General features: G+C 41.0%; 2 protein-coding genes across 3 annotated transcripts in view; one reads left to right on the forward strand and one right to left on the reverse strand.

Annotated features, from left to right (window-relative positions):
• Positions 1 to 24,158: 24,158 nt before the first annotated feature.
• myocd (myocardin) lies at positions 24,159 to 60,123 on the forward strand. The gene is made up of 11 exons (XM_061706123.1): positions 24,159 to 24,166; positions 28,176 to 28,241; positions 42,874 to 43,061; positions 49,027 to 49,131; positions 49,210 to 49,523; positions 50,426 to 50,582; positions 50,692 to 51,210; positions 53,969 to 54,469; positions 55,577 to 55,723; positions 57,635 to 57,692; positions 59,330 to 60,123. Exons 2-11 carry the CDS (start codon positions 28,235 to 28,237, stop codon positions 59,911 to 59,913), a joined length of 2,580 nt encoding a protein of 859 aa, XP_061562107.1. The 5' UTR covers positions 24,159 to 24,166; positions 28,176 to 28,234; the 3' UTR covers positions 59,914 to 60,123.
• A 5,177-nt stretch (positions 60,124 to 65,300) lies between these two features.
• The window catches only part of map2k4b (mitogen-activated protein kinase kinase 4b), a 26,039-nt gene continuing 19,250 nt past the window's right edge, over positions 65,301 to 72,089 (reverse strand). For both annotated transcript variants that reach the window (XM_061705726.1, XM_061705725.1), the window contains 4 exons: positions 71,661 to 71,738; positions 71,388 to 71,536; positions 70,340 to 70,385; positions 65,301 to 66,276 (listed from right to left, as the gene is read on the reverse strand). In XM_061705726.1, coding sequence (XP_061561710.1) covers positions 66,163 to 66,276; positions 70,340 to 70,385; positions 71,388 to 71,536; positions 71,661 to 71,738 — 387 coding nt within the window. In that variant the 3' untranslated portion in view covers positions 65,301 to 66,162. The remainder of the gene's footprint in view (positions 66,277 to 70,339; positions 70,386 to 71,387; positions 71,537 to 71,660; positions 71,739 to 72,089) is intronic.

Here is a 72,089-nt window from a genome sequence, read left to right on the forward strand (position 1 = left end):
ACTCCTTCTTCAGCTTGACGCCATCCCTCACCGTTGGTGTCCACCAATGGGTTCGTGATGAGCGACCAAAATCAGTTGTGATCAGTTGACAGCTCCGCCCCTCTCTTTACCCGAATGTCCAAGACATGCGGCCGCCAGTGCGATGACATGACCACAAAGTCGATCATCAAACTGCGACCTAGGGTGTCCTGGTGCCAAGTGGACGTGTGGACACCCTTATGCTTGAACATGCTGTTCGTTATGGACAATCCGTGATGAGAGAAGTCCAATAACAGAACACCGCTTGGGTTCTGATCTGGGGGGGCATTCCTCCCAATCACGCCCTTCCAGGTCTCACTGTCATTGCCCACGTGAGCATTGAAGTCCCCCAGCAGAACAATGGAGTCCCCAGCGGGAGCGCTCTCCAGCACCCCCTCCAAAGACTCCAAAAAGGGTGAGTACTCTGAACTGCTGTTTGGTGCATAGGTACAAACAACAGTCAGGACCCGTCCCCCCACCCGAAGGCGGAGGGAGGCTACCCTCTCGTCCACCGGGGTGATTTTAATTTCACAAATCTTAACAACTGAACCTTTTTGAGGTTATGTTTGTTCAAAACTTTTGTTTGGTTTCATAATGACGTTTCGCATATGTGCACATTTAATAGTTTAATTTGTGGGAACTTCCCACCGAGAAGTACAAAATACAGTAAGGTAATTTCTTGTCTATAACATGCACCCATGTATAATACGCACCCCCAAAGTTGACCTCAAACTTCTGGAAAACCCTTCTACCTAGGGGTTTACAATGCATGATTTTGCTTCTACCCATATCATCAAAACATGATCTGTATTATCTGTATTTTGTTAGTTTTTTTCAAAGAATTATTCTGAAGTTAAGCGCTTTATTTGAACACATAATACTTCATTTTTATTTACTTGCTCTTATTTTTAAATTCATAGCCCTACTTTTATTTAGTAAATGAGAAAACACACAGTTGTGCTCATATGTTTGATTACCCAGGCAGAATTTGTAAGATGGGTACTATTCTTTAAAGAAAAGTCAGGCAAAAAAAATTTAATTAAATTTTATTTTATTTTAATGGGATTCAAATTAGCGGCACAGTGACCGACTGGTTAGAGCGTCTGCCTCACAGTTCTGAGGACTGGGGTTCAATCCCCGATCTCGCCTGTGCGGAGTTTGCATGTTCTCCCCGTGCCTGCGTGGGTTTTCTCCGGGCACTCTGGTTTCCTCCCACATCCCAAAAAAAAAACATGCATGGTAGGTTAATTGAAGTCTCTAAATTGCCCCTAGGTGTGAATGTGAGTGCGAATGGTTGTTTGTTTATGTGTGCCCTGCGATTGGCTGAAAAAAACAACTCTTTTTTTTAACACACATACATACATAGGGCAAGTCTTGTAAAAAAAAAAAAAAAAATCATACACTGGATTTCCAGCACTACGCCGGAGTACATTAATCCATGAATAAATAGTTGACTTTCCCTAAAGCGAAAAAACTGCATCTCCGCCATTAGCTGCTTTCGTGAGCGGTGTCCCAGGTGTTACTACAACAATGACAATTTATCGAGTCAGAAAAAAAGTCTCCATTGTATTCTTGGAACGATAACCCACCCTACTCTGTCTCAGATTGGCTACTGGGTAGCACCAAGACAGGACCGTACTTTTATTAGATAATGATTCGCTGAAGCACTTAACACACACACATATACATGGGTTAGCAATGCTGTGTGTCTGTGGACGCAGATTCATTATGCTTTGTCCGTCCCGGGACACACATGAAACGAGATCCCTGAGCTTTGTAAAATTATCAAATGACTAATGCTCGTAATTTAATCGAGCACAACTTTTGGTCGGTATCTCTGGGGCTTCAAGTTCAAAGTAAAAATCCACTCAAGTATTGTTTTAGTACTATAGAATATTTATTTTATTTCACAGTCAGTTGGTGATGCCCAAATAGTTTGAAAAAAATTATAAAACAGCACTGTCTCTACACTTTAAGATGTTTCCGGAAGACAGCTTCAATGCATTTCCCTGAAGTGGACCTTGAAATAACTTTTGATTGAAGACCTTTATTTTGGTTTCTTACTGAGCTGAAAGTGAATGACTGAATGCTACCTTTATGTGTCACTCACAGCAACTCGTGCGTGCGTGTGCGACACCATCGCACAGTAATTTTGCCATATCCACTGCGAAAACAACAATAGAAACATCTGCAACGTACCTTAAGGTGTTTTCTCAAGTTAGAAGTGGGCTGAAATGTCCAGGTTTGGCCTGTCACAATTTAAAAGCTGCATGACAAAGTAAAGTAAGCACACTCACACGGCTGTTTTTTCTTCCCCTCGAAATGAGTCATTTTGATTGGCTCGCAAAGGCTACGTGCACGGTCATGTGACTGCCTTGTGTCGTCTGATTGGTGAATTGGAGTCAATTGACATTAGTGATGACAAATGGACGCCCTATGCGGTAGTCGAAGATGGAGTCTAAGAATATATTCGCACATGCAAGAATGGATAAATAAAAGTAGCCAATGGCATGTCGATCATTGTAACGGAGTAAAAGTATTGATCCTTCTTCACATAAATACTCAAGTAAAAGTAAAAAGTGTGGTGCATTTAAAGTACTCTGACAAGTACAGTTTATCGACTATGTTACTTGAGTAAATGTAACGGAGTCAATGTAGCGCATCACTAACCACCTCTGTACATACACAAAAGCTTTTATCAAATTCAAAGCATAAAGGAGAAAGAAAACAAAGAATGACTACTTGTGACTTTGTCTGTGACTGTGAGGTTTGTTTTCGTTTGGTTTGACTTTCATTTACTCCCCAGCGCTTTACTCAACCAGTCTGCCTCAGAGCTGTGAAAGTTGCCATAACCAATGAGGTAAAGGCAATTGTTTTCCACCAAGTCCGTTAGCTGAGTCAACAGAATCAGCGGGCATTTATCCTGTCACTCTCATTCATGACTGGTATGCATGGCTGGAAATGTTTACTGAGGTTAACACATTTGCAGACTGCATTAAATGAAAAAAGACACCCATTTTTGGCCCCTTAAAACCTTAGAACAACATATGATCACAACCAATGAGGCGCACCCAGCGTGTCGAAAGCTACCACGACGATGTAACTGTCAGTGCACCTTTGTTGTTGCAGCTTTTTGAATCGGACAAGGAAGTAAGAGAGGTTTGTTTGACCAAATTACCTATTACAGAAAATTAATTTTAAAAAGCCACAGTACTGAATCAATTGGTTTTTAGCATGACTATGGTGTGATTTCTTACTGACAAGTTGCATAAATCAGGCCTCTCAATGTTGCATTGAACGGCGATAGCACATGAAGCCATGTGTTTGTTTTGAATGTGGAATGGTAAAAAATGTCACCCCTGATGAATGCAAGCCAGTGCTGATAAGATGTGCTCCCCACAGGGTGACCATGCAAACTCATGCGACACATGTGCAGGCACATGCAGTGAAAAACACATACACGTACACGCACTCACAGACTTGGTCCTATAAATAAGTCTTTCGTATTAAAGGGTCAAGTGGAGTCCAGCTCCGCAGATACCAGCCCTGTACTCAGGAATCAGTCTGTAGCCATTGGCAACCTCTGGGTCTGTTCTCGATCTGTCAACCACCTCCGACACGGTACCCAGATCAGATTACGTAGCGGTGCAATCTCTGCGAGAATTTACATGTAAAATCTCATAACTGATCAGGTATCAGCGTCTGGAGAAACTGAGTGTTTTTATACCACTGCGTATATGTTCTGTAAGGGAAGGAGGGTTTTATTGGGTTGTGGGGAGGACAGGGTAGGGGCATACCAACAACCCTCATTGAGAGAAACTATGTCCTGGCTGACAGTCCACGTCAGCAACAGAACATAGTTAAATATTTGCACTGTTGAGTCTTTATAGTGGCAGCACTGTGGACCAGTGGTTAGCACTGTCAACTCCACAAAGACATTTCCGGTTTTGGAGATTTCTGCTTGGAGTTTGAATGTTCTCAACAATCACTCTGGCTCGCACAGTCCAAAAACTCATAGACCTACAGTTGGACTTCTAAAAGTTGAATACTGCAAAAATCTTACAATTTGTACTTGCCGGAGAAATGCAGGGCCAGCAAAACAAATGATTAAACAAAAGATAAAACAAGGCCAAAGTAGGCGGCACGGTGGACGACTGGTTAGAGCATCAGCCTCACAGTTCTTAGGACCCGGGTTCAATCCCCGCCCCGCTTGTGTGGAGTTTGCATGTTCTCCCCGTGCCTGCGTGGGTTTTCTCCGGGCACTCCGGTTTCCTCCCACATTCCAAAAACATGCATGAATTGGAGACTCTAAATTGCCCGTAGGTGTGAATGTGAGTGCGAATGGTTGTTTGTTTGTATGTGCCCTGCAATTGGTTGGAAACCAGTTCAGGGTGTACCCCGCCTCCTGCCCGATGATAGCTGGGATAGACTCCAGCACGCCCGCGACCCTAGTGAGGAGAAGCGGCTCAGAAAATGGATGGATGGATGGAAGGCCAAAGTAATTCAAAATTGGTTAACCAGCAAAGAAAGACACCCAAAAAATCAATACCATTTTTTATTTTATTTAAATGGTTTGCTTATTCCTGCACTTAAAATACATTTCTTCAACCATTTATTTCCGATTTATGTAATGATAATGACACAAGGCAAGTGTGGCCCAAATACAGCACACTGACCCACCACAATAATTGGAAAAGACTTATGGCATTAAGAGCGACTGTGACAGCTCACTACACAGCCTTGAAGATGGGGAACTTGTCTTGGGTCGAAGTCATGTGATGCTCCGTAATCCACAGATAGCAGGTCAGGAACATTCACACTTAATTGCTCTTTTAATTCACAATTCAAAGAGAGCACAGTGGGGAAACTCACACTTTGTTGTCTTTGTAGCAGAATCTTCAACAGTCATGGGGACTGGGAAACAAACGAAGAGAACCTAAGGTTGGAAGCAGAAGGCTGATCAAACAGCCACAGAAACAGGCAAACTTGATCTGGCAGAACTCCTGGTCTTGGACGGAAAATGGAGTGGAATGGAATCACAAGGTAGCCTAGTGTCTTGCATGGATGGTTGTCAAGGCAGACCATGATTGGCTGACAAAGTGGCTGTTTGTCATGTCAGACTTTGACAGATAAACCATCAACCAAAGCCAACTCTAATATTGATATGCTTTTCGTTACATTGTGGCGGCACGGTGGCCGACTGGTTAGAGCGTCAGCCTCACAGTTCTGAGGGCCGGGTTCAATCCCCAGCCCCGCCTGTGTGGAGTTTGCATGTTCTCCCCGTGCCTGCGTGGGTTTTCTCCGGGCACTCCGGTTTCCTCCCACATCCCAAAAACATGCATTAATTGGGGACTCTAAATTGCCCGTAGGTGTGACCGTGAGTGTGAATGGTTGTTTGTTTGTATGTGCCCTGCGATTGGCTGGCAACCAGTTCAGGGTGTACCCTGCCTCCTGCCCAATGACAGCTGGGATAGGCTCCAGCACGCCCGTGACCCTAGTGAGGAGAAGCGGCTCAGAAAATGGATGGATGGATTACATTGTCATAATATTTATTTGTGTTTGCCGAATATGGTGGGTGGGATTAGGGTTTTAAAAATAATTAATTAATTAATAACTAATTTCAGCATGACACAAGAGAGCGTGTAAAAAGTGTTCTATAATACTTGATGCTTTGGGTTATTTTGAAAGCATGTCACAGACGTCGTTTAAATACCTTGGAACTTTTTTAAATTGTGAAAAAAAATAATTAATTCAAGGAAATTGTATTTGGTGCATGTGTCATGGGTGTGTGTTATGATTGTCTTCCCCCTGTCTCGTACACACCTGCTCCTGAGAGCATCTTCCCCACCTGTGCCTCGTTTACCCTAATTACACCATGCATTTAACCTCGTGTCTCATTCTTTCTGGTCGCCAGTTCGTTGTACCTTGTTGTCACGTTCCAGCATTCCTTGTTTCCACGTCACCGACTCATAGTAAGACTAGACCCTGTTCTGATTATTGACCTTGCCTTTTTCCCTCACGTTTTTTGAATGCTGTTGCCTTTTCGGATTGCCTGCATGTGTACCGACCTCTGCCCGTTTATTAAACCTCTCTTTTTGAAACCGTCCATTTGAATTGGAGTCGTGCATGTTGGGTCCTGTCCTTTGTTCCGTTCATGACAGAACGAACTGGCCATAACATGGACCCAGCAGACTCAGACCGGGTGCGCAAAGCCCTTCAAGCGCAGGGTCAATGCATCTCGAAGCAGGATGAGCAGCTTGCTGCCCTCCACCTTCATCTAAAGGGACTGTCAGAGCATCAGAACACAATGATGAGACAGGTGGCCTCACAGTTTGAAGTTCTAATTAATATGGTTCAGAAGAAGGAACCAGCTGGCACAGCACCCAATGCCACCACTGTACCACCATTTCCATGTGAAGCAGTCACCATGCCGCCACCTGCCCCCTCCGTTGCTCTCTGCCCACAGCTCTCTCGACCGGAGAGGTTCTCTGGAGATTCTGGGAATATTAAGCCGTTCATCACTCAGTGTGAATTCCACTTGGAGCTGCAGGCAGCTGCCTTCCCCACCGGAGCCGGCAAAGATCGCTTTTGTCATTTCCCACCTGACTGGTCGTGCAGAGGCGTGGGCTACTGCTGAATGGAACCGCAATTCTGCCGCGTGTCATTCTTGGGCTTGTTTTGTAAAGACTATAGAGCAGGTTTTTCAGTATTCCACACAAGATCGTGAAGCAGCTCGCTCCCTTGTCACCTTACAACATGGCAAGCGCAGGGTGTCAGATTACGCGATTGCGTTTTGCATTCTAGCAGCTGAGAGTCAGTGGAATAACAGGGCACTACTACATTTTTTCAAGGACTATCCCCCGCCGTCAAGGATCATTTGGTCCCACTAGACCTGCCGACCTACTTGAACACTCACATCGCTCTCGCCATAAAGATCGACAAAAGGCTTTTGGATCGAGAGCTGGACGGAGATCGGCGGAAGGATCCGCACTTGGAGGACGAGCCTCTGTGACAAGCCGAACCAAGGCAGATCCCCTTTTGCCAGTCTCAATCCACTGGCTAACATTGCCACGGATGAACCCATGCAACTGGGCAGGTTCAACGCCGGCTGAGGGAAGGGTGGTGTTTCTGTACATTGGGGTTTACCCTGGTGGACGAGAGGGTAGCCTCCCTCCGCCTACGGGTGGGTCCTGACTGTTATTTGTGCCTATGCACCAAACAACAGTTCGGAGTACCCACACTTTTTGGAGTCCTTGGAGGTGGTGCAAGGGTCGTTCCTCTTCCTGTGAGGAACGCCCCTTGTGAGGTACCTCTGGGTTTGAGGTCACCGAGGTGGTTAAAAAACTCCTTGGTGGCAAGGCCCCGGGGGTGGATGAGATTCGCTCGGAGTTCCTAAAGGCTCTGGATGTTGTGGGGCTGTCCTAGTTGACACGCCTCTGCAACATCGCGTGGACATCGGGGACAGTGCCTCTGGATTGGCAGACTGGGGTAGTAGTCCGAATGGTGTGTTCCAACTACAGGGGGATCACACTCCTCAGCCTCCCTGGTAAGGTCTATTCAGGGGTGCTGGAGAGGAGGGTCTGTCGGGAAGTCGAATCTCAGATTAAGGAGGAGCAGTGTGGTTTTTCGTCCTGGCCCTGGAACAGTGGACCAGCTCTAAACCCTCAGCAGGGTCCTCGAGGGTGCATGGGAGTTCGCCCAACCAGTCTACATGTGTTTTGTGGACTTGGAGAAGGCGTTTGACCGTGTCCCTCGGGGAGTCCTGTGGGGGGTGCTTCGGGAGTATGGGGTACCGAACCCACTGATACGGGCTGTTCGATCCCTGTATGACCGGAGTCAGCGTTTGGTCCGCATATCCGGCAGTAACTCGGACTCGTTCCCGGTGAGGGTTGGACTCCGCCAAGGCTGCCCTTTGTCACCGATTCTGTTCATAACTTTTTGCAGATGATGTGGTTCTGTTGGCTTCATCAAGCCGTGACCTCCAACTCTCACTGGAGCAGTTCGTAGCCGAGTGTGAAGCGGCTGGGAGAGAATCAGCACCTCCAAATCTCAGTCCATGGTCCTCAGTCGGAAAAGGGTCGGGGATGAGATCCTGCCCAAGTTGAGGAGTTCAAGTATCTTGGGGTCTTGTTCACGAGTGAGGGAAGAATGGAACGGGAGATCGACAGGCGGATCGGTGCAGCGTCTCAGTGATTTGGACTTTGTATCGGTCCGTTGTGGTAAAGAAGGACCTAAGCCAAAAGGCGAACTTCTCAATTTACCGGTCGATCTACGTTCCTACCCTCACCTATGGTCACGAACTGTGGGTCGTGACCGAAAGAACAAGATCCCGGATACAAGCGGCCGAAAAGAGTTTCCTCCGCAGGGTGCTCGAGCTCTCCCTTAGCGATAGGGTGAGAAGCACGCTCATCCTGGAGGATCTCAGACTAGAGTCGCTCTTCCTCCACATCGAGTGAAGCCAGATGAAGTGGCTGGGGCATCTGATTCGGATGCCTCCCGGACGCCTCCCCGGTGAGCTGTTCCGGGCACATTCCACCGGGAGGAGACCCAGGGGACGACCCAGGACACGCTGGAGAGACTATGTCCTTCGGCTGGCCTGGGAACGCCTCGGGATTCCCCCGGAAGAGCTGGATGAAGTGGCTAGGGAGAGGGAAGTCTGGAAGTCCCTACTAAAGCTACTCCGCCCGTGACCCGACCTCGGATAAGCGGTAGAAAATGGATGGATGGATGGACCACACAGCCAAACGTATTCAGACCCTTTGCTGTGACACTGATATATTTACCTCAGGTGTTGTCCATATCTTCTGATCATCCTGAAAATGGTTCTACACCTTCATTTGAGTCCAGCTGTGTTTGATTATACTGATTGGACTTGATTAGGAAAGCCACACCCCTGTCTATATAAGACCTTACAGCTCACAGTGCATGTCAGAGCAAATGAGAATCATGAGGTCAAAGGAACTACCTGAAGAGCTCAGAGACAGAATTGTGGCAAGGCACAGGTCTGACCAAGGTTACAAAAGGTTCCTAAGAGCACAATGGCATCCATAATCCTGAAATGGAAGACCTTTGGGATGATCAGAACCCTTCCCAGAGCTGGCCGTCCGGCCAAACTGAGCAATCGGGGTAGATGACCCTTGGTGAGAGAGGTAAAGAAGAACCCAAAGATCTCTGTGGCTGAGCTCCAGCGATGCATTCGGGAAATGGGAGAAAGTTATAGAAACTCAACCATCACTGCAGCCCTCCACCAGTCGGGGCTTTATGGCAGAGTGGCTCGACGGAAGCCTCTCCTCAGTGCAAAACACATGAAAGCCCGCATGGAGTTTGCTAAAAAATACCTGAAGGACTCCCAAGATGGTGAGAATTAAGAATCTCTGGTGTGATGAGACCAAGATAGAAATTGTTGGCCTTAATTCTAAGTGGCATGTGTGGAGAAAACCAGGCACTGCTCATCACCTGTCCAATAAAGTCCCAACAGTGAAGCATGGTGGTGGCAGCATCATGCTGTGGCAGTGTTTTTCAGCTGCAGGGTCAGGGAGACTGGTTGCAATCGAAGAAAAGATTAATGCGGCAAAGTACAGGGATATCCTGGATGAAAACCTTCTCCAGAGTGCTCAGAACCTCAGACTGGTCTGAAGGTTCACCTTCAAAAAAGACAATGACCCTGAGCACACAGTTAAAATACCGAAGGAGTGGACAACTCCGTGACTGTTTTTGAATGGCCCAGCCAGAGCCCTGACTTAAACCCAATTGAGCATCTCTGGAAAGACCTGAAAATGGCTGCCCACCAACGTTCACCATCCAATCTGACAGAACTGGAGAGGATCTGCAAGGAGGAATGGCAGATGATCCCCAAATCCAGGTGTGAAAAACTTGCATCAGTCCCAAAAAGACTCATTGCTGTATTAGCTCAAAAGGGTGATTCTACTAAATACGGAGCAAAGGGTCTGAATACTTATGGCTGTGTGATATTTCAGTTTTTCTTCTTTAATAAATCTGCAAAAATTTCAACAATTCCGTTTTTTTTTCTTTCAATATGGGGTGCTGTGTCTACAGCAACGTGGAAAATTTTAACTTAAATAATTTTCGCAAATGGCTGCAATATAAAAAAGAGTGAAAATTTTAAGGGGGTCTGAATACTTTCTGTACTCACTGTATATAAAAATATCCAGCGTTGCAGCCAATACACACGACAGGCCTTGTTTTAGCAATAGTGTTTCCCCCAGTATTATTTCAACTAATATTGACATGCTCTATTTCATTTTCAGTAATTTATACTTCATTAGTTTCTCTTCATAATTCGTCAAGCATGATAATAGAAATCAGATGAGAGATGATTGCTCAACTAAATGTGCCTTTCATCTGGTTCAGTTAGTCATGGGTACACACATTACCAACAACAAAGTAGACTTTAAGTTATTAAATTTCTGATAGAGAAAATTCAGGAATGCCGTGCAAAGCCGACACATAGCCCCTCGGTAATAGGCAGGTGTTAGGAGTTAAGCTGTGGTGATGCAGGCTCGTCTCTGAGCTTGAAGCCTCACAGACATGCCGCTCCTCCTTCAGCCCACACTGCTGTGGCCCCTGGCCAGCCCCTGCAGACTCCATCTGAGTCAATTGCAAAAACCTAAACAACCCAAAAACATAAAACAGTATCTCCCAGCTCTGTGTTTATGTACATGATGGGAGACAACCTATCTCCCTCACAGAGCTCTTGCAATGTTTGTGGATTCCATTTGGAATTGGCGGCAGACATGCGCCGTTCTTGCCCATGGGTCCATGCGAGTGAAGGTGACCGAGCCACAATGGAGATAAAGAAAGCAGAAAGATTTAAGAAGGGGGACAGGAGGGGAGAGTCCTGGCTAAGTCTTGGATGGTTTTCTATCACTTTTGGTTTGACTTTTCATGAAATGTCTTTCTTCTTAAGCCCAGTTTAAAGGCAGAGGAGAAACTGATGCTAAAATCCACCCTATGCTTGCTTTCCCACCTCTTCGCCTCTTCTCGTAGAGAAATATTGCTGGTTTATTTTGTATGCCATGGCTCTGGCCCCTGTTTTCTCTTTTTATAATACTTAATTTGTTTGCCTTCATAATTCCCCCTATTCCCATCTTTTTCTTTAGGAACTGCCAGCTCGTATCGTGGGAAAAGCCCTCCGTTTTTCTGATAAGACTGATTGAGTGCTGAGAAATGACTGAATCATGCTCACCCTTGCAGCTGACAAATGCAACTTCATCACTCAATGTCACATGACTTTGTAAATTTAAAAAACTTAACAAAATGACTAATGACTGAAAGGAAAATACATCAAGAAATGAAAGGCAGGACCTTTTCGATTTTCAGGGGAAACTGTCAGTTTGATTAAACTTTTTTTCACTCCCAGGCTACCCTTACATTTGTGCAATTTACTTTAAAGACATTATTTGTTGCAAAAACACATACTGTATGCAACACAGTATTCTGTTGTCTGGATAAAAATTCAAAATGTTAATGGGATGTACGACATTAAAAACAAGGCTTCTAGCAGGCTGTTCATCCTTCGGTTTGGATTTTCACTTCAATTTATTTTCATTGAGATGATGTCATCTCATTCCTCAACTAGTTATTGAACATCAACTAGCATGGTTGTGTTGGTCACTCTAGCATGTACAGCAATCCCAGTTTCTAGATTTAAGGCTATACTTCCATTCCGAGATCTCACTGTATTGAGATTGCCTTCAGTGACGACAAGTTCTGTTTTGCCTGTTAGAGGTATTTCACCCCCCACCCCTTTTTGAAAGATGTCACATGATCTGTGCAGCAATCTGCATAGAGTTCTCCACGGCATCTCCATACTTTGCTCTTGTCATCCAGCGTCTGCAGACAGAACCTTGATTTATCCCGGAACATGACATTGCCCCGCACACTTAGGTTGAACCGACACCAGCATAAACTGGTTGTCATTGCAGGCTTCCCAGTGGCCTGAGAAGCGCGATGATGCAGTCCTTCCTCAGCAACTAATCAGAGATCTGTCTGTGGTACCATTTTGCAAATTTTAACTGAAATATCTCTAGGGTTCCTCAGTGAAGCAAGGGTGAGGAACTGGTCTTCTTGGGGTTTTGTCTTGCTGGGACAATCACACTGCCATGTTGAAGCTTGGAGCGCACAGAAAGCACAACAGTCGCATGAATCATATACAGTAGACTGCTGTCAAAAAGTAGTGTTGGAAAGTTCATTTTCAAGTTCAAAGTTCAGTTCACCGTTCCAAAAATGAACTAGTTCAGTTCATCCATCCATTTTCTGAGCCACTTCTCCTCACTAGGGTCGCGGGCGTGCTGGAGCCCATCCCAGCCATCATCGGGCAGGAAGCGGGGTACACGCTGAACTGGTTGCCAGCCAATCGCAGGGCACATACAAACAAACAAACAACCATTCGCACTCACATTCACACCTACGGACAATTTAGAGTCAATTAACCTACCACGCATGTTTTTGAGATGTGGGAGGAAACCGCAGTGCCCGGAGAAAACCCACACAGGCACGGGGAGAACATGCAAACTCCACACAGGCGGGGCCGGGGTTTGAACCCCGGTCCTCAGAACTGTGAGGCAGATGCTGTAACCAGTCGACAACCGTGCCGCCCTAGTTCAGTTCATAATTCATAATTAAAGATTTTGAACTAAGCTCACCGATCCAAAAACAAAGTAGTTCATAGTTCTTTTTTTTAATGTGTTGCTGACAGACTTGTACCCTCAAAATACTGGCATTTTGTTTCCTCATTGTTGCCATCCATTGAGTCCACACTTGTAGCCAGCTCCAGCTTTCGCCCTACAATCTCAAAAACATGAGAAAGACTTGAATGGTGTTTTTTTTAAATGAGGAATTTAAACAAAAACAGGACTTTTGTCCTTAATTTGAAAACAAAAACACGCAACACAGTATGACAGGAACGACACTGTAAGGACATTGATAACTTTGCATTCCTTGGAGCTCTGGCTGACGATATAGACAAAATATTTTATCTTGTCTATTCTTATGCAGAAGAACTCCAAATGTTTGGGAACCATTGCAAGCTTGACTTGTCACAAGCTTTGTTGTTTCTTGTCAGATTTGATCATTTATATGCAATCTGCAAAGCAGTGCCAATTTTCTGCCTTCTATACCCATTTAGCAACTCCTTTTGAAAAAGGAGACTTATCAACTTTTATTGTTTTAGGAGACTTTCTGATACTCTGAGACTCCCACCAGAGCAGGGGACATTCACCCCTCTGTGTCCAGACTGCAAATGAAACACGCTTGGCCCCGTCCATCCTACTCGCACCACTCAAATCAACAAAACCAAAGGAAGAATAGATGTACAGTAGCCTATATTTAGGTGAAAATGCCATTTGACAACTTCTAGCAACTTTTAGGAAAGCTCATAGTGACTTTCCTTATTGAGAAGCAAGACAATAAGCCAAGCCAAGCCATTGCCAGTTAATAATGGTTTGTCTCTTATACAGTCCATGTTTTTTTATTTATTATTTTTTTTTATGTTCCCTTTGAGAGGTCATTCCTTTAATAATCCACTTAGAAGTCCCTGGTGAAAGGTGTGAAGTGGAAGCAGACAGGCAGGAAGAAGATAAACGGATAAAGACGTTCTAAGCCTTCCAGTTTCCGCACACACCGCATTACCCTTACAGCCAAGTATCGTGGTGTCCCAAACTGGCTCCATTCAAAGTTAGAAAGTAGAGTTCCTTCTGAGATATTGTTGGCAGCGAGACATTCAGATGCCAGTGCTGGCCGATAATCACTTACATGTAAATGGTAGCCACTATCAGCATAAAAAAACATGCCACTATTTCATGATTTATTAGAACGGATTGGAACATTCCAAAGTCAGTTTGTTAAGTGTTTGTAATTCTTGTGTTAAATCTGGATGTCATTTAAATGATATTTTATGCAGTTTGGACATTTTAGTCGTGTCTGTGATATCTAAAACACAAGAAATCACAGAAAACACAAAATGTCATAAGTTGATCTAGATGTCTGTCCAGATGGCCAATAAACATGGAGTGTGTTATTCACATGGGCAATGCAAAGGCATGTGTCATGAGATATGCGTCAAACTTGTAGCAGCACCATGACACCCTGCTGCACACTTGTTTTATGATATACAAAATGTGCTCTCGAATCAGTTTATTTGATATATGAGGATTATCTGCTCTTTTTTGTGTGTTGCAAGTACACATGTACTGGTCCAGACAGTTCAGATGAGACTTGTCACATCTGTTGACATAGGGCCCAATTAAAGGGGAGGATTAAGCCAGGGCTGGGTGACCTCTTTAGGAATCTCTCCAAAACACTGTGTGTACACTGTCAAACCCTCTGACAGACCTTCCCTTAAAGCACTTTCACCTGCTAATTAAGACGCCCATGCGCATGCGCATCTGTTAATGTGTACTTTATTTCACAGAAAATTCTAGACAAATATGCCGTCTGTGTAAGCGACAGATTTGCAGCCTCAGTAGCATCTGTGTAAATATTTGAATTGTAGCATTGTATGGCTCTGTGGCGCACGGTCCGGCACACGTCAGCACGCAGGCTCACAGCAAACAGATAGGGTGTTATTTATTCGATGAAATGATTGCACGTTTTGGGGCATGCATGTGGTGTGTGTGTGTGTGTCGAGGCTCCTCTGCAACAAAGGCCAAGTAGTGTTTATGCTGGGAAGAGATTAAAATGGGTAGCAAGGAGCAGTGAGCTGGAGCTGGACAAAGCTCCCAATGCTCTGTTACTTATTAGTGCTGTGCACAGCGGTCTTTTACAGTATTTGAACAAAAGGTCTGTAGTAAGATCACTCACTGTAGGAAGTGAAGCTTAAGATGTGGCTCAAGGGTCCATTTTTAAAAACTGTTGTTTAGGCCGCTTGTTTATGGATCATTTTCATATATTTTTATCAATAATGGTAAAGACACTGAATTTCCTTTTTAAAGTCAATTATTTTTTACTGATAAAGTGTGAATTATTGGCAGTTGTCATCATCCATCCATCCATCCATTTTCTTCGGCTTATCCAAGGTCGGGTCACGGTGGCAGTAGCCTCAGCAGGGAAGCCCAGACTTCCCTCTCCCCAGCCAATTCCTCAAGCTCTTCCGGGGGGATCCTGAGGCGTTCCCAGGCAAGCCAAGAGACGTTGTCTCTCCAGCGTGTCCTGGGGTCTCCTCCCAGTTGGACATGTCCTGGAAGCATCCTAAACAGATGCCCGAGCCACCTCATATGGCAACTCTCAATGCGGAGGAGCAGCGGCTCTAGTCTGAGCTCTTCCTGGATGACCGAGCTTCTCACCCTCTCTCTAAATGAGAGCCCGGACACCCTGCGGAGGAAACTCATTTCGGTCGCTTGTTCTTTCGGTCACGACCCACAGCTCGTGACCATCGGTAAGGGTAGGAACGTAGATCGACCGGTAAATTGAGAGCTTCGCCTTTCGGCTTAGCTCCGTCTTTACCACAACGGACCAATACAAAGTCCGCGTCACTGCAGACGCTGCACCGATCCACGTGTCGATCTCCCGTGCGCCTAGAAATTCTGTCCATAAAAGTTTTGAACAGAATTGGAGAGAAAGGGCAACCTTGGCGGAGTCCAACCCTCACCGGAAACGAGTCTGACTTACTGACGGCAATGCGGACCAAACTCTGACACGAGTCCTACAGCCCGTATCAGGAGTTTCGGTACCCCATACTCCCAAAGCACCCCCCACAGGACTCCCCGAGGGACACGGTGAAGAGCTGGTCCACTGTTCCACAGCCAGGACAAAAACCACACTGCTCCTCCTGAATCTGAGATTCGACTTCCCGACGGACCCTCCTCTCCAGCACCCCTGAATAGACCTTACCAGGGAGGCTGAGGAGTGTGATCCCCCTGTGGTTGGAACAGAAACCTCCAGTCCCCCTTCTTAGAAAGCGGGACCACCACCCCAGTCTGGCAATCCAGAGGCACTGTCCCCGATGTTCACCCGATGTTGCAGAGGCATGTCAACCAAGACAGGACAGTTGTTATCATTCAAACGGAAATAATGGTTTTCAAAAGGAGAAAAATATTCTAATATTCATCCATGAATAATGCGCACCCCCGAAGTTGACCTCAAAATCCTGGAAAACCCTTCTAACTATGTATAATGCATTTTTACAATGCATGATTTTGCTTCTACCCATATGATCAAAACTTTATCTGCATTTTGTTAGTTTTTTCAAAGAATTATTCTGAAGTTAAGCACTTTATTTGAACACATAATACTTTATTTTTATTTACTTGGTCTTATTTTGAAATTCACAGCCATACTTTTATTTTGTAAATGATAAAACACACGATTGACACACAACCAGTTCGGAGTGTACCCCGCCTCCTGCCCGATGATAGCTGGGATAGGCTCCAGCATGCCCGCGACCCTAGTAAGGAGAAGCAGTTCAGAAAATGGATGGATGGATAAAACACACAGTTGTCCTCATATGTTTGATTACCCAGGCAGAAAGAAAACTTGAAGGACCAGGCGAAACACATTAAATTTTATTTTAATGGGATTCAAATTTAACTGTCAAGCATTTCAGAAAAGCATTATCATTAAACAAAACATAACCCTCCATCCGAAATTAATGATGGTTGTTGTTCAGTCATCAGTCGGATTAAAAAAACAACAACAACAATATTTCACAAATTCTGCCTGGGTATATAAACCTATGAGCACAATTGTACATATATGCAGTCATGTGTACCACTGTCATATTTGAATGAAAGTGTAGGCTACACCTTTTTCATAACCTCTAGGTGGCATACTAGAATGAAAGTGTACAACTTTTTCACAACATCTAGGGGGCAGTGGCATATTGGAATGAAAGTGTAAAGCTTTTTCATAACCTCTCGATGGCAGCATACATGGGGGCCCAATGGTTAAGCTCATCGCCTGCCACCGTGGGGGACCTAGGTTCTTCTTCTACATTTATAAAATGTGAAAGTCTTTTTCATTTCCCCCTATACCTATGTATAATGCGCACTATTGACTTTTGACAATTTTTGGGGTAAAAATGTGCATTATACACGAGAAGTTACAGTAGTTCTTTTACAAATGGTAATGTCTTTGTCACTCATGCTGTCTTTACCGTTAATGCCACTGGAAAGCGCCCTCATTATGTTGTTGCAATACACACGAGGGATCTGTGAGCTGAAGTACCAAGGATTAGGCAGTCATTTTGCGTTCACAAAATAGCAGACAGCAAAATAAATTGTATTTCGGAGATATGAATGAACATGTATTAATTTGTGAAAGTGTTAACAAGTTTCTTTACCGTTATTGATCAAATTATATGAAAATGACCTATATGTATGTATATACAGTGGACCCCTGCTATTTGCGTGTATAGTGACAGAGCCCGACGGATAATAGTAAAAATCAGTGAATAACTGACGCCCATTATGATTGCATTGAAAAAAATATATACTTTTTTACCCAAACAATTCTTGAATGAGAAGGGCTATCCCGCCAGTTAGCGTTTTCGGGCTTGGTTTAACATTTGACTTCTACTTGGCCAACAGAAAGACAGTTTTTGCAGGCGCGGTGATGGGATACAGTAAGTGTCCCACCCACGCACCCTATCACATTTTGAAGCCAAAACATCTAATTAGACCAAGGGTCGCCAAGCTTTTGCGCTCAAGGGTTACAAAAATAAAATGTTTTAAATGTACAGATGGGGAAGGTCATTTGTAGATGAGTTTAAAAAAATAGTGTGTAAAAACATTTTTGTAATATTGAATTTATTGACAAAGTAATTAACTGATTATTTAATTAGATAAACGAATAAAGAAAATAAATGTAAATTAATACAAATGAAAACGTTTATTTTACAAATATAAAATACATTTTTATTTTAAAATTGTATAATGTTTAATTATTTTTTTATAATTAAATCCAAAGCAATTAACAAATGATTCATTGAAATTAAAATTAATGCTTGGATGATCAGTCACTTGCAATCCACTGCCAGAAGCATCACATCCATAAGGGATGTGAGTGTTTTTGGTTTCTAGCCTCGAATGCAGCTGTCATTCGAAAGTGGCTCTGGAGTTTTACCTGGGCTAGCTGATCATGTCATGGCTGGAGAAACTCTGTGTGGGTGGTGGTTAATTTGCTTGGTTGTTAATTTCATACATGATTTCATACATGATAGGTGGGCAGGCTCTACAGAGACCCAACTAATTGTATACAAATAGATTAACAAAAGCACATTTTCCATAATGTGTACCCTTTAACCTTCCTGTTGTGTTTGGGTCAAATATGATCGATTTACAACTTAAAACACTCATAAATATTGTGTTTTACATCTGATTGCCTCAAGGTCTCGTGATATCTTCCAGACTGTGCACTTGAAGATATACTGTAAAAGCAATGATCACAACTTTCATTGAATTTTAAGTGCATTAGTCAACCTTGGTATTCCCGGTTGAAAGTGACCAGGAAATGAATGAGTATCCAGATTTTATTCATTCGTTAAATGAGAAAACATTCTCTACATACGTGGCTTGATGTTTGCCTTTGACTTTGCCTTGCTTTTCACCCTGAGCAAAATGAGTAGGTGATAGTGACTGACCACGCGATTATCTGTCAGACAGGCTATGGACCACATTTTACTCAGTGATGAAGAGGGTACTGAAGTTTAACTAGAACTAGAGCAGGATGTATTGGAAATGGAAGGCAACACCAATTTTGATCCAAACTTTGAGGTGACTGACCAGTCATTAGGGGGAGTGGAGGCACCTGAAGAACAGGCAGGACAGACTGAACTGAGGAGGCATTCCAATCCATGAGGGAAGACTTGGTCCAGTCTTCATCACCCCAGGATAGAGGAAGTAGGTCGAGACAGAACAACATCATAAAGCTGACACCAAGGCCAACACGGTGTGCAAAAGCTCGTGTCGATGACATAAAGTCCTGTTTCCAACTCTTTGTAGCAGTATCCATTAAGGAAATTACACCATAGATGACAAACCTGGATGGGAGGTATGTGTTTGGGGGCAGTTTGAGAGAATTGATGCAACTCCAAGCTTACATGTCTGTTGATTCTAGCAGATGGACTGTATATCAAAAGTAATTCTGTAAATTCCATTTGTGGCAGCATGGTGTACTAGTGGTTAGCACATCCATTTTACGGTTCTGAGGTTCGGGTTTCATATCTCAGCTCTGGCCTTTCATTGTGGATTTTGCATGCTCTACCCATGCTTGAATGGATCTTCAGCTTCCTCCCATGTTCCAAAAGCATTCATTGAAGACTATAAATTGTCCTTACATGTGAATTTGAGTATGGCTGGTTGGGATAAGCTCAAGATCACATGTGACCCTAATTAAGACAAGCATTATTGAAAATGGATGTATGGAAACTCAGGTTATAGAATGTAGATAGTTTGGGAGCCACCATGCTTTTGAAACATGACGAATGACAAGCCAGTCCACAGATATTATACAGTCTGCCACTTAAGGTGGCGATCTGGTTAGCTGTTATTTGATGAGGAAATGATTTCATATTGTCATTTTATATGATATATATGATGTAAATGGTAGCCCCCTTGAACAACAATAGCTGTTTTTAAGCACTCAAACAGTCTTTACTGTAAATGGTTTTGGTGGATTTTTTTGTGCCACCAGTTTTATGTATTACATTGCATTCCAGCCTCCAACGACGCAAAGGGATAAACAACCACAGAGAAGGCCTTGGCATGACCAGCAGACATCCTCTTGTTGACAGATGGTTTGAAGGAGAGTGGCCAAGCAGCTTAGTTCTGCTCTGACAAATATCTGGCTGGTATGTAGAAGACGGAGGAAGAGGTGACTTGTTAAATACGGAGTGGAGCATCTGCATCAACCTGCTGATAAGATAATCTTGCTTCTCAGCTTCTAGGTGAATGACAAAACTGCCACATCTATTATACAGTACCAGTCACACCTGAAACTATACTGTAACAACTTGATATTTTTTTAGCACTTGTTTTGTTACACAAGATTTAGACATATACATACATTTAAGTTATTCATTTCCAGCAGTGCATATTGTAAAGAAGGAAGAAACTGTTTACCTTGAAAGAAAACTAATTGCATTTAATGTCAATCAGCAAAACAAAGCTTGATGACTAGGTTGACATCATAGAACGTTATTGTATTTAGGTCATAAGACTTATTGGACCAAGGTGGACCATTTACTTCATATTTCCAGCACCACAATTTTATTCAAACATACATCTCAATGCATTTTAAACCTACTAACACCCTCAGACCGAAGCTGGTTTACCCAAAGGACAAAATCCTGAGAAGCAAACTCAGCAATGCTGTTTATGCAGTGCAGTGCAGTGAGGAGTGAAATGACTTCTACATTGGAGAGACTAAGCAGCCGCTGCACAGGCGCATGTCGCAACAACGACGGGAGGCTTCTTCGGGTCCAGAATCAGCAGTTCATTTGCATCTCTAGAAGAATGGACATTCCTTTGAGGACGACAAAGTCCAAATTCTGGATAGGGAGGAACGCTGGTTTGGATGAGGTGTAAAAGGAAGCCATCTATGTTAAACTAGAAAAGTCGTCTCTAAAACAGAGGAGGTTTGAGGCATCACCTATCGTCTGCCTAAAATAATGTCCTGATATCGCTACCCCCAAAGATCGCTTCGTTCAACGGGAGAGTGGCCGTAACTAGCTGTTTTGCCATGAGTGAATGACATTGGTATGCAGGATGGTCGTTTCATTAACCACACTCGGTAACAGCAGCAACCTATTGTTGACCACCTCCAGGGAGCACATCCACCAAAGGATAAATAGAGGGACTGCACACCGGATTTTTAGGATTGAAAAAGACTTTTGGATGAAAGGTTAAACATCTTCAACAAACAAGAATAACAGTTGCCTCAATTCAACCTTGCAGATTACAATGGCCTGGATGACTAAGAATCTAGACAGACAGTATTTTCAGCTATAAAAAAATTTGTGCAAATTGAAATGAATGAATTAATGAATCTTTCCAGAATCTCTTGAGGAAAAAAGGCACACACCTGAATTTTCACATTAATGGCCTTTTGACATGCCTTCTATTCCACCTCTCTGTTCTGCTCTACAGACTTTAACAAAGCTAAACTCAACCACGAACTCCTTAAATACAAGCACACATCGACTCTCCTACCAGGGAAAATACAATTTTAGACCACTGCTACACTACGCTAAAAAACGCATACCGTGCTATACCTCGTGCAGCCCTGGGCTCATCTGATCACTGCTTAATTCACTTAATATCGACGTACAGGCAAGAACTTAAATGCGCGAAGCCTACAGTGAAAACAGTAAAAAAGTGGGCCAATGAAGCAAAGATGGAACTTCAAAGCTGCGAAGACTGCACAGACTGGCGTGTCTTTGAAAATTCAGCTGGCAGCCTGGATGAAAATACGGACACTGTTACATCCTACATCAGTTTCTGTGAAGATGTGTGTGTACCAACAAAATCATTTCGCACATTCAACAACAACAAGCCGTGGTTCACTGCTAAACTTAAGCAGCTTCGCCAAGCTAAGGAGGACGCATATCAGAGCGGGGACAGGGTCCTGTATAATCGAGCTAGAAACCAGCTGACTAAAGAAATTAACATTGCAAAGAGGAACTATGCAGCAAAGTTGGAAAAACAGTTTATCGCTAACAACTCTAAATAAGTCTGGCATGCATTCCAATCGCTGACTAATTACAAGCGACGATCCCCCCAAGCTGAGAACAATAGCACACTAGCCAACGACTTGAATACCTTCTACTGCAGATTTGAAAAGGATGCTTTCAAGGACGGTGACGAGTCTGCATATCGACAGGAAGCGGAGCGGCTGGAGCTGTGGTGCGGCCGACACAACCTGGAGCTGAACACGCTCAAGACTGTAGAGATGATCGTGGACTTCAGGAGGCATCCTTCACCACAGCTGCCCGTCACGTTGTCCAGCTGCCTTGTGTCAACTGTCGAGATCTTCAAGTTCCTGGGAATTACAGTCTCTCAGGACCTGAAGTGGGCGACCAACATCAACTCCGTCCTCAAAAAGGCCCAGCAGAGGATGTACTTCCTGCGGCTTCTGAGAAAGCACGGCCTGCCAAGGGAGCTGCTGAGGCTGTTCTACACAGCGGTCATCGAATCAGTCCTGTGTTCTTCCATCACAGTCTGGTTTGGTGCTGCTACAAATAAGGACAAACTCTGACTGCAACGGACAATCAAAACTGCTGAAAGGATTGTCGGTACCCCCCTACCCACCCTTGAGGACTTGCACGCTGCCAGAACTAAGACAAGACCGTGCAAAATCCTCTCTGACCCTCCGCATCCCGGTCATCAGCTCTTCCAGCGCCTTCCCTCGGGTAGTCGCTACCAATCAATGCAAACTAGAACTAGCAGACATTCCAACAGCTTCTTCCCTCTTGCAATCAACTTCTTAAACAGCTAATCTCCAATTCCATTGCAACATGCTGGCAATTTCTTTGACTTGAGTACGTTGTCACATTTCTGTGGGTCCAATTATACATTACTCGTGCACTCACTGTAGTTGTCTCGCCACGCTGCACTATTTGCATATCTGTTCTTTACCAATACTGGCCACTCATGCTAGAGTAGCATCTGCTCCATTTTCACACTGATTGAGGAGTATCTGCAACATTTGCACAACCAACATTGTACCAGATTATCGCACTACTCGTCACTTTAAACCGCATACAATCCTTGAAGTCTCGGCGCCCTTTGCACAATGGTCATTGCACCGAACTATTGCAATATTAGTCATTCGAACTGCTCTAAGTGCTAGAGGACTCTGCATCTTTTTGCACAATTGTCAAAAAAAAAAAAAAAAAAAAAAATTTACCGGCATTACCAGATAACTAGCAACCCTTTACTGCTCAGTGACTGTTTTTTTGTCAATGTCTTTGTCTCCAAAGTGTTCTCTGTCAATTGACTGTCTGTTGTCGTACTAGAGCGGCTCCAACTATCGGAGACAAATTCCTTGTGTGTTTTTGGACATACTTGGCGAATAAAGATGATTCTGATTCTGATTCTGATACTCTGCCTTCAGTTCTATCACAGCCAGATGCCTCTGTAAAGGGTTGGCGCGAGTCAAGGGAGTGGCTTTCCACATCCAAGACTCACTTCTCCCGTCAATGTCGTTTTAAAAATATGGTGTCTGCCGTTTATGTATTTTACACATCACACCAGATGCTGGGACTTATCTTGTGATGCGTCTCAATCGACCAGGATGTAAAATCATATCACACAAATGTGTTGCAACATGCAACCTTCGTTGTGTTCTGTGTAAAAAAAAAAAAGCAATGGCGGCTTTCTAAGGTACGTTCTGCTATGGATCTGAAACAGGTTCTCTGTAAGGGAAATAATCTATTGACGTCTATCAGCACTGGAAGTTACATTCTTGTCTTTATGTGATCACTCAATGGCACCATCCTCTATGCTAATAAATGACATCAAATGTACCAGTCTATTAGGTCATGCTTTTATTTTTTGTATATGTAAAAGTCTGATTTTTCAACAGTGTGGAAAGTTTTTCTATAGCTCAATCTTTAGCTTTCTCTATCTGGTCTCCCCTCCAATAACACACAGCAGGGCTGATAGGCAGATATATTTACACTGGTATCATGGGAGGAAGAAATCATCAGCCAAAGCCCGTCCAGTCTCCGGCTCCTACGGGCGGGACTGTAGCGCAACCCTCAGGCCGCCTAGCCCCTCCCCAAGCAGGGCATATCTGTGTGCTCTGCCTGACTCAGACCTCAGAGCTCTCAGCTTAGATGGGACCAAAGCCTCAGCAAGACTCACACACTTCCACATCAACCCCCCCAGGGGAGAGAAGGGGAGCACTCGGAGATCTGCTGGCTAGTGTAAACACTGGCAACTGAGACTGACACAACAAGAGAGGCTTTGTTATTAATGTGTCTTGTTCTTTAAATTTCTTTAAAGAGCTATCGATGAGGTAGGCAGAATCTGCTCTAACGCATCTCAGTCTTGGGGTCCAGAAGCAGCCAAGAAGGGCCCAGGTGTGCATGACTGTATCTTGCAACTTTTGAACCCTGGAACTGTACTGTAAAGCATTATGACTCTTCTGGGCTCTGAACACTCCATACTGATTCGAAGCAAGTTTAGATCAGGTAAGAACTTGATGGTTTTACACAGCCATTCTTTTTATAACATAGTCAATATGCACAGTCAGATTTTCTTGGGAAAGATTTGTGTGTATTCCCACATGCCTTTGCAAGCCGTTTGCAAATCAACACTTGACATTTACAGGGAATGTTGTACTCATTATGCGCGTTGCCTGACTTTGAGAACGAGTTGTGTTGACAGTCACAGCATGCTCCTTAGCTCCAAGTGACAGGTGCTTGTAATAGACCCGCAGTATGCAGGGATACGAGAGGGAGGCAAGTCAAGAGTCCTCCCATGTAACAAACCAAATCATGTTGTAAGTTGAACGTCAATGGTTTAAAACCCTTCTATAAAAAACCCTTTTATCAGTTTTATAAAAGTGCAACATTCAAGAGGGAGTTTTTCGACAGGTTAGTGCACTTATTGCACAGCTACTTTGACACTCTGGCAGGATGCACACTGATAAGGGAGATTAGACGCTGCAACAAGGTTGGAGGTTATCTTAATAAGGGTGAACTGGAAGCTAATGGTGCATGTATGTGAGTGAGTGTACCTTATCAAAAGGAGTAGAAGTACTGATTTAAACGGCTGCTTAGTACACTTCAGCGGTTCCTGCTTTTCTATCCATCAATGCTTTTTTATTTGAATGCTACCAAATTGCTCAGCTTGTTATATACCCACTTGTTGTGGAGATGCCTGAGTTTTGTCATAACGATTCAATCCTCATTCACACAAAAAGTGTCCAAAATGCTCTGTCTTAAAAACTAATTCCTGGATTTGTACCCTTTATCATGAGCCGCCAAAATGTGACCTGTTTATTTGTGGCCGCAAAGATTGTGGTTTTGTGAAATTCTGCAAGCAAACAAAACAATGTACACACGACCTTCTTGGAGAAGGGGACAACTGTATTTTAGTTTTTGTCAAACGCACAAATAACAGTTTGGATAAGCGGGATAGAAGATGGATGGATGGATGGATGGATGGAATGATGGATAATTTCAAAGATGTGATGTGAGCAAGTGTGTTTGTGCAGTGGACTCTGTATACAGTACGTGTGTGTGCAACACTGCCACCTCCCTGAGGAAAATGTAACTGATGGTGCCGAAGATAAGAGGCTCAAAGCTTTCTATTTCCTAAAGCTTGTCTTTTTCAAAGTTGAAAATCACAGTGCTGCAAGGACCCACAACTGGCGATAACAACTGGTCCTTATTCAGTGTCTCAAAAATGTAATTGCATTGCAGGAGTGGCAGACTAAATGGGGCTTTTCCTTTTGAGCTGTTTAGAGTAGATTGCCAGGGTGGGAAATGGCCCACGGTGCTCAAGGGAACACGGGAGGGTTCAAGAGAAACGTGATGGCTCAGGTTGTGTTTTGCTCTAAAAAAAAAAAAAAAAACACATGCGGGAGCTGTTTTAATGTGTCACAGATGTGGAGACATTGACTTTATTCCCATAAAGGTCATCTTACTCCAGATCTGATTGATGATACAGTTAAAGTGGATAAATTTTGGCAAGACTGAATTCATGAGTTGAAAGCTGCATAAGTGATGTAAAACTAGGTACTTGTAAATTCAAGTGCTTATGATAGTTGCGGTCAGACACTATCTGGTGTTTAGATTTACAGTTTTTTTGTTGTTTTTAATTGTAGAAGCTCACATTTCCTCCAGCCATAAAGCCCAGCGATGTGTTGATCATTTCACAACCCACTTGAACTACATTATCAAAGTCATGGGAACTGTTGCTGCATGAATGAATTTAAAAGAAAAGATTAAAATCTCACTTAAGTGCTCCCCGCAGACTGACCAACATTTTGCGTGAGTGCGTTTACGCGTAACTGACCGGTTGCCATGCTGAGTTGATTAGCAACTCAAAGATTGATGTTACATAATGTAGTGACAAAGGTGTCAAGGAAAATCAAACTGATGTTACAGGTTGTGCCCCATTGTTTATGTAGTTTGCCAGACCCACTTCATCGGATTTAGCAATGGTGTTGTTTTTCTCAGTACTAAGCCGATTTGATCTCTACAAATAATACATTTTAAACCCAATTCTCTGTCAAAATAAAGTTTTGTTTGACATGTGCATCCACATATCAAAAACTACAAGTTGGGCAGAATGGTAAATCATTGCAATAAAAAAGACTGACTAGAATGTGTTGTTTCTCAGTTTATTCCCCAAGTGAGGTCGTCAAAGTTGTAGCAGTTGTATGTTCAATTCTAATCTAAATGTATTTGAAAATTCCTTTTAAAAAAACTGTAGTTCTGTGTTCCTTTATAATTATGGTCCAGCAATAAGTACCGCGTCCCTGAACATCACTCCAAGATCCAGCTGTTGACTTTCCGTCATTGTCGAACCATTCCAGAATTAGTATTTTTACAATGACTTGTTGACTCTTCTGCATACTGCCTCAAGCTCACGTTCACAAATCTGCCAAAAATTGTCCAGTGTCCATCTGGATAACATGGGGGAGTTTATGTTCATGGAATTTCACTTTATGCAAAAGGTATTGGTCTAAAATAAACAGTAAAACTCTATTTAGGAATACCTGTTTATGAGAAGTTATACAGTTATGATCGTACATCTCTCCTGAGCACATTTGTGTCTGTGCTTGAGGGGAAGTTCTGGGAATTGATGTAAGAAATGTGGCCTGTCTCATTAGCAGTTTCGAGCTCAAGTGTGGAACTGAGGCGTCATTCTTAGCCGCTTTCATTCTTGCATGGTGCCTTTCGTAAATCACAATATCACCACAGCGCCACGTAATTATCGGCACTTTACCAGAGCCAACCAGGCGAAGTGACAATTTATTTACACAATAAATCTGAAATGTTCTAAATACGGTATTGCTTTTGTGTACCTGGACACCCACATTGGAAAACAAATGTCCTTAAGAGAAGAAGGGGTCATATGGCTGAAAGTCTGCTCTCTATAACAATGAGGTTTTCATGGCAGCTGGTGTGCATCTCACAAAGAATTATTAACTTTGTGAGTAAGAGTTAAAATCATAGACGACGTGGAAGGTTTTCAGACAGAAAACACCTGTTTCTTTTCTCTGACTAAATATGTGGCGCTTTTGGAGAACGCAGGACAAAAACTAATGGGGGTTGTTTCCGTTACATGTTTTGGTCATCGTACATTTCACAATTACATCCTCTCTGTGATGATGCGACTAACAGGTCATGACCTTCGTCACTGTAAACTAAAGCAGATGTCAGATGAAGGCAAAGTGCCTCGTGTTACATAACGGAGGTGCTTTACCACGTGTGCGGAGGTGAATTACCCGAACACTGACTTGAAATCAAGTTTGAATGGGGCTAAAGCTGAATGAATGTAAACCACCTGAAGCAGCAGATAATGAGCAATCAGAGAAATCAGTGATTGGTCTGGAGAAAAGGAGGAACATTTCATACTTGTGTGTCACATCCAGGATGTCAGAAGAAGACCTTCAGATAGCAGCAGGGAGGGAAAAGCGCAGTGAAACAAAGAAAAAGAAAGCAGGATAGCCACCGACACTACCCAACCAACAGACACGGGGGAGTCTTGATGTTTATGACCCCACACTCCCAGATAGACCCTTCTACAATTCTACATACACACATTGAGCATGCAGGAGTGTGTGTGCACCCTTAGGACCACACACTGCTGAACAGATCTGTTTAAAGCCAGGAGCAGTGTTTATCACTGCCGACATCCTGCTCGCAGAAATATTTGTGAGCAAGCTGCTTTGTTTTTCCCCCTGTTTTGAAAATGCATGCATATACAGTAATACATATGTTTGTATACATTTCAAATTGCTTGGAATTTACATTTTTCTTTCATTTCATCAACAACCTGTTGGTGTAATAAAAGTATGCTTCATGCTTTGAATTATCTGTGCAATAAGCAGATTGGCTGTATAATTTTTCCTGCTTTATTTAACTGTCCCTTTCTTTCTACGTATTTGTCATTTCTTACCTTCTGTTCCTCTACGCTATCTGTCTGCCTGACTCTGTCATCATCCTCTCCCCCCTCCACCTTCAGTGCTACAGTTAAGACTTCAGCAGAGGAGGAAACGAGAGCAGCTGGCAGACCAAGGCATCATGCCTCGTGAGTAACACCCTCCAACACAGCTGCAGAAAGACAGATACACACACACGCATTTGAAAATACCCTTTAGACTTTTTACTTAACTGAATATCCATGTCTAAATGGAGATATTGGTAGGGCTCGGCATAATTTTTAGGTCCTTACAGAAAGTCCTCACGTGTTAGGTGTGCAAACGTTATAGTCCACAATAGAGTCTGACCGATTAATCGGCCAGATGATTTAATTGGCCAATATTAGTTGTTTTCAAATCTGTTAAATTGGCAATTTCTCCCCGATATATATATATATTTTAAACATTAACACATTGCAAAATAAGACAAAGATAATGACATTCAAACAAACAATAATTAAAAAAAAAACAATCAGAAAGAAATAAAACAGCCTATTTTTCTCCCAGTTGTAAAGTTAAACAAATACTAAAGGACCAAGTATTGTAAAACAGTCAAATGTTCTGCCTGTAATTCCATCCATCCATTTTCAGAGCTGCTTCTCCTCACTAGGGTTGCGGGCGTGCTGGAGCAGGAGGCGGGGTACACCCTGAACTGGTTGCCAGCCAATCGCAGGGCACATATAAACAAACAACCATTTGTACTCACATTCTTTTTTTTTTTTTTTTTGGTAAGCGTTAAGGGACCAAAGACATTTATTTTATTCTTATATCCATCCATCCATTTTCTGTACCCCTTATCCTCACTCGGGTCGCGGGCATGCTGGACCCTATTTATTCTTATATATTTTTTAAATTAATTGTCCAATTAATCGGTTATCCAAATTTTATCCTTCCAAATATCGGAATCTGTCTCAAAAAATCCATATCGGTCAGGCCCTAATCCACACAAGTGTAAAAATACAAGCACACACACAGTTCTATATCTATCATCACACTTTTCTGTTTTGCCATCATTGGTACCCTTTTGTGGTAGTATCATAATAGAAAAGGTGAAGAAAAAGCAAGAAACACTTGTGGAGCAACAAGGGGATGAAAACAATCAGGGATTACCAATAAAATTTCAGACGTTTAGCATTACTGTTTTGTTATTATTAGTTTGGTTTAGTTTATTATTAGTTTGGAAATATATAATCAATTAAATAACCTATTTTGTGGTCCTTTCATGCATACAACAATAAAGATGTGAATTGCAGGCAGAACATTTGACTTTTACCATACTTTATCCTTCAGTATTTGTTTAAATTTACAACAGAGAAAAACAGATTGTTTTGACGATTTTTGTTGTTGTTGTTTGAATGTCATTATCTTTTTCTTATGTTGTAATGTGTTAATGTGTAAAAATAATACAAAATCTTACAAAAATTGGCTGATTTTTGCCGATTTGAAAAGGGCTAATATCTAATTAATCAGTCGGGCACTAGTTATTATTATTATTTTTTTTATCAGAGAGTAATAGTTGTTTTTTTGGCTAGCTTCTGCCATCCTGTGTGTGCCGCATCAGTGAACAAATGAGGAACGAAGTAAAGTTTTGCATAAGCTAAAATTGATTTTGGTTGCTGCTGTTCACAATTTTATTATAGGATTGCTTATTATATGTGTTTTTAATAGGTGGTTTGTTCTTTTTATGTTTGTTTATATTTATTTTAGCGATCTCAAACTGATAACCAGGATACAGTTGGAAATTTTCATCCCGTTTTATCTCTTGGTCCAAAGAAGTGTGAATGTCAACACTAAATATTTTTACTGATTCAGTGTTATGTTTTTATTTGTATCAGCAGCTAAATGCAGAAAATGTGCCAGTGGCCGATTACTTTTCCTTTAATGCAAGCATTTTCTACAATTTCTTTAATTACTCAGTAAATAATATATGAACATGAGACAACATTTTAACTTATTTATGCAAGAGGTGGGTTTGTAGAAGGTGCATAATTTTATATTGACCCAAATTAGGGTTGATTAACCTTTGCTGAGACTCCCTCTCTTCTCATTGGTTAGTTACGTATGTACAGAAATGTTGAGGAAGCAGGAAAATATGAAGCACCAAGCATACTGTAGATGCAGCTAGACCGCGCAGCCAGTGAGTCAGCAGACAAAACGGTGAATGACCGCCGAGGAATGCTTTCATGTGGAAGATGCACTCATTTCCACGGTGATAGGCCGCATTCACATCGTACCTGTTTACAACGTTGCGTCTGATGAATGCTATATAAATGCAGAGGCATTCCCAAACAGGACAGCACCTAACGGGAGCTGCCACACTATTGACTTAAATGCTTCAATGTCACCTGAGACATAGTGATGAGGACATGTAGACCTGACTGGACTGAGAGTGCACTTAAATCTGTGCCATAATCCAGATAAATGGTTTCTCCTGCTCTGCAGGTCAGGGATATGCAGTAATACTTTAACAAACTTGTTTAGTATTGACTGCTAACACATGAAGGGCCCATCTATCCATTCTTCAGTGATCGTCAACTCTTCATATTTATCATATCTGCAGTTAATCCAGATATGCCCTTTGGAAAATTGTATAAACACACCTATTGATTAGTTCATCAATCAGGGGTTGACCCCTTGAGTTACCCTCTGACTGTTTAATTCTTCACACTACCAAATCCAAATGTTTTTTCTGTTTCCAATGTTGAGGAGACAATTGTGTGCCGGCATGATTTTACTGGTGCCCAAAGCAAGGTCCATAAAGACTTGGTTGGATGATTTGGGGGTGGAAGAACCTGAGCGTCTTTAGCTCAACCCCACCCAACACCTTTGGAATAATCCTTAACAGAGATTGTGTGGCAGAATCTTCATCCATCAGTGACTCGAAATTAAAAATTCCCACAGACTAACTCTCAAGTCTTTACAGGAGAAATTACAGAAGAGTGAAGAATTTGCTAATAACTTCAAATGTGGACAGAGGGCAACTTCATATTTTGTTCGTATTTTTTTTTTGTTTGTTTCCCCATGTGCAATGACCAGTTGTCCTAATACTCTCTTTTGTAGTGTACTTGAAAGCAGTGGAAGCGGTGAGCGAAAAGCAGTCATTAGTGGGTTTTGTATTGGTTTGGTGATTTTCCTGCGGGATCAACATGACGGGGGCTTGAACTTCAGGCAAAGGATTTGTTGAACGATATCTTTGGCACCGTTTGCCATTTCACTGAGTCCCCAGATAAGATGTTGGTAAGCGTGCGAGGGAATGGAATCCAGAGGTCTGGCGCTGTCCTATCAGGTTCGAGGAGTCTGTCACAGATAAGGCAGCAAGCGGAAATGCAATTCATTTCAATTGGCTGTTTATCTATTGATTGCAGTGAAGTAACATCAGTTGATTTGATTTGATTTGATTTTGCTGAGGCCTTGAACTTAATGTTTTTTCTTTCTATGTTTCAGAGCAGTCTAGTGTTGTTGCTTTGTAACTTTTGCCTGGCAGTGTTATTCTGGTTGGGTAGATACAGATGGCAGAGGGTCTTTGTGTGTGTGGGTGTTTATTTGATCTTGGGCACTTTTGATTTTTATTTTTCTCAAAAATGAAATGTCACAAAAACTATATATACCTACCTTGCCTTAATTGTCATCTTTCTGTGACTCAGAATCTGTTCATGTCCTTATATATTGATTTAAGATTTTTTTTTTTTTAATTTGGTCTTTTTGTCAGATACCCTCGAGAAATGTCATTACCGCCACAGTGGCATATTGATTAAAAATGGATTCATCTTGTGATGGTAATGACATGATGGTAATGACATTTCAAAGTTTTTAGCTATCTAGCTATGCTGGTAGAGTTATCTTAATTTTTTCTTTTAGCTAGCTAGTCCTGTACAACATTTTATATGATTATCAAGTTTTTACAAGAAAATCTTTAAACATATTAACACTACAAGTTGTTTGGTAATGATATGCAATAAAAATATTACGTGACTTAAGGGTACAAATGAGGAAAAAACTTACTCTTCCAATTATCAAAATGTCTGACTTCTCTCTGCCCGAGCATGTGCTTGAGTGACAAGACAAAATGACACAGGGAATTAAAGAATCAGATTTTGAATAAACGTGATTGATCTGATAATGCTCAATGTGGCGGTAATGACAGCAACTTTAAGGGACAGACATATTTTAGTAAAAATAAAAGACAGAATTTGAAATGTTTTGTATATATGATCATATATAATTTCATATAATATGAAATCATTCATTATTTTATATTTTAAGGAATTTATGGTAAAAGTTACACCATTTTAGCATTTTTCTAGTAGAAAGATATAGCTTCATACATCCAAACCCTGTGCTAGGGACAGGGTGAAAACTGTAAAATACCACCGTAAAACCGCTCAAAAAATGTCAAAATATACTAATATTAACATGAAATTTTCGACAATACTTATAATTTGGCACACCCACTGCTGGTTATTGAAAACATCTATTTAAATATATTTTTTCTTTAAATTTTACATCAAGGAGACAAAAAGGCCCGTAATCAAATAAACACCCATATACTGTATTACCAAGGGAACATCTGGTGTTTATTTCGACTTTTCAAGGATCCATCCCAGCCTGTCAGTTATGACTGGCGTGTGGCCTGCCTGCTTCCTGGACACACCTACAAAAGACAAGAGGAAGTCAAAAAGTAATGATAATTGCACTAATAATTGCAATATTTTTCCCGAAATTTTTTGATCCTTGTTTGAAGGTTTATTTACTAAGTTTTAAGCCTGTCCTTTTACTGTCAGAGAAAAGAGGCAAGCAGTATTCCCAGGACCGCTTAACCGCTGAAGATGATCCACTCCTTTGCTTTTCACAGAGGTCACTCAAAGCAGGCTCTTGTTCTTTGCCTTTGCTCCTGGACACCCACTTTTTGACTGTGGAGTAGCCTATTGCAGCTTCCCCATAAACGTTTTGCAATTTATTGAAAATGTTTAATGGTGGTTCCCCTTCCAAGGCAAGAAATTCAATCACAGCTCTCTGCTTCCAAAATTGTAGACAGGAAGAGGACAGGCTTAAACAAATATTTTTTTAAATAAACGTCCAAACGAGTATTTAAACTACAAACTGTTAACATTTCTGGGGAAAAAAAATCACTTATTAGTAGGTTAAATTAAATTGGGTTAATTACTTTTTGACTGCCCCTCGTACAATCTAATATTTCCTCATAAAAATAGTAGGGCATAGCTGCAGGTTTAGTGAAGTTCTTGCACAAGACCCCAGGTTTAAAAAAGAAAAAAAAAAAAAAAAAAAAAAAATTTTTGTCTTGAACACCGTATTTAATCCTCTGGGGATGGAATTATTCTTGCCTAATGCACCATACGTCCTACCTCTTAGTGTTGTGTTTACATTTGACGAGTACAGTCAAAAGGTATATGTATTACAATAGCTTTAAAGTGCGTTGCATGTTTTAAATTCGACTGGTGAATGTTTGAAACTGTGTAAGCCAGCTTCAAACTCACTGGATCATGTTACATTCTACCTATGTGGGCCAATCCTGCAGTTGTTGAGCACGTTTTTAGGCAGTTTGGTTACACAGTTTAAACACTGTTAAAACTCTGTGATATTAAATCAGGCCCAGCAGAGACAAGAGAGGTGTTTGGGACAGCAGGACAGACTCCAGCGCTATTAACAGATGATGATGTCATCTTGACGGTGGGCAGCAAATGCCTTTTTAATGTGACAATTTACCCTTGAAGCAAAAGTAGTTTATCCCTAGGCTGGATCACTTGTGCATATCCATATACTGTAGAGTACCTCATATACACAGTAAAATATGTTACGTTTCGTTTTTTTTCTTTCATTTTTTGCCTCATATGAATTTTATTTCAACACGATATCACTGATATCACAGTCTTTAAAGCAGATGTTTATGTATTACAGTGTACAATAAAAACTCCAAGTCAAATCAGCGTAACTATGACTGACAATTAAACAATTGTAATAAGTACTGCATCATGTTAAGTACATTTATTTGTCGAGGCTTAAATGGTTTCCATCATTGAATCCATTCATCCATCCATTTTCTACCGCTTATCCGAGGTCGGGTCGCAGGTGCAGTAGCTTTAGCAGGGACGCCCAGACTTCCCTCTCCCCAGCCACTTCCTCCAGCTCTTCCGAGGGGATCCCGAGGCGTTCCCAGGCCAGCCGAGAGACATAGTCTTGAATTTAATTCTAATTAGATGATGAGTGTAAATTTAGTTTTCCTCAAGGGAAAAATCAGTTTAAACTCTGCTAAAACTTGTATTAACTATGCTGGCAATTTTACGTTCTTAACAGTAATACATATAAGTAGAATTTAAACACTGTGTAATAAAACTAAATTAAAGTAAAACTACTCACCCTTTAAAGGTGTCAAACAGTTACAGAATCTAATGCAGAGGGAACTTGCCACTGTCACCTAATTGCTGGAATTAATTGCGTTGTATGATAACATTAGTTTTGGTAATACTAATTTGTATATGTTATTAGTTTACATGGAGACTTTTTTGTCATTCCGATTTAAATCATTCTGGTTGAAGATCTTTGTTCAACTGTTTACATGTGATGTGATCTATTCCGATCGGGTGTATACATGTGCATCACATTCAATCAGAACAGACGTGCGACGTGCCCACATCGACGTAAACGTCACGTCATTTATCACAATGGAGGTCACTCATCTATTTAGCGCACCAGTTGGGACTGTTCTTTACACTTTTATTTAAGCAACAATTTGATAAAAACAACTTACAAGCACAACCCCAATTCCAATGAAGTTGGGACATTGTGTTAAACATAAATACAGAATACAATGATTTCCAAATCGTGTTCAACCTATATTTAATTGAATACACTACAAAGACTTGTTGTCTTGTGTACTTGTCTTTGTCCACTGTGTTGCATTACCTTTTCTTTTAGCAACATTTAATAAATGTTTGGGAAGTGGCTGGGGAGAGGGAAGTCTGGGCATCCCTGCTAAAGCTACTGCCCACGCGACCCGACCTCGGATAAGCGATAGGAAATTGATGGATGGATGGATGTATTCTGTTTTTATTTACAATATGTTTAATACAACGTCCCAACTTCATTGGAATTTGGGTTGTAGTTAAAAACAAGATCTCCTTTGCATATAAGCTCTTGCTGGAAGCCCCCATATTTATGTGCGTAAACGATGACGTTACCTCAGACAGATGCAGACAGAGCGCAGCCTGTCGTCATTCCGATTCGCGGTTTTCATGGCGAACATTTACTACTGATCGGTTTGACAAAAGGAATATTCCATCCCTGTGAAACTAAATGAAATTCCATTTGGATTCGGCCTGTTTGGATTTGGCCTGGTGTTTATATGGAGCATTTTCATTCAGTTTGGGCTTCTAAACCGATTATAATCGGAATACAAGACTACATGTAAATCCCCCGATTGAGAGTGTTAAGCAGCCAGATGCTTCCGTGTCACAAAAGGTTCCATTTTCACTTATTTAGTTATCATAACATTTTTCCTCTTTGCCATTAATGGTACACGTTTGTGGTGGAATCAAACACAAAAAAAGCCAACGAAATAGAAAAACCCATGAGCAAATAATTCTGCAGATGCTCACTGAACTGACATCACAATCACAAGATTTGCTGGCATCTCACGTGACTTTACCCATGAGGACTGTTCAACCTCCAAGTTGTTTGACTTTTGAGGCATATTTTTCTAGAAAATTCCAAATAGTACAACTTTTGGTTCACACTAGTGCAAAAAAAACTAATTGAAACTGAAAAAAAAATAAAACAAATTTGATTTATACCGGTAATCTTGAGGAAGGAATTCCTGTTTTAAAGATAATGTAATACCGTTTTCATCATATTTACCTGAGTTGTCCAGCACAAACCTTAATATCCTTCATTTGGTTTTGGCACTCAATCCACACATATGGTCTGTCAAACATTTCACTCAAATTCAGTTTGACCAAATCAGTTGATCTTTCTCACACTCAGATAATCAAAATGATTTGGTTTGCTCGCCTCACTTCTAGGTAATCGCTCCTGCGAGTGCTGCAGCAAAGTGTTTAGGCAGGTTTGCCCTGGATGTGATTATTTGTACTAGCTTTAACGGAGAACGAGATTGTGAAAGGTTGAAAATATCTCCTGCTGCAGCCCTTTAATTACATCCAGTTCATTTATTTGTCTAGTAACTCACCGTATCGCTTACTGTACATGGCATGAGGCCACTGGATATATGATGGATACGCGAAGAGTCGCGAAACACGGTGTAAGAACAATTGGGGAGTCTCTCGGTTTTGTTTTGTTGCATTTTGCCCCAAAAAAAACATGCACAACTAACAACGAGATAGTTTTAAAAAAACAAAAAATATTATAACACCAATGCACACAACATTATTTCTAAATTGTTTATTGCAATCAAAAAGTTGCCGATTCTAGGATCAGAGGTTTAGGGGTGCTGGGAACAAATCGGCTACAAACGCATATGCCAGTCAGTAAGCTATTCAGTAGCACCTTGGCTTTAATATTATCACGTACAGTACATCACACAACAACTAACATCTCTCATTCTACTTCAAAGAGAGGACATTGGCGCTGTCTCTGACCACCTGAATCGTTTCCTAGCTCCAAAAAAATTTCAGTGTCAGTTAACCCCTATAATAAACAGTGGGCTACAATTAAATGCAGCAAAAATGAGGATTGGTAATGATAAAAGTGTGTTCGTTTTGGGTTGTTGATGTTAATAAATGTGCCACATATCCTCGTACTTACGCCATATCACTGATAGACAGCATATATAGCTCTGTGTAGGTCAAGTGCTCACAGCCCAGTCGGGTAGGGATTGGGTGGAGCAAAGCATTTTTGAGGCAATTGGGGTTGCTGTATTTTTGTTGTTAAAATATTAGGTTACAACCAAGTACAGTGGTTTTACACTTTTCTAGGTTGTTTAAAAATGACATACAGTTTAAAACAATGTTTTGGAGGTCTCAAATTTTAGGGGCTAGAAATGCCAATGGTCGCAACTATAAAAAAAGATAGCATAATGTGTTTATCTGTTCTTTATTTGTTTTTTTAACATAGTCCAGTAAGTTAAAACAAAACCTGTTCAATTAAATGAAATGTACTAACAAAAACGACAGAACCTTCACAGTTTGTTAAAAAAATGTTTTTGCTGTTGTTGGCTCGACAGACAAAACACTTTAGAGGGGATTCCACACTACTGTAACTACTTCAGCTGCTGTTTATTGAAGCAAAAACTCATGGCAGGTGACCTTAATATAAAATCTTAAAAATCACTAGGATGGGGTTCCAATTAAAAATAATAATAATAAAAAAATAAATGAAAAAAAAAAACAGGATACCATCTGCCGGCACGGTGGGCGACTGGTTAGCACATCTGCCTCACAGTTCTGGGGACCGGGGTTCAAATCCCAGCCCCGCCTGTTTGGGGTTTGCATGTTCTCCCCGTGCCTGGGTGGGTTTTCTCCGGGCACTCTGGTTTCCTCCCACATCCCAAAAACATGCATGGTAGGTTAATTGACAACTCTAAATTGCCAATAGGTGTGAATGTGAGTGCGAATGGTTGTTTGTCTCTATGTGCCCTGCGATTGGCTGGCGACCGGTTCAGGGTGTACCCCGCCTCCCGCCCGAAGATAGCTGGGATAGGCTAGACATAGTCGAGATTGTCGAGAAGAAACTACTGGCTCACTTTATGATTTTCCCGCCGGCTATAATAGGCTGGTACACTGCGTAGTCTTGCGCTGCCTGTTTCATCACTGGTGTGGTTGTTCATTATTATTTGGAATTTGAACTTTTCAAATTTTAAAAGATTTACCTATTTTGACTTCCTGCCTCAACTTTATGTGTTGTTGCCTTTGGCAACACATCTGTAAACTTGCGAAGGTGGCTCCAAAGGGGAGATGTGGATTTGTGTGGCTTTTTAATGTCAAATCGCAATTCTATAAAATTGATAATTTTGTATTAAGACTTTCTTGATAGACAGCACAAACGAGTAGTGGTTAGCACGTCTGCCTCACAGTCAAGATGCAATTTCCTCATGAAATGAATTGGATCTTGGTTCAGGCTTCCTCCAGCTTCCTCCAACATACCAAAACTGCATCGTAGGTTTATTGGAGACTCTAAATTGTCAATAGGTAGGAATGTGACTCTGATTGGTTGTTTGGCTTAACGTGCCCTGCAATTTGGCTGGCGGCCAGTCCAGGGTGCACTTCGCCTCTTGCACAAGTCAGCTCCCTCAAGCCTAATGAGGACAAGTAGTATAGAAAATGAATGGATGGACGGACTTTCTTTATGTTTTTTCATTTGTTCATAGGAGTCATTTTATATCTAATGATAGTGTATTTAGTTAAATACGAGGGGTGTCAAAAAGTAAAGCCCAATTTTTAAAGGTCCAAAAAGGTGATAATCTGATGGTGCCAGATTGGGTAAATATGGGGGATGGGTTATGGTTGTCCAGCCAAAGGAACAGATGACTTCACAAACTACTTTGCCTGTCACAGAGGCTAAATCAGGCTCTTGTTCTTCGCCTTTGATCCTGGACACCCACTTTTTGACTGTGCTGTTGCCTATTGCAGCATCCCCATTCACATTTCGCAACCTTTTGAAAATGTTGAGTGGTAGTTACCCTTCCAAAACAAGAAATTCTATCACAGATCTCTGCTTCTGACAGGCATCCAACAATGATGTCATTTCCAAAATAGCTGACAGGAAAAACAAAAACAAAAAAACCTTCAAACAAGTATTTCAACCACAAATCATGAAGATTTCTGGGGGGGAAATATGGCTAAGGTAAATTAAATTGGGCTCATTACTTTTTGTCTGCCCCTGGTAATTTTCTCACTGATGACAGATTTTAATAATCTGAAAGTGTGTGCACTGCAATGTTGCAGTATTTGAGTATGTTTCTTGATTAAATGCAGCAGTCCAGTACCACCAGAGTGTGGTGTGTCCTATGTTATTGATGGTGTGGCCCTGCTGTGTGTTCTCCAGACTCAGCCTCAGTCGGCTCCTCACTGGAGGACCAGGCGAGGTTAAAGCGAGGCCGCCTCGCAGAGGAACTCAATGAGAAGCTGGCTCTCAGGCCTGGGCCTATGGAGCTCGTCCAAAAGAATATCATTCCTCTAGACTCTGCCCTCACCATGACAGGTATCAGCAGAGAGATGCTTCACTAGTTTATTAACACATCGTTTAATACACCTGCATCTCAATCTGCGTGGCCCCGCTTTAGCATTCTCAGCATCACTTAGTGGAACTTGAAAGGAGAGCATGCTGGTTTTCTAATTACACCTGAATAAAATGGAGCCCGCTCTAATACACAGTAAGACAGTGAGTGTGCACTTGTGTTTTTCCACATTTATACCAATTAACATGTTAATTTGAGCTAAACATTATGATGACACTAGCTTTTACAATATTTTACTGTATACTAAAAGACTAAATATAATCAATTAAATGTTATTACCACTTAATTTGTGGGGGTGTTTTCTATTATAACCAAATATTTATTATTGTATTAAAGGCATGTTATTAATTTCATGGCAAATCACAAATTGGTCCACCATACCAAAGTATATTAAATCTGCAGTGACCTGGAAGAAGTAGAAGGTTTTATGGGTAAAATATACTTTGAAATCGCTAGCCAATGAAATTAATGCATTTCCAAAACTGTTTTCGTCATATGTTTCGTATGAAAATAAAATAAAAAATTTAATTTGAAGGTACTGCACATGCTAAAGAATAAACACTGAGCTGAATGTCAAAGTAAAACACAAGTAAATACATTTTAGATCTCCAGAATTCTCATTTTTGTTTATTAAGGCAAGTTCTCTTTGACAAGGGTGTATTTGTATCGATGTTTAGTCAGTATTTATTGGGGAGGTTCAAGTGTTTGGGGAGCCCTCTTGAAACACCCTTTGATTCCAGGAAATGCACCTCGGACGCTCTTGATTTGGCAATATGCGTAATGCCGGGCCTTGGACTGTTTGTCTTGTTATCCTCTCCATGTTTTGTGCACTCTTTATATCATTCCTGACAGTGTAATATGTATGTGTTTTACTATGGTGGTTAGTGGTTCTGTCTGCCTTGATCATTCAGTAAACAGGCTGCGTTAAGAAAGATGCAGTCATCTGGTTTACACTACCACTGCAGAAGGCTGGAAGTGCTTTATTGGGATGAGCAGCAGCTGTATTTAGGCCCACCCTCTTTCTTTAGAAGTGTGTTTGCAAGCACGTGTGTGTGTGTGGAGGGGGGCTAAATGTGTATATTTGTAACTACCTCCCCTCCTTTTAGCACTTGTCTCAGCTTTAACGGGCTCGCATGGCTCCAGCAAGCCACCTACAAAGGTTTCTGACGGGACCAGGCTGCTCGCCCGCAGCCTGAACTCGTCACCTTTAAGTGGTGAACCCTGAGCACAGTACTCCAAACCTCTGTGCAGTAAGTCTGGAAACTATGTGACCCAACGTAACTCCTTGACCAGCCACTTGAACAGTGCAAGTCTCCAAAGCTTGCAGATGTCCCTTAATTATGCCACTTCAGTCTCTTGAAATGATCCAATTGATGCGGTTTCATGAAGAGGACATAAATTTATGAAGCGCGCTGTGTACTGTATGTCTGTGTGTGTGTGTGTTTGTGTGTGTTTTGCAAGGGGGGGGTTCAATGGGTTTCATGAGCCCACTGCTGTGATTGAAACCAGGGATCTGTTTTTGGTTGTCACATGTCTGGATGCAAAAAGAATCTTATATCCCTCACACACGCACACACACACCAATCTACAACACTGCTCTTTCTCAGATAGGCACTCTCAGCTCCTCCAATCACAGCTCAGGCCTTTGTCAGACCAGCCAATCAGGATTTGAAGTGGCTATGTCAGTGTTTCACCAGAGCAGCGTAACACCTCCACATTGAGTGTGTACCAGGTGTCAGTGAGACATGCAAGTCAAGTGTCACACATTACAAACATTCATTCTAACACCTATGAGCACATGAAACAAACATACAAATATGTTTAAATAAAGCTTATGTTTTCATTACTGTTTGTTTTTGTTAGAGGTCACGCAATTACTACTTAGTCTATAATTAAGTCTAAAGTTATAAAATTCCAGGTGTTAAATTGTTTCTTCTCTATCTCTCTCAATATATATATATACACACACACACACACACAAACACACACACACACACACACATTTTTGTTAGAGGTCACCCAATTACTACTTAGCCTATAATTAAGTCTAAAGTTATAAAATTCCAGGTGTTAAATTGTTTCTTCTCTATCTCTCTCAATATATATACACACACACACACAAACACACACACACATTTTTGTTAGAGGTCACGCAATTACTACTTAGCCTATAATTAAGTCTAAAGTTATAAAATTCCAGGTGTTAAATTGTTTCTTCTCTATCTCTCTCAATATATATACACACACACACACACAAACACACATTTTTGTTAGAGGTCACCCAATTACTACTTAGCCTATAATTAAGTCTAAAGTTATAAAATTCCAGGCGTTAAATTGTTTCTTCTCTATCTCTCTCAATATATATACACACACACACACAAACACACACATTTTTGTTAGAGGTCACGCAATTACTACTTAGCCTATAATTAAGTCTAAAGTTATAAAATTCCAGGCGTTAAATTGTTTCTTCTCTATCTCTCTCTCAACACACACACACACACACACACACACACACACACACACACACACACACACACACACACACACACACACACACACACACACACACACACACACACACACACACACACACACACACACACACACACACACACACGGTGGACGACTGGTTAGAGTGTCTGCCTCACAGTTCTGAGGAGCGGGGTTCAATCCCTGGCCCCGCCTGTGTGGAGTTTGCATGTTCTCCCCGTGCCTGTGTGGGTTTTCTCCAGGCGAGTGTCCGGTTTCCTCCCACATCCCAAGAACATGCATGGTAGGTTAATTGACAACTCTAAATGGCCCGTAGGTGTGAATGTGAGTGTGAATGGTTGTTTGTTTGTATGTGCCCTGCGATTGGCTGGCAACCAGTTCAGGGTGTACCCCGCCTCTTGCCCGAAGATAGCTGGGGTAGGCTCCAGCAGCCCGCGACCCTAGTGAGAATAAGCGATAAAGAAAATGGATGGATGGATATTAAAAGAGAAAAACTGAAATATCACACAGCCAGACATATTCAGAACCTTTGCTCAGTATTTAGCTAATGTAAAATTAGATACTGTATAAATATATTTTGAAATATTCTTATAATAATATTTCATTTTCATTATTACATTTTTGTCTTATTCAAGGTGACTCAGCTGACAGGTAGGGCAGCGCCCTAGCTTCCTCGAATGACCAGCTGCCACTGTCGTTTCGCTGTACACTTTTATAATAGAGGAAGTTTAAGTACAGAGTTGAGGTTTGGGTGTTGGCAGAGGCCTACTGAGTATTATTTGGGTTAAGGAGGATTCCTGATTCAAACTCATTGATGAAAAAGTCTAGTGGCCTTTTGGAGGTGCGGGGGCGCAGGTAATGACAGAAACAAGTATCTTAAAATCCTCTTAATTTCCTTCATCTGCCTAACCCAAATTATTTTGGGTCGACCCCCTGTATTTATTTACTACACCTGACAGAGTTAGTGTGGTATTTACTGTTATGCTCGTTATCAAGATTATCTTTGGTGACATAAAAACTCTTATGGGTCTTCTTTGCAGTGAACCATGGCAAGTTCCCCAAGCAGGAGGACTCGTATGCCTTTGAGGAGGACAGCAGCAGTGAGAGTTTGTCTCCTGAACAGCACCACAGCGATGAGTCTCAGGGTTCAGCCTGCCCTTCTTCATCTGAGGTGGTCGGCAGTGTGCCCTCCTCCTCTTCCTCACCTGCACTCTCCAGCACACAGCAGGTACAAACATCCTTGCACTGTCTTAAAAACATATTAAGAAGGTGTACTTATGTCACTGGTGTTTTCATGCTCCGTGTTCCCAGTCTGCTTTTTTTTCCTACCCACTTTGACGTTGACAGGTTCTATACTCCCTCCTATCCAATCTTTGCATGTTCTGCCCCTTTGTGGCGTCATAATGAACTACATCCCGCTTCTGAGGTGCCTGTTTTTTATGAGGGGCCGTTAGGACCTTATTCAGGATTTGCTCTCACACTTACTATTCAAATGCTTTCACACACACACAAACTACTGAAAGGCTCTCATAAGGACTACTCAAACACTCTCGTGCGCACGAGTCTTGCTCTCAATAACACTACTCAAATGCTCTTATTGACTACTCAAATGCTCTCAATTACACTACTCAAATGCTCTCATTTAAACTACTCAGATGCTCTCATACACGAGTCTTGCTCTCATTAACACTTCTCAAATGCTCTCATACACACACATCTTGCTCTCATAAACACTACTCAAATGTTCTTTACGCACGCGTCTTGCTCTCATCAACACTGCTCAAATGCTCTCACACACACGCGTCTTGCTCTCATCAACACTACTCAAATGCGTTAACGCGAGCACGTCAATCACATTCTTGCACACATCACTGGCATTCACAAGTTCATGTCAATCATGCTCACACATGAATAGTGTAAATCTTTTATTAGGTAGTTCAAAAAGTTAGATAGTTCAAAAAGTGAAATTATAGAGATGAACTGTGTACTGCACACACTCAGAGAGAAGTATTTCATATTTAAAATATCTATTATTTTGATGATTGTAGCACATAGCAAATAAATAAAAAAATTCCCCATATGGAGAAACTAAAATATAACATCAAATGAAATAGTCAATTAATTCAAGAAATAAAGGGATTTATAATGTAGAAATTAGGCTTGAATTTTCCCTCTGAAAAGTACTTCAGTGTTTAATCACTCTATGAGTACTGAAGAAAAACTTTTAACTACATTCTAATTTATTGAGATGTACCTATATTTAAAAAAGTTACAAAATATTTCACTCTGACTGTATGTAGTCTGGAGTGCATATCTATGACACGAGCTTCACAACGACAATTAAATTCCTTCATTCCCTTTGGACAGCTCATTAGGAGGAGCAGAGGAGCTTAAATGCGACTATCCGGCCATCCGGCCTGCAACGAACTGTATACGTTTCAGATTGTAACGCAGCGGTGTAGAAACCGTCTTGAGTCAAGGAGTAAACACACGTCCACTGTGCCTTAGCCCGAAAGGTACATTTATTCGGCAGCATCCGCAACCGAATAATGGCGTCTCGCTCTTGATAGATGAACCAGCCGCCTAGCCCTACGTCATACACGACACGGCTTCTGATTGGCCGACCATTACGTCATATACTACAGCACTTACACAGTAAAAGCAACCATTTTAAATCAATGAGGAAAAGTGTTATTGTAACACAAATATCAACACGTATACGACATCTATACATTAAAAATATATATGTATGTACTATACAGTATAATGCTATGTAACGCTACTGCTTAAGTTAGTATTGTACTTTATGGCTGTTGGTCAATGCCATATTTTATTTTGAAACCACTTACTTTTAAACTCATATAAATACACGCTCACATACACGCTTCAAATGTTTGCACACATACAGGTCAAACACACTCGCATGAACATGTCAAATCTATTCACATACCATCCTCAAATCCATTCATAAAATATACTCAAATCCTTGCATACATACTTGTGGGGGGAAAAAAAATGTTGGGAGATTTATTTTTCATCCAAGTGTGTTTGACCTGTATGTGTGCAAACATTTGAGGCATGGATGTGAGCGTGTATTTATAAGTTGAAAAGTAAGTAAAGAATAACTTCTCTCAATAAAATCTCAATAAATTTGAATATAGTTGAAAAGTTTTTCTTCAGTACTCATAGAGTGATTAAACACTGAAGTACTTTTCAGAGGGAAAATTCCAGCCTAATTTCTACATTAAAAATCACTTTATTTCTTGACTTAATTGACTATTTCGTTTGATGTTATATTTTAGTTTCTCAATATGGGGAATTTTTTTTAATTTGCTATGTGCTACAATCATCAATATAATACATATTTTAAATATGAAATACTTCACTCTGAGTGTGTGCAGTTCATCTCTATAATTTCACTTTTTGAATTGAACTACGTAATAAAAGATTTACACTATTCATGTGTGAGCATGATTGACATGAACTCGTGAATGCCAATGATGTTTGCAAGAATGTGATTGACGTGCTCGCGTGAACGCATTTGAGTAGTGTTGATGAGAGCAAGACGCGTGTGTGTGAGAGCATTTGAGTAGTGTTGATGAGAGCAAGAAGCGTGTGTATAAGAGCATTTGAGTACTGTTGATGAGCGCAAGACGCGTGCGTATGAGAGCATTTGAGTAGTGTAAATGAGAGCAAGACTCGTGCGTATGAGAGCATTTGAGTAGTGTAAATGAGAGCATTTGAGTCGTGTAAATGAGGGCATTTGAGTAGTGTCAATGAGAGCATTTGAGTACTGTCAATGAGAGCATTTGACTTATGTCAATGAGAGCATTTGAGTAGTGTCAATGAGAGCATTTGAGTAGTGTAAATGAGGGCATTTGACTAGTGTAAATGAGAGCATTTGAGTAGTGTCAATGAGAGCATTTGACCAGTGTAAATGAGAGCATTTGAGTACTGTCAATGAGAGCATTTGACTCGTCAATGAGAGCATTTGACTCGTGTCAATGAGAGCATTTGAGTAGTGTCAATGAGAGCATTTGAGTAATGTTAATGAGAGCAATACTCGTGCGAATGAGAGTGCTTGAGTAGTCCTCATGAGAGCCTTTCAGTAGTTTGTGTGTGTGTGTGTGTGTGTGTGTGGAAGCATTTGAATAGTAAGTGTGAGAGCTAATCCTGAATAATGCCCCTAACGGCCCCTCATAGTTTTTGCACTTACAATAATGCCATCGGACAAGCACATACTGTAGCTACTTATATCTCATGCTTCCTTCCAGTTTCCTTTCTTTTAGACTGATCTCATTTTCAACTGGTCATTGATTATACATTTGAATTAGAAGCACGACAATGAATCAGCAATTATGGTCAGATTAAACTTCATAAAAAGCTTTTAATTGTTAATTGTCCAGGGGTTTATGTCCCAGATAGGTTCTCCCAGGGCTCAAGGGTCCTAAGTGAGAGACCAGACAAAGCACGGTTCAAAAACCCCTATGGTGACTAATAAAATTGAACAATGTTTTGCCGGGTTCCCCTCTGGAGCCAGGCCTGGACGTGGGGCTCAATGGGAGTGCCTGGGCCTGCACCTGAGCTCGAAGAGGCACCGTGGGTCCCCCTTCTCCTGTGATCACCCCCTTTGGGAGGGTCCTAAAGGGGGTTGCTTGCAATATGAGCTGAGTGGCATCCAAAAGTGGAAACCTTGGTGGTCTGGGCCCTGGTTACAGAAGCTGCCTCTACACACATGGAATGACACCTCTCTGAGAAGGAAGGAGCCGAAACTGGTGTGCTTAGGTCGGAGAGGTTCCTGGTAAGATATAGATGGACTTGCCTTGACACACAGCTTGGGCTCCGGAACCAGTCTTCTTGAGAGGGGGTTAGAATTTCTTTCACTCTGGAGTTGCCCCCGGTGAGAGGTGCCAAGAATCAGAATCAGAATCATCTTTATTTGCCTAGTACAACCCCAATTCCAATGAAGTTGGGACATTGTGTTAAACATAAATAAAAACAGAATACAATGATTTGCAAATCATGGTTAACCTAGATTTAATTGAATGCTCAACAAAGATGTTCAAACTGATAAACTTTATTGTTTTTAGCAAATAATCATTAACTTGGAATTTTATGGCTGCAACACGTTCCAAAAAAGCTGGGACAGGTGGCAAAAAAGACTGAGAAAGTTGAGGAATGCTCATCAAACACCACAACAACATCCCACAGGTGAACAGGCTAATTGAGAACAGGTGGGTGCCATGATTGGGTGTAAAAGGAGCTTCCCTGAATTCCTCAATCATTCACAAGCAAAAATGGGGTGAGGTTCACCTCTTTGTGAACAAGTGTGTGACAAAATAGTCGAACAGTTTAAGGACAATGTTCCTCAACGTACAATTGTAAGGAATTTAGAGATTTCATCATCTACGGTCCATAATATCATCAAAAGGCTCAGAGAATCTGGAGAAAACGCTGCATGTAAGCGGCAAGGCCAAAAACCAACATTGAATGCCCGTGACCTTCGATCCCTCAGGGGGCACTGCATCAAAAACCAACATCAATGTGTAAAGGATATCACCACATGGGCTCAGGAACAATTCAGAAAAAACAATGTCAGTAAATACAGTTCGGCGCTACATCCGTAACTCCAATTTAAAACTATATTATGGAAAGCAAAAGCCATTTATCAACAACACCCAGAAACGCCGCTGGCTTCTCTGGGCCCGAGTTCATCTAAGATGGACTGATGCAAAGTGGAAAAGAGTTCTGTGGTCCGACGAGTCCACATTTCAAATTGTTTTTGGAAATTGTGGATGTCGTGTCCTCTGGGCCAAAGACGAAAAGAACCATCCGGACTGTTATGGACGCAAAGTTCAAAAGCCAGCATCTGTGATGGTATGAGGCTGTGTTAGTGCCAATGGCATGGGTAACTTACACATCTGTGAAGGCACCATTAATGCTGAAAAGTACATTCAGATTTTGGAGAAACATATGCTGTCATCCAAGCAACGTCTTTTTCATGGATGCCCCTTGCTTATTTCGGCAAGACAATGCCAAACCACTTTCTGCACATGTTACAACAACGTGGCTTTGTAGTAAAAGAGTGCAGGTACTCGACTGGCCTGCCTGTGGGACAGACCTGTCTCCCATTGAAAATGTGTGTCGGAGTTTGTCCCTTTTTGTGGCTGCACCAAACCAGTATGTGATGGATGAACACACGACTGATTCGATGACTGCTGTGTAGTACTTCCTCAACAGCTTCTGTGGCAGGCCGTGCTTCCTCAGAAGCCGCAGGAAATACATCCTCTGCTGTGCCTTTTTGAAGATGGAGTTGGTCTCCCACTTCAGGTCCTGAGAGACTGTAATTCCCAGGAACTTGAAGGTCTCGATGGTGCAGGCATACAGTACTTATTACTCCCTGGTTCGGTGCCTGTATATTGGGGTTCACTGGAGTGAATGTGTGCCTTTGGGTGGGGGTCAGGCTGACTGTTGTTCATGCCTATGCATCAAACAGCAACTGAGAGTACCGGCCCTTTTTGGAGTCCTTGGAGGTGGTGTAGGAGGGCACACTTGTTGGGGACTCCCTTGTTCTACTCGGGACTTCAGTGCTCATGTGGGCAATGACATTGAGACCTGGAAGGCCGTGTTTTGGAGGAACGTGGGACTTGAGTGCACTACCACTTTTTAATGCATGTTAATATAATGTCTGACATCGGAATTAACAATTACTCTTCCACAAATTATTAATGAAGCAGCAAAAACAAACTGTTTTTATTTGTTGTTGTACTTTTTAAATCAGTGCCTCTGCCGCCAACACCAACTTGTGAATTGTAGTTTACTTTTGAGCCTCATATCGTAAATCTCGATGGACAGTGGTACACAACTGGAATTTGCTGACAAACAGAGAGAGGATGAGAACCTACAGAAGCAAACCAATGTCCAAAGTTAGAACATATAAAAAAAATACACAATGTACACGGGTGAAACTAATAATTGAGAGTCATGTTAAAATAAATAGTGTGTATTAACTCAGTGTAGCATGCCTCAGCAAAGACTGTGTTCTGGAAGAAGTACTGTATATACAGAGGTAGTCAGGGATCCAGAGGTGCAAAACAAGAATAAAAAATAATCTTAAAATCAGCAGATCACCAGATGTTGCATATTGATGAGTAAATAACACAATACAGTATATTGATTTTGTTTGTGAACAGGAGGGGATAACCAGGGACCCGTGTGACCAAAGCCAGGATGAAGGACTGTCTAGAGTTAGCAATTACCATGCTACCCCCCCAATACCAGTACCTGCTATTGTCAAGGTTGGCACATGATGAATGACAGCTTCTCATATTTTAAAGTCTATATAAATATTTTACTGTGTTTGTTTTGTTTTACAGTCCAAGACATCGGACAAGAACCGCCATAAGAAGCCCAAAGACGTGAAGCCCAAAGTGAAAAAACTCAAATACCACCAGTACATACCGCCAGACCAGAAGGCTGATAAGTCGCCTCCACCTATGGACTCGGCATACGCCAGACTCCTCCAGCAGCAGCAACTCTTCCTTCAGCTGCAGATCCTCAGCCAACAGAAACACGCTCACACTCATTCGCAGTCTGAGCAGCACACACACACTGCACATATGCATGGCCAGGCTCAGCAGCGACAGCCTGCCTTCAGTTACCAGCCACACCAACAGGCACAGATGCAGAAGTAAGTCACGATGTAAAAAAAACTCTATTAATACTGTATTTTTATTCGACGGCTCATCAAGTTGTTTGGTGGTATAATGTAAGCCTTTGACGGCAAGCACCCATTGACATTCATCCTAACACTATGGTTTTCATACTTTTACACAAAGTACCACCCCAAAAGAAATGGTTCTCAAAGTACCACAATAATGACCAACATTAATATACAAGAGTAGTAGGCCTAAATATTTAACAAAAATAAGACAGCTGTTGTATTTTAAAGTAATATTATAAAAGATGTCATTTTCCTAGAAAAAGTCCAAATTTTACATGAAAAACTTAAGGTTGCACATAAATTGTCATATTACGAGGCATAACTTAAACTTGTGATATTATGGGAACAACAGAAACCCAAGGTTTCCAGGTATTAAGTAAAAATAAAAGAAGATAATTAAAAATTATTCGAGACTAAAGATGGAATACCACAAGCAATATAAAAACATTTTATGATGAGAATAAATCAATAAAATGTTATATTACACAAAAAACATTTGTAATTTATGAGAATAAAATCTAAATATGAGAAATAAATATGTAACTTTACAGGACTAAAGTTAAAATGTTCAAAACAAAAACGTGAGAATTATAGGAAAAAATGGTTCTTAAAGATTAAATGCTGATGTATTGAACTTAAAAGTTAAATATAACCGAATTATTCTTAAGCAGTGATTCACTCACGTACCACTAGAGGGAGCCCACATACCACTAGTGATATTTGTACCACACTTTGAGAATTTCTGCTTTAACACAAACACTATTATACTCTACAATATACTAACAAGCATTAGCACATTGACGAGTACAATATCAGGTAATGTACTGTGTTGCTCTTATGAAGTAATGTGTTCAAATCTTTCATTCCAGAGGGTCCAGTGAGCAACTGTCAGTTTGTACCCCCAGCGGTCCGTCCAACACAGGAGAAAGCAACACTTCCTCACCAATCAAGACCACGTATCCTAACCAAAACAGCATCTCCCCAGTAAAACCTGGGCCCCTGCCAGCCAATCTCGATGACCTTAAAGTAGGTGCTCGAGTTAATTACCATCGTGTGTTTACCAGTCACTTAATGAGAACGCCAAATAAATATTTTTTGTATTTTTATTTATTTATTTTTTGTTTTGCTTTGCAAGGTATCAGAGCTCCGGCAGCATCTTCGTATCCGTGGATTGCCTGTGTCAGGTACCAAGACGGCCCTCATTGAGCGACTACGGCCCTTTAAGGACTCCAATTCCGGCCTATCCCCATCAGGCTCCTCTGATATCACCACAGTGACCTTCCCCGTTACTCCGACAGGCTCGCTGTCTTCTTACCAGTCTCCATCCTCTTCCAGCACTCTGTCCCAGAGAGGCTATTACCCTTATCCCAGCACCTCTTCGACCCCACCAATCTCACCAGCATCCTCTGAAAATTCCCTCAATGGCTCACTCCCAGACAGCTTCAGCGATGTGCCTATGTCCTCTCCGCCACAGTTCGCCCTGCAGGCATCTCCTGGCCGGCTCGGCCTGGATGATGGCCTGGGAGGGGGTGGATCACGAGCAGGGGAGGGTGGAAGAATGGAAGGCATGGATGCAGAAAAAGACAAAATGCTGGTTGAAAAACAAAAGGTGATTGAAGAGCTGACATGGAAGCTACACCAGGAACAAAGACAGGTGAGGAACAGCAGGTGTAACACATCCCCAAATCACTTGATGCAGCTACATATTTGCACTATTGGCAATGGTAACTAGTACATACAGGACATCCCCTCCTATTCCCTTTTTCTTGCTGTAGACTGAAAACTGACATCAAATGATGATTATGAGGCAGGAGATCAACATTTCAGTTCTCTTTATTTACATCTCGTTTTGAGAATCATTATTTGTAACGAAACAACATTTTTGTGAGATAAAAATAATTAGATTTTTTTCCCCAGACATTTTACAGCTTGTAGTTTAAAATCGTTTCTGAAAGGTTTATTTTTTAAAGCTTTTTGCTTAATTTGCTATGATTGAATTGTATTGCTTTGAAAGGGAAACCACTACTCAACCTTTTTTAAAAGTTTGCAAAATGTGTATGGAGGAGCTGCAGTGAGCTACAGCACAGTCAAAAAGTGGGTGTCTAGGATCAAAGGTGTAGAACAAGAGCCTGCTTTGACTGCAAAGAGCACATCAAGCCTGTGAGCCATGAACATCACCAAACTTTTGTGATGCATTTCCAGGTTAGAGATTGACCTGGCCAGTCTAACTTCCACGTTGTGCCCTAAATGAAGTCCTTTGTTGTTTTGGCTGTTTGCTTCGGGTCATCATTTTGCTGCATGATGAAGGATCACCCAATCAGAAACAGTGTAAACATTCTGCACTATTTATTGTATGAATAATAGATAATAGGAGACACCTGAGCAACTAAACGCGTCAGTCGCATGCTCCAATATTTTGTCCTCATGAAAAATGGTTGGGTTCAAAGAAAAGGTATTATCTTCTAAGTTATGTATCCCATCCAGGGGTAAAAACTGAAATAAAAGCTGGAAAGTTTATCTCGTCTCATATTCATCCCTTGATTTCAAACTCAATGTTTTGAGTCTCAATACAAACAATTGAACCCTCCCTGTTCCAATACTTTTGGACAACTACTTTCACTTTACAGTAATTTTTTTTTAGATTGAAATGCAAGACATTCAAAATGCTCCTAGTATATGTCCACAAATAACTGTGTAAATGCTGAGAACTGAGCATTTTCAAAATGATCCAAAGATGGCGTCAATGTCTTTGAAGATGTACAACCCCAATTCCAATGAAGTTGGGACGTTGTGTTAAACATAAATAAAAACAGAATTCAATGATTTTCATATCATGTTCGACCTATATTTAATTGAATACACTACAAAGACAAGATATTTAATGTTCAAACTGATCAACTTTATTGTTTTTAGCAAATAATTATTAACTTAGAATTTTATGGCTGCAACACGTTCCAAAAAAGCTGGGACAGGGTCATGTTTACCACCGTGTTACATCACCTTTTCTTTTAACAACAGTCAATAAACGTTTGGGAACTGAGGACACTAATTGTTGAAGCGTTGTTGGTGGAATTCTTTCCCATTCTTGCTTCATGTACAGCTTCAGCTGTTCAACAGTCCGGGGGTCTCCGTTGTCGTATTTTACGCTTCATAATGCGCCATGCACATTTTCAATGGGAGACAGGTCTGGACTGCAGGCAGCCCAGTCTAGTACCCGCACTCGTTTACTACGAAGCCACGCTGGTGTAACACATGCAGAATGTGGTTTGGCATCGTCTTGCTGAAATAAGCAGGGGCGTCCATGAAAAAGACGTTGCTTGGATGGCAGCATATGTTTCTCCAAAACCTGCATGTACCTTTCAGCATTAATGGTGCCTTCACAGATGTGTAAGTTACCCATGCCATTGGCACTAACACAGCCCCATACCATCACAGATGCTGGCTTTTGAACTTTGCGTCCATAACAGTCCGGATGATTCTTTTCCTCTTTGGCCCGGAGGACACGACGTCCCCAAATTCCAAAAACAATTTGAAATTTGGACTCGCCGGACCACAGAACACTTTTCCACTTTGCATCAGTCCATCTTAGATGAGCTCAGCCCCAGAGAAGCCGGTGGCATTTCTGGGTGTTGTTGATAAATGGCTTTTGCTTTGCATAGAGTTTCAAGTTGCACTTAAGGATGTAGCGCCGAACTGTATTTACTGACATTGGTCTTCTGAAGTGTTCCTGAGCCCATGTGGTTATATTCTTTATACATTGATTTCGGTTTTTGATGCAGTGCCGCCTGACGGATCGAAGGTCACGGGCATTCAATGTTGGTTTTTGGCCTTGCCGCTTACATGCAGCGTTTTCTCCAGATTCTCTGAACCTTTTGATGATATTATGGACCGTAGATGATGAAATCCCTAAATTCCTTGCAATTGTACGTTGAGGAACATTGTCCTTAAACTGTTCGACTATTTTCTCACGCACTTGTTCACAAAGAGGTGAACCTTGCCCCATCTTTGCTTGTGAATGACTGAGCAATTCAGGCAAGCTCTTTTTATACCCAATCATGGCACCCACCTGTTCCCAATTAGCCTGTGCACCTGTGGGATGTTCCAAACAGGTGTTTGATGAGCATTCCTCAACTTTCTTTTTTGCCACCTGTCCCAGCTTTTTTGAAACGTGTTGCAGCCATAAAATTCTAAGTTAATGATTATTTGCTAAAAACAATAAAGTTTATCAGTTTGAACATTAAATATCTTGTCTTTGTAGTGTATTCAATTAAATATAGGTTGAACATGATTTGCAAATCATTGTATTCTGTTTTTATTTATGTTTAACACAAGGTCCCAACTTAATTGGAATTGGGGTTGTAGTATAAATGAGTATTCAGTAAAATATTAATTCTTATGCCCGTGCTTGTTAGGTTGAGGAGCTAAAGATGCAGCTTCACAAGAGAAAGCGCTGCTATGGAGCAGCACAAGGCACCATCACTCCAGCTCAGTCCCACAATTTGTCCATGCACAATCAGACACCAGCCTTGATGGGTCACCACCCCTACGAGATGAACATCAAACAAGAGCCGATGTCATTGTCTTCAAGCTGCCCACTCTCCTCTCCCAAACATATCAAGAGCTCCCCAGGGAACTGCATGGAGGACATGGGACACTGCAACGCCATGCTCCCCAATATGGGGGGCGATTGTGGGCCACAATGTATGAACTCAGCCCCTTCCTCAGGCAGCCCATCCACCATAACTGCTTTCCTCAGTCCGCAGTGCTCACCACAGGACTCACCCATCGGAAAGCCTTCCGGAAGCCCCCAGCCGTTGTCTCCTAGCAACCCTTACATGATATCACCTCCTGTGGGGAGGGACGGCTGCGCTCACCCCACGTCCCACTGCAGTACCAGAGGATGCATTATGCAGGTATGATGCATTTAGCGGTAGAAATTTTCTATAGAACAGAAACCAGCAAACCTTAAACCTTCATTAGTGGAACCTTTAAGGTTGAACTAGTAAATTGGTTGAATACAGGACACTGAGCTGGGGGTGCCCAAGGGCCCCTCGACATCAGTCAGCATGAAGACTAGCATTGTTTGCAGTGGGAGTTGAACCGTGACCCTCTGGCAGAGGCATGCAAGGGGGGGCACAAGCATCCTAACGATTTGAGTGGGCATAGAAACCGTAACCTCCAATCGGCAAAGGTCCGTCAACCAAGCACCCCTGTTGACAAATGATCTTTTTCATCAGGCAAAAAGTCTTGTCAGCATGCCAGCCCACCAGTCGATGATTTTATTTCGATCAGACAAAAAGTGAAGCGTGCAGAGTCTCTGTCGTGGAAATGCACAAGTATAGGCAATGAACAATCCACACTCTCACCTTTATTTCTTGCCCATTTCCTGTCTTTGTATTATTATATAGCTGCAGCGGCCAGAGCAATCTGCTTCTTCCTTGACAATCACACCATGTTTGTGGTTCAATAAAGAATAATTCAGTAAGTATATGTAGTGCCCGATAAAAACACTGGGGGTCACAGTTTTTCAGTTGCAGTGAATTGGTGTACCTGTATGTGCAAGGGAAAATCACCATGTGTGTGACTGAGTTGCCGGGTGATTTTTTTTCGGGACTGTCCAGTTTAGTTGCAATTACTAGGTGCAAAGCTCGGTGTGCAGCGGGCCTTAGATTAATAGGGTAAAAAGGTGATTATGGGCTGGACTGTTGGGTCTGAAAAATTCCAGCCTGCATCCCAAATGTCAAAATAAAGGTAGTTGATCATTACCATGATAACCTGCACATATTTGGTAAAATTCACACTTATTATTTACACAGTATTTCAAAATGCTATTACGTATTTGATTAATTTCAGAGCCTGATCAGCTGTGACAGTGTGGATGCTGAGTATATTGATATGTTTTTCTTGTATTATTTAAATGCTGAGATGTGGCCAAGATGAAAGTCAGCTGCAGATTTTGTAATGCTGCATTCAAACTTACTGATTAAGGCTTTAACATTGAACATGCTCTTTTACTACAGGTACCGCATAAGAGCGGTTCTCAGCTCGTCAACTGTTCTTATCCGACAGACCAAAGAGGCCTTCAGGGAGTTTATTCCAATACATCCGATTATTCCTTCAATTACAATGGCTCAGCCAAGCCTGGCAACCCAAATATGCAACCAAAGGTAAACAATGATTAGATTGATTTCTCCCATCTGCTTTGTCCTTTATTTCATTGAAGTCTACCGCATCATTCCATTTATAAAGACACAATTAATTGTTCCTTCAATTTTTTTCTCATAAATTAAAGACACACTAGTGGTAAGCTCCCAAACAGAGAGCTAATGTCACTTCTCACCTGTTTTATGTAGATGTCATTAATGCCCCCTCCTCGTCAAGTTGGCCAAAAGTGCAAAGTCTCCTTCAATAGTTCACATTCATCTGACTTAAGCCAGCCCCCATGCTATGAGGATGCAGTAATGCAGGTAAATTTAAATCCATGATTGAGATTCTACAAATCGTGGCTGGCCCTTAATTTTATTTTATCTATTGGCGTTTCTCTCTGTTGAGTTTCCTGAAATCCATCACCTGTAGTGTATCTTTCTTTTTCTATTTGCTCTGTCCTATGCGCTGTATTTGTCAAAATTGGAGTACATTTTTGTAAAATTACTAATAATAAGCATGGTTTGAGTGAAATGGTTAAAGGACCATATTGATAGCACAGTTATGTCTACATAATACAGTCAGTCTGATATGAAAATACAGTGGAACCTCAGTTCATTTAACGCCCCAGTTCACAAACCATTTCCGAACAAAATTTTTAAAGAAATATTGCCACCATTCATGCACTATTTTTGTTTCACGAACATAGTCATGGCATGGACATGAAAGACTCAGTTGAGCTTTTTCTTGGGCTGTGTAACCATCATTTGCTCTATGGGTCAAACATTGAAGGTATTTTTATTTTTTGTTTGCTCTATTCGCCCTCAGTATTGCTCCAAAGAACCTGAAAACTAATCGTGATACTGTTATTTTATATTGGCTACGGTATTAGACAGGGAGCCAGTGGAATTGTTGCAGCGCTGACTTGATGTGGATGAATGGAGAGGGTCCTTGTGTTAATATGGGTGACAGATTTCTGGAGAAGCTGTAGTTTTTGGAGTGATTTGTGGGGGAGATTAAACAGGAGAGAGTTGCAATAATCCAGGTGGGATGTGACGAGGCTATGAACGAGGACAGCGGCCGTGTGGGGGGCTGAGTGATGGACGGAGGTGATCAATGTTTCGTAAGGGAAAGTAAGCAGACCATGTGATGTTTATTTGTGCTTGGAAGGAGAGTGTGCTGTCTATGTTTCAACTTATTTTTATATTGTACTGTATTTATTTTTAACCACACATGATGAACATAAGGTAAATATAATTTTGGTCTCGGGTTGGAACAAATTAATTGCATTTCCATTCATTTCAGTAGGAAACATTACCTTGGTTCGCTTTTTTGTTTGTTTTCAAACTGAGTCATGGAACACCACACCACTTTGCTGTCCAAACCTCTAATTGGATGTTGATCACTTGTAAAAATATTTTATCAGTAGCAAATGATTAAAAAGGAAATAATTGTCTTCATCCTCTTCGACTTCAATTTCCCTTTCCTGGTTTGAACGGTTCTCCCTTTTTAGATGTGTGTGTTGTTTTTCAAGCACAATTACCCATAATCATTCCCCATTTCATCAGCAAAACTACAAAGCCCTCGAATATCATCAACCCACACTGCATTGAAAACAAGCGAGATTATTCATTACACCCACTCAATCTGTCAACTTTCTATAGATCCTATCTTTGAAAGAATATATTTTTTAACATATCAAAAACATAAGAGCCAATTTTACCCTTAACCCCATTTGGCTGTGTAACAATTACAACGCTCCCTTTTGTATTATTTTCGCAGTTTGTTTTTTAGAGTCTAAAAAGTCTATGGGTCATGGTTCAAGAAATGCTGAATGAAGTGTTTTCCTTATCTACAGACTGCTTAACGGCTTTTGTCTTTCCAAGTGAAATCAGCCAACACCATTATTCACATTCAACATTTTTGTGTTACAGCAATTGATCAGAAGTCAGCAGATGGATGAACTTTTGGATGTCCTCATAGAAAGTGGAGGTGAGAGGAACTTTTTGAATTGTCCAAAACGAATTCTAGCACTCCATATAAAACACACATGCAACATTAGATACACATGCCCAATCTAATGAGAGCTAATAAATTAACTATCGAAAATCATGTTATCAAAGGTGAAAATGCTCAATTGTTAAGTGAGACTATCAGTATTCATGTAATAAAACTCCTCCTATTGTTTACAGTGGTGTGGACTACACTATTACATGAGCAGTGCTAAATATTAGTGATACCTACAAGTAAGCTATAAAGCAGAACAGTTCAAAACCTTTGTTTATTTTGAATATTTGGATTTGTGTCACACTTGGTTTAATATGTTCATTTGATGCTAAGCAGTAGAGGTATTGCTTTGTTATCCCTTGATAAATATACTGTATGGGCCTGCTTGTGGAAAAAGGCACTAACTCTAACTTCTACTGAGCAACAGTTAGCATGTTTTCATTTTATCACTTCACATTAGACAGATTACCCAACTACATAGAAAGATCCATCCATCCATTACATCTGTCCATTTTCAGTGTAAAATCTTTATCAGTCCTTCTCATCACTTTCTCTACCCAGGTTACTATCGTACTAGATGGTACCATACTTTTTTTTTTTGCATTTTGAATTGTTCTCATTAGACTAGGGCAAGATGTGAAATCCTTAACGATCTATCTTACCCCCTCTTGTGCTTAGGTTTCTATCTTGCTATATACAAAAAGTTAGCATGTTAGCATTTGTATCATCATCATCATTGGAAATACAAGGCAAGATGTAAAATCATTAAGTTGCCTCAGCACTTTCCCTGTTCAGGTTGATATGTTTTTATGTCAACATACAATATGTTAGCATTTAGCATTTTATCAATTTTCATTAGAAATAATACCTGAAAATAGGGCAAATTGTAAAATCCTTATCACCTGGGCTGAGCACTCTCTCTGCTCTGGTTTATATGTTTTTATAAGCCTGCATACAGTCTGTTATCATGTTAGCAATGTATCCATTGTCATTAGAAATAATAATAATAAAAATAATAATAATCTGAAAACAAGAAAAGATAATAAAATCATTATTAATTGGCCTTAACGTTTTCTCAACACAGTTTGTATTTTGCTAGGTTAGCATACCAAATGTTAGCATTCTATCAACTCTCATTAGACAGTACCCAAAAACTGCAAGATGTAAAATCTTTATCAATCTGCCTTCGCACTCTCTCTCTTCTAAGGGTCGCGGTTAAATCAATCAAAACGTTGACGTTGTGTGACACACACAGATAATATATATACCACCAGGAGATTGTGGATTCAACAGTTGCACGTTTCATGCTTTTCCTCTGCTCATTTTAACACTGGTCTTTGTCTTAGGTCTTTTTAACATTCATATTGCAGCGGCTCTGGTCCAAAACGCACAAGATGTAATTTGCAAAACCAAGCAGACCAAGAACTATCTCTTCAAACTGTCTGGAGCTAAAATACTTTATAGATGACAGTATTCACACAAAACAAAGTTTGCTTATTACAAAACCTGTCAAGTGTGAACATTTAAGCTAATTGTTTGAACCTAGACGCTACCATTTTATATATTAGTTACATCATCATCAACCTGATGCGTTGCTCCCTCATCTTCTCTTTCTCTTCAAGAGATGCCAGCTAACGCCAGAGAAGAGAGGGAGAGGTCCTCTGTAACCAAAGTCTTGCCTCACATTACTGTGTTCCCAGGGTACCCCAGCCTACTCGTCCCAAGGCTCCACCGCCACTACGAACACCAGTCGCCCACACAGCTTCATTACGACCACCTGGAGACTCTGCTGGGCCCAATGAGCAGGGGAGGGGAGGCAACCTCTCTTAAGATGGCCACAGATGACGGGCACCAAGAAGACGACGGAAATCGAGATAGCGAAGGATACAGCAGCCCCCACAACCACCAGCGCAACCCTCACCATCCCCAACAGGACAAAGTTGGGACCAACAGAGATCTGCCGGACACACCTCTTTCACCCCTCAACAAGGTGTCTCCTTTCCCAGAAGTGCAGGGGATGGTCAGTATGGCTTTCAGTGAAACCCCATGGGAGACGATGGAGTGGTTGGACCTGACGCCACCAACCTCAACCGCCGCCTTCAATGTCCCAACATCCATTGTGCCCAGCATTTTTAACGCAGAGTTCTTGGATGTCAGTGACATTAACTTAAACTCTGCTATGGACCTTCATCTGGAGCACTGGTGAACACAGACAGATCGACAAGCCAAAGCTAACACACCAGCTTGTAATTTAACTGTACACATCACATGAATCAACTACAGCGTTAGCTAAGAAAATAATGGAACTCAAAAGAGCCAAAGCCCTACAATCCTGAGTCAGACCAATCCTGATTCAACACCAAAATAGACAACTTCGTCAATATACCTTATGTTTACGCATGGGGTTAAGATCCATTCATCGGTAAATGAAAATGTTTAAAAAAAAAAATAACCTTGCTTTTTTTTTTTTAAATCTGTACCGTACTCAAGCAGCCGTGACTCCTACTGTGCTCCTGCGTGGTACGCTTTCTTGGCCTCAACGCAGCTGGAACACATGCTTGCTCAGATGTGTTGTATAATAAATGGGGATCGTTTTGCCTTCCAGTTATGACTGATAACTACCACCTTACTTAATTATATAAAGGAGCCTTTGGAAGAAAAAGTGTGCCATCGACATAATAGAGCAATAGATTTAAGAGAGTAAAGTTCTCTATCGAAACAGTGGCAGTGACAGTGGAAAAACTGTTTTTTGGTTTTTTTCCAGACTTGTTTGTCTTTGGGGAAATATCACCATTCACTCGGTAAATAAAAATTTATTTAGAAAACCAGTAAACTGCCTTCTTGCAGTGTCATATCAAATGTTATGATGAGTACGTAAACATGCTTGGGACGGATGAATGTGCCACTGTGAGTGTGTGCCAGCGGGGGACATGGGGTAACCGTGCTTCAGAATGGTACAGGACAATCAACCCAGTGCAGTCTGACTTTAAAATACTGTTTTTATGTATTAGTTTGCATCAAAGGTTTCAAGTAATCAGTTGTCATCCCTGGAATACGAATCCCAGGGCCTTTTTGACAGGCTGCGTGTGAACAAAAGCCAAATTAATATGAATTAAATATTCTACAATTACATTACAGGCACCATAATGCTTTGTAATACCAATTTATGAAATGTTGAAAGTGTTACACCATCGCTACGCCAAGGCTAATTTTTACCACTATTTTAAAGTTTTAGAGTTTGTGTTAATTTCATCTTTGAATGTAAATATGAACAAAACTCACTGTACACCTTTAGTTTAACTGATACAGTATTTGATACACTTTGCTTTGTGATAGAATATTCAGTGAGTATAAAAAGTCTACACACCCCTGTTCAAATTGCAATTTTCTTTTTTCATATTAAAAAAACGATACCACGATAAATAATTTCATAACCTTTTCCTCCATTAAGGTAACCTCTACCCTTAAAAAAACTAAAAATAAAGAAAATGTTTTTTTTTCAAGAGGGAAGGAAAATAAACTGAGATATGGTTTCAGAAGTGTGCACACCCTCTTATCACAGAGGATGTGGCTCTGTTCAGAATCAAATCATGTTAAATGAGAGTCAGCACATACCCGCCATCATCGAAGTCCCTCTGAATAAACACAAATAAATTTCATATGTTGCAGTTGGCTTTTTCTTACATTTTCTCTCTTTGTAGTGGAAGCATGAAGGTTTAGTGCTAACACTGACAAATGTAGACCCACAAACCGACTCCCATTTAACATGAGTTTGAATACGATTGGTTGATTCAGAACACATCCCAAGTTAACAGAGGGTGTGGACACTTATGCAATCACATTATCTGAGTTAATCATTTCCCCCCTCTTGAAAATACTTTAAAATTTAGTTGCACAGCTTATTGGTCACAGTAATGGTGGGGAAAAGTTTTGAATTATATATATATATATATATATGAGTCTTTTTTTGCTTCACAAAAACCTTTAAACAGGGATGTGTAGACCTTTTACATCCACATGGGTAAAGATTCCTGGCATTCCTTTGAGGGACCCTTGTAGCACTTTTTTAAAACACTTCTTTTAAAACAGTTATCCATGGAGTGACATTATATATATAAAAAAATGTCTGAAATTGTTGAACTATGTATTTTAATCAGCAGAAATTGTGCCTTTATCATCATTTATGCTTCCATAAAAAACAAACGGCAGACAAATTTCAATGTAATCTCCATTTTTTTAACAAATACTTTTTTCCACAAAATGTTCACCCTTTACAACCCCAGGCCAGCCACAGTTATTTATTTTGTGTAATATTTGTGCTGTTTCATGTATTTATACATTCCTATGTAGAGATTGCCGTTTGTTTTTGGATTGAATAGAAAACTCCAGTGCTGCCATTTGACCACAGACGTTTGTCTTTGAAAATGTGATGCAAAGTGAAATAACCACTTCAAAATGAATCATCTTCTTAAATCATTTGCCATCAATAATTGTCCATTACTAGCACTTGTGAATAATAAATGTAATATATAAGTATACCTGTATACAGATTTCGACTGTGAATACTGCCTTTTAACTCACCACAGCTGGCCTTCACAAAATAGGTGCCCTAATAAGCAGTTCCACTTTGTTGCACATGTAAATACTTACACTTTTGAGAGTTCTTTGCTTAATCTGCTCGATGCAAGGCTACATTCATCACAGTGTTAATATCTTTTTCTTTATTGTAAATCCAGCCCCCCCCCAAAAGAAATATAAAAGAAAACTTTCCAAAGATTTGCAGTCCCTAAGCAAAATAACTATCTTGAATATATGTACTCTAAACAACTGTAAAGTTGCAGTGTTTCCCAAAATGTTAAACTATTGCTTTCTTCCATTTTGTTCTCAGTAAACATTGATCACCAATGTATTGTGACATTGTTCACGGCTATATTTTGTAGCATTAAACTTCACAAAGGCATAGGTTAAGAAAAACAACTCAAACCTACAGGGATACAAATCATAAGGCAGTTAATCACACATAGAATACCATAGGTGGGGATTCACAGAGTAATTAACACCAATGATATCACAATAGCCGGCACGGTGAGCGACTGGTTAACACTTCTGCCTCACAGTTCTGGGGACCGGGGTTCAAATCCCGGCCCTGCCTGTGTGGAGTTTGCATGTTCTCCCCGTGCCCGGGTGGGTTTTCTCCGGGTTCTCGGGTTTCCTCCCATATCCCAAAAACACGCGAGCTAGGTTGATTGGAGACTCTAAATTCCCCATAGGTGCAAATTGTTGTTTGTTTCCATGTGCCCTGCGAATTGCTGACGACCGGTTCAGGCTGTACCTCGCCTCTCGCCCAAAGATAGCTGGGATAGGCTCCAGCAGCCCACGACCCGCGTAAAGGGTCGTGGGCTGAAGCGGTAAAGGAAATGGATAGATGGATGGATATCACAATACAGCTATGGTGTCAATTAATATATTTGACAAACTCTCGGAAGTCTATGTATGTGAAGAGAACAATTATGAATAATCCAGTAATCAAGCAGGGGGGAAAAAAGTTGTTTTTTATTTTGTCCAATTCCTGTTTTAAACTGTAAATCAACCAATCATCCCTGTATACTTTACTTCTGTTTAAGTCAACTTGTGCACAATATGTAATAAAATTTGTTTCCATTGGTCCTTTACTGTGATGACAATGCATGAAGGAGACACGTGAGATTCACATATTAAGAGGTCAAAATTGCCATATAGTCCTTGGACACCAGACAACTATAATATTGGTATTTAATGCTAAAAGAAACAATACATCACAATATTGACATTTTCTTTACCACCGCTCTTATAGGTCCAAACATCAAGAAAGCAAATATGATTTTGGAATAATTGCCCATCGTTTCACAACCACACAGTCACTATCAATGAGTATTGAAGCAACTCATTTAATTTCCACCCTGCTGTATTAAGATGGCAGTTTTACCTTTCTGCCTTGCAATCATAGCATCTGGTCTTTGGGATCATATAGCAATTGTTTTCCCCAACCAAGACTATGTTTGTAAAAAAATAAATAAATGTGTGTGTGTGTCTCTGACAGAAGCTGCAATGTTGCTGGGCCAAAGACTTAATATTGTTTGAAAAAAAATGCCTGCATTGCTGTACACAACAGAAAATTGAGCAATAAATTCACCGCAGCAAAATAAGACGTGCACCTCTTTTTTTGGGGCATGGGTGGGAAAGAAAATACAAATCCATTATTTTCCACAGGAACTTTATTGGTAACCCTCAATAGACATACAATATAATATTAATTGCCCTTAATATTATTTTATAATCTAATATGAACATTCTAGTAGATTGCAGTTTATACAACATGTACCCCAGTGATCTGCATTCACAAGGGCTAGAAAACATACCCCATAGGTGAGGAACAGATCGATTTATTTTACTCTATTTATTTTGGTAGGTTTGCATCATGTCTGCATTACAGATAAAGAAAGACAGATAAGTAGTGACAGAACACTCCAGTTGACCAAAAGAGAGAACACTGGCTCGACTGCAATCCATCCCAATCTGGCCTCCCTATTTGGGGGATTATGGCACTTTGATTGAAATACATAATTTGATGTAGGTTTTCAGTCAGTGCAAGCCAGAGCAACATGCTTGGAGGAACATGCTGAGTCCACGAATGAGTGATCTTCCACCACTCTTAAAAGTTTGTTAGTGGCAAAAGTGGAAGAGGACATCATTTAGCAGCATTTACTGGTGTTGTTTATCTATTAGCGGAAAACCCTTGTCAGGCTATATCTCAAATATACATAGTTACACCTTTTGTCTTTGTAATGCAGCATGGTGGATCTCTGATCAGTGTGGATGAGCAGTAAAACTGTACAGTGCGAGAACAGGATGTTAAGAGGCATCAAGGCCCACTCTCAAATGGAAAATTCCATCCAAATGTTTTTTTTTTTCCTGCTCATACCACCAACATATGTCGTTTTGTTCGAATGGGCCTTTACGGTCTAGCAAAACCTGCCAAGAACAGCAGATTAGATGCACTATATACATACACATATACATCAGTGGACATCAAGTAACTTTACATCAGGCAAGCATTGCATTAGCCAGTTTGTGCATTAGCATTACTTTGAAGTCACAGAGATGAGCATTTATTTGATATGAAATAAAAGTCCTCAATAAACTTATTATATTGTTTTGAAAAGTTACATAAGCCGTTTTTAATATGAATCTGTTTAAATAAAAATATTTCCTTTCCTTAAGTGTTATCACCTTGCTTAATGTCTAAACCTAATTGTCAATAATAATTGAATAACTATCATATTTACATACATAACACAAAATAGTATGTAGCCTATAGTGTAAATTGCCTTATAAAAAGCATGGATAATGTCAGGATGTGTGTTTTGGTTCACTTCGTTTTAATTAGATTTATTTTTTGTTTTTTTTTGTTTTAAATGTTTTGTCAAGTTATCCTGTGTCCCACGTTCATGTCTTGCCTGCTCGGTGGTTTTTGTCTCCACCTAGGAGCTGATTGGTTGACACAAGGAACAGGGCTGACGAGAAGCCCTGTTCCTTGTGTCAACCAATTAGCTCTTTCCAGTTCCTTTAAAATAATTTAATTAAATGGCATGATTAACCACAGTAAATGTACCATCATTGTTATTCAATCAAGTTCCAATATAAAAATAAGCTTCAACGAGACTGATGACTCTTCTGAACAACACTGAATCTATGGAAAAACACAACATTGAATATGACTGGGGGTAATGCTGTGGCAGAAGAACATTTCCTAAATATTTTACTAACATGCTATGGAAAAAAATGCTTATCTCAGTGACTTGAATGCAATGACATTACAGGCGAGGTGTAAACTGGGGTGACCTTGAGCGTGAGCATTGACTATTGTCCTAATTGTGTGTTAAGACAGACATTCACGGACTCCACATTGAAGAGAGAGACAGAGAAAAAAGGACAAAGCCACACAACCAAATCCATAATTATTTACCCCGACAAGCGCATTTTGCATACTTATTTAGTTACCGTGGAGACAAACCCCAAGATTGGTGTGTGTGTTTACAGAGTAGGTCAAACTGATTACATCTGTACATTTCCTCAGAGGTGAACACACAAATGCATACGTACAGTCCACAACACACAATTCAGTAAGTGGCTATTTTTAGTCATGAGCACCATTGCTCTGTCTTTTTATTTGGTAGATTCATTTTTGTTTTTGATTGTGTGAACAATGAGTGACTTGGTGAAGTGTGGTGGGAGGGTTGGCTTAATATTTATCTCATTGCACCACTCATGTTTCTCTCTTCTTTGGAACGTTACTAAATCGGAGATTCTATAAAAGTCCAGGAGCTAAGATTACGGTCGTCACCTCACAAAGCTCGAGGTTTCCCACCCGCTGCATCGTGGGGAGTTCTATTTACCCCTCCCACCCCCAACACCATCAGTCCACATACATGGGCGAGGTGGGAGAGGCGGGGATCTGATCCAGGATGCGGCAGACATAACTGGCGACATCCACAAAACGCTCTTCATACATGAGAATGAACGGATGTTTCTGGGTGAGATAAACACACAATAATTAATAAAAAGAACTGGTATATACAGTCCCCTCCAACAGTACTGGAACGGCAAGGTCAATTCCTTTGTTTTTGTTGTATACTGAAGACATTTGGGTTTCAGTTCAAAAGATGAATATGAGACGAAAGTTCAGAATTCCAGCTTTTACTTTATGGTATTTACATCTAGATGTGTGAAACAACTCAGGGCAGCGCACCTTCACTTTTCAAGTGAGAAAAGGTATTGGAACAGAGATGATGAAATTAATTTAAAGTGAACAAACTAATCGGGAGAAGCTTCATCGTGCAACAAGACAATGACCAAAAACACACTGTCAACACAACAAAGGACTTCATCAGGGGAAAAAGTGGAAGCTCTTAGACTGGCCAAGTCAATCACAAGACCTTAACCCAATTGAGCATGCATTTTACCTCCTGAAGAGGAGACTGAAGGGAGAAACCCCCAGAAACAAACAAGAACTGAAAAACGCTGCAGTAAAGGTCTGGAAAAGCATTTCAACTAATTGCAACAGTCTGGTGAAGTCAATGGGTCGCAAGCTCGATGCAGTTATTGCAAATAAGGGTTATGCCACCAAATATTGATGTAAATACCATGAAACGGAAGCCGGAATTCTGAACTTTTGTCTCATATTCATCTTTTGATCTGAAACCCAAATGTCTTCAATATACAACAAAAACACAAGAATTGACCTTACCGTTCCAGTACTTTTGGAGTAGACTGTAAATGCATTGTCAGCATCAGAATAATTCTGCATTATCAGTGAATGATAATATGTCCATTTGACTGATAAAACTATCCAATGCAGACCTGTATCCAAACTGACTTCAAAGAGAAAATTTACAATTTTTGACTTCCTTTAATTTAATGTTTTTAATGTAGTTAAGGATTGTAGAGGTTGTAGAGGGGACACAGAGGTGTTCCAGCTGTGACACTCACTCTAACAGGACAGTCAAATACAGTGACCCCATTACTGCCCCGATCCCTATGTTGATCTTATGTTCACGAGCGAAGGATGGCACCAGACACTGCAATGCCTAACCACTTCTATCTGAGGTAGAATATTAAAAGGTCAGGATCACATCATCTGGAAACAGTAGAAATGAGATCCTAAGGCCACCAAAGTGTACACATTCTACACCAGGCCTAACCAACGGATACGGTCCGTTTGAATATGTGATTCGGCCCGCCAGACATTCATATTTTAATTTGATGTAACGTGTTTGCAGCCATCAATAAAAATAAATAAATAAATAAAAATAAAAAACAGCAATATAAAAGGCATACGACGACAAGTTTGTCAAGTGTTCTTGCCGTAAATAGCTGCCCGCCCATGTGCACAAAGGAGCTACTGGCCAGCACCAAAATCCAAACATCAAGAATCGCTACAAACTTTGGCAAAAAAGACAGGCTTCACAGCCGAAATAACGTATAGTGGATGTTGAAAACCGGCAAATCCAGATGGAATAGACTGAGAAGTATTTATTTTGTCTGCCGAACGCAACAAGCATTAAACCGGTGTGTTTACTGTGCAACGAGAGCACTGCTGTGATGACAGAATATTACGTGAAGCGGTACCACAAAACAATGCATGACTCCTCCTCAAACTTTTACAGAGGGCTCGGCACAACGGAGAATTGAAGTGCAAAGTCAAGTGAGGCAGGTAAGCGTGCAATCAGCTTTTTCCAGAGGTGGGTACAGCCTAAAAATAGACTCACATCAGATCCTTTGTGCAGATGAGCGGGCAGCTATCTACAGCATGTACACTTGGGCAAACTTGTCATCATATGCATTTTTGTATTGTGTGTTTTTTTTTTTTAAATTTTATTGATCACCACAAACACATGACAGTCACGTCAGCCGTTATTCAGCTCCAAAGACCTAACCTGCACTCAGAGTTTTTGCAATTATAATAAATTTTCTCCAGACTCTCAGAAGTATGTGTTGTTGGGTGGTTCTTTAAAACTAAATCCCCAAAGTTAGGCATTCGAAAATGTAATGCATTTCTCTCAAGTGACTTAAAGGTGCCATATTTTACCAAACCAACTTTTTCTAGTATTTTGGATGCAAAATTGGTTCTATGGTGCCGCAGTAAATGTGTGAAATATTAATTCAATCGTCCACACATTCCTGAGTTCCTGACGTTTTTCTGCAGAAAGGGCTGAAATCAGGTCATTCGAATTTCTCAAGCTTATCTACAGTGGGTACGGAAAGTATTCAGACCCCCTTAAATGTTTCACTCTGTTATATTGCAGCCATTTGCTAAAATCATTTAAGTTCATTTTTTTCCTCATTAATGTAGACAGCACCCCATATTGACAGAAAAAAATTAATTATTGAAATTTTTGCAGATTTATTAAAAAACAAAATCACACAGCCACAAGTATTTAGACACTTTGCTCTGTATTTAGTAGAAGCACCCTTTTGAGCTAATACAGCCATGAGTCTTCATGGGAATGATGCAAAATGTTTCCACACCTGGATTTGGGGATCCTCTACCATTCCTCCTTGCATATCCTCTCCAGTTCTGTCAGGTTGGATGGTGAATGTTGGTGGACAGCCATTTTCAGGTCTCTCCAGAGATGCTCAATTGGGTTTAAGTCAGTCAATTGGGTTTAAGTCAGGGCTCTGGCTAGGCCATTCAAAAACAGTCACGTAGTTGTTCTGAAGGGCAGCCTTGGCGGAGTCCAAGGCTCCAACCCTCACCGGAAACGAGTCCAACTTACTGCCGGATATGCGGACCAAACTCTGACTCCGGTCGTACAGGGACCGAACAGCCCGTATACAGGGGGTTCGGTAGCCCATACTCCCGAAGCACCCCCCACAGGACCACCCGAGGGACGCGGTCGAACGCCTTCTCCAAGTCCACAAAACACATGTAGACTGGTTGGGCGAACTCCCATGCACCCTCGAGGACCCTGCCAAGGGTGTAGAGCTGGTCCACTGTTCCACGGCTAGGACGATGCAATATAACAAAGAGTGAAATATTTAAGGGGGTCTGAATACTTTCCGTATCCGAGCCAGCGCGGTCAACGTAACAAACAAGTGTTCTCACAACTGGGTCTTCGACACGGAGGCAACCAATCAGAGAAAAAGGGGCGGTCTTAGCCAAATACGGACAAAGCGGATGCAAAACTGGTTAAAACAGAAGTAGCTGTCAGAGTGGCCTTTTCTGGCCACTTGAACGACAAAACCAAGGTGTTTTATGAAATGAAATAGACACTTTTATAGTAAATCTGTGTTAGAGAGTCACTCTATGGAGGTCTAAATAGCCAAAATATGGGACGTTTAAAGGCTCAAAATGGCAGAGGTCTGATGTATCTTGTTTTTGTTATGAACGGGCCATTCTTTGTTACTGAAAGCTCTTTGCTTGTTTTGGGTTGTCTTTTGATACATAAAGGCCATTTATTGTTACTGAACCTGACAGCAATTTTATATTTGTTTTTATTGAGCTTTGCATGTTTGACCTCTCAGAAGTTTGGCCGACAGTAATTTATTTCTCTTTGCGACTTGCTACTATTAACATTTTGTACTTCTGTATCAAGACCAATATGTATGCTGGTCTACTGCCAGAGGGTATCACAAGGATACATACAATTGTCCTACTTGTTGATGATACAATTAAAGTGAAAGAAAATGCATATGTAGGAATGGTTTATTTCATGTTAGGTAGTATAACACCTATTCTTGACTAAATGGTGTAGTATTAGCTCAAGGAAATGTTCGGCACCCAGGAACTTTGCTATTCAACAATGTAGTCCCCTCAACAATGTAGATGCATAGCCCTGCGCTACGCTTTGGCTGTGTAGATAATGGACAGAACCGGTGACAAAGGGAAGTGTTTGGGAAGTCCACGTTAGACTTAATGCGAACCAAGTTATTGCTCTGATATTACTGAGTTATATTTGTAAATGCAGAATTTTCAACACAGATCTTGTATTGGATTTCTTTAGCGTGTGTGTCGTGAGTGGCTTTAAAGCACGCTGTAGTTAAAGATGTAGCAATGACATTTTACATTCGTTCCGACAAAAAGAGACACTTACCAGCAACTCCCTGTACTTTGGCCTTTTAGATTCATCCTTTGTAAGGCTGGAAAAATAATAATGCAATTTTAGAATCCACAAAATCATTAAGTAATTTTCAGATCCACTTGACCTAACTGTTCAAATGAATCTGGCTGTGTAATAATACTTAAATGGAGTGGCAGAACAGAGACGATTGTAACAGGGCAATTTAAAGTGCAGCCATTTAAAACCTAACTATCGATAGTACATTACTATTGATTGTGTTGTATAACCATGTTTCCACTAAGCCTTACAGTTCAATTCTGCAACTTAGCAAAGACAAGGAACAGTTTAAAAATAAATAAAGGAACAATGGAGGACCGATAGCATTTTGTGTTCTTTCCACTTTGCTTTTAAAGAGGGGATAATGTTTTTTTCATCTGCTTTTGAGATGTCCTGTTTTGTTGGCAGTCCACGAATGGTGCGTTCAAGAAAACGTATGTTTCTGCTTCTCTTCTTTATGCAGCTACTAATAGCGCGTGCAGTTTACTAATAGTCATTAGAATGTTCCTGTATTCCCAAACTTTTATAACTGTGTGTAAATGCCAAAATGTGAGTTTAATTACTTAATATTGTTTGTGTAAATTGCTAGTGCACATATTTGTTTGCCCGTGTGGGCCTATACCTCACAAACTGGAGGGGTTCTTTGTACATGATGATTATTGAATTTGTGTTATTAAGTGGTGTAGAATTGGAGTGTATTATCTTGAGAGGTGTTATACATCCATCCATTCAATGTAGATAAATTGGCCTATAATATTATTTGCCCTTATTGGTCTTCTCTCTTTATGAAGACCAGATACTAGTGGTAAGACTGCACTAATATTTTGACTTGACTTGGGACTTGACTTATCATAGGACTTGACTTGCCCAAGACAAGATGACTTGGGACTTGCTTGACAAGCAAAGGTTAAGACTTAACTGAGACTTGTCACTTGATCCCATCTCTGCTTGGGGCCAACATGGTGTGGTATGCATTGACATGGAGGCTGACAATTCAACATAAAACTACATGCAAAGTGCTTACCATAAGTTAACAAAATTGATGAACTTGGGGGAGAATTGCCTCTCCTCAGAATTACTGAGCTGTGGAGGTTCTCCTTTCACCACTTGCGTCAACTGATCAAAAACGCTGTTCCACTTGGGGTATGGAAACCTTCCAGTGGCCAGCTCATACTGCAGGCAAACGCAAACCATATGAATTAAAATACTAAACTTCAGATTGTTCAGCAAATACTACAGGTCCAGTGAGTCCTGACAAAATTATGTTTAAGGGAATGGATGGAGATGCATTTCTTACCAATGTGATTCCCAAGCTCCACACATCAGATCGGACATCGTAACCTTGTCTAGAGGCACTGGGGTCTATTCTTTCGGGCTGGAAAAAACACAATCACAGAAATAGGGTGCAAGTAGTATTTATGTTTTTGTCTTTTCATCAAGTCAAGCCAGAATGTAAATCTCAATTTACTAAATTTAACAAGCAAATATTTAATCCATCAAAACTTAATTAACGACACACACATGGGTGTATAGCACGCCACAGCCCGAATTTGAACTGTGAGGTGGATGTTTAACTAATCGTTCACTGTGGTATATTTAAAAAAACTATTTTATTCTTAATTTACTACGATCAAAAATGTATTTTGTGAAATGCCTATTCCAAGTAGGTATTATTCTAAGCATCTTTTTTTTAAAACAATTTAATAAACACATTGATGACAATCTA

This window comes from Phycodurus eques, chromosome 19 (assembly GCF_024500275.1).
Source record: "Phycodurus eques isolate BA_2022a chromosome 19, UOR_Pequ_1.1, whole genome shotgun sequence".
In the NCBI taxonomy this organism is placed as follows: Eukaryota; Metazoa; Chordata; class Actinopteri; order Syngnathiformes; family Syngnathidae; genus Phycodurus; species Phycodurus eques.

Bases quoted from the DNA above. Each gene is read 5' to 3' on its own strand.
- myocd (XM_061706123.1), top strand. The intron at 49,132-49,209 runs GTTGGCACATGA...TTTGTTTTACAG, and splicing joins CAGTACCTGCTATTGTCAAG to TCCAAGACATCGGACAAGAA. The intron at 55,724-57,634 runs GTAAACAATGAT...TTTGTGTTACAG, and splicing joins ACCCAAATATGCAACCAAAG to CAATTGATCAGAAGTCAGCA.